Source organism: Asparagus officinalis, chromosome 3 (genome assembly GCF_001876935.1).
Source record: "Asparagus officinalis chromosome 3, Aspof.V1, whole genome shotgun sequence".
Taxonomy (NCBI): domain Eukaryota; kingdom Viridiplantae; phylum Streptophyta; class Magnoliopsida; order Asparagales; family Asparagaceae; genus Asparagus; species Asparagus officinalis.
In genome coordinates, this window is record NC_033796.1 from 100,191,294 (window position 1) to 100,254,796 (window position 63,503).

At 37.5% G+C, this 63,503-nt stretch overlaps 3 protein-coding genes and 2 long non-coding RNA genes across 7 annotated transcripts in view; all 5 read left to right on the forward strand.

Annotated features, from left to right (window-relative positions):
- On the forward strand, nt 17,962–20,634 carry LOC109835068. The gene is made up of 3 exons (XR_002245610.1): nt 17,962–18,285; nt 18,419–18,528; nt 19,682–20,634. It is a non-coding gene; the product is annotated as an uncharacterized LOC109835068 (long non-coding RNA).
- LOC109835069 lies at nt 20,649–22,190 on the forward strand. 2 transcript variants are annotated; one of them, XR_002245612.1, is made up of 2 exons: nt 20,649–21,452; nt 21,657–22,190. It is a non-coding gene; the product is annotated as an uncharacterized LOC109835069 (long non-coding RNA). The 2 variants fall into 2 exon arrangements; XR_002245611.1 differs by having other exon boundaries at nt 20,649–21,447.
- On the forward strand, nt 45,670–52,677 carry LOC109835081 (deoxyhypusine synthase-like). Of its 2 annotated transcripts, none has more exons than XM_020403077.1 (7): nt 45,670–45,953; nt 46,350–46,517; nt 47,209–47,427; nt 48,973–49,059; nt 50,876–50,981; nt 51,060–51,295; nt 52,209–52,677. In XM_020403077.1, exons 1-7 carry the CDS (start codon nt 45,744–45,746, stop codon nt 52,275–52,277), a joined length of 1,095 nt encoding a protein of 364 aa, XP_020258666.1. In that variant the 5' UTR covers nt 45,670–45,743; the 3' UTR covers nt 52,278–52,677. The 2 variants fall into 2 exon arrangements, with proteins under 2 accessions (XP_020258666.1, XP_020258667.1); XM_020403078.1 differs by having other exon boundaries at nt 45,850–45,953; nt 46,354–46,517.
- Nucleotides 55,164–60,452, forward strand: LOC109835082 (deoxyhypusine synthase-like). The gene is made up of 5 exons (XM_020403079.1): nt 55,164–55,202; nt 56,748–56,834; nt 58,651–58,756; nt 58,835–59,070; nt 59,984–60,452. Exons 1-5 carry the CDS (start codon nt 55,179–55,181, stop codon nt 60,050–60,052), a joined length of 522 nt encoding a protein of 173 aa, XP_020258668.1. The 5' UTR covers nt 55,164–55,178; the 3' UTR covers nt 60,053–60,452.
- Nucleotides 61,756–63,503, forward strand: part of LOC109835086 (myosin-binding protein 1-like) — a 6,124-nt gene continuing 4,376 nt past the window's right edge. The window contains exons 1-2 of the mRNA XM_020403082.1: nt 61,756–62,044; nt 62,554–63,238. Of these exons, the coding sequence (XP_020258671.1) occupies nt 62,608–63,238 (631 nt within the window). The 5' untranslated portion in view covers nt 61,756–62,044; nt 62,554–62,607. The remainder of the gene's footprint in view (nt 62,045–62,553; nt 63,239–63,503) is intronic.

Genomic DNA, 63,503 nt, shown 5'->3' on the forward strand with positions numbered 1-63,503 from the left:
AGACTTCGTCTTTCTCACGGGAATAGACTACCCGGCGACGCGTGTTAGGCGTTGACTTTAGGATTTTTGGCTAACCCCCAGCCTTCAACGGGCTAGCATGTGAATTATTAAAACCCGTTTCGCATGTAACGTTGTGCTAAGAGAATTGCTTCTCTTAGACTCAATGCTATGATTTTGAATACATAGACTTCGTCTTTCTCACGGGAATAGACTACCCGGCAACGCGTGTTAGGCGTTGACTTATCGTGTCTTTTCTGAAAGCAAAGACAGACTGAGAAACGGGAGAGGAAGAATTTTATATTCTATCTCCCGGCGCTGAAGAGGAAGAATTTTATATTCTATCTTCGGCTGGAAAGGAAACTCGAGGTGGGATCTCCACCCCCAGAGTCCGGAAGGATGAAACTAAAAGTGGGATCTCCACTCCGAGAATCGAAAAGGTTCGAATGACACTACCTTTTATAGGATGGGCCATTTGAACTCAAAGAACCCCTCATTCATTGAGGAGAAAACCCAATTTCAACCTTAACTTTTATAGTTTTGGTGGAAAAGGGGACAAAGGTAGATTTTCGTTTATCGAAAAGGAGTGACTCGACCTTAGTCTTGACTATCGGTAAACTTGACTAAGCGAGTTCGGGACCAATCCTAACTTTGACTGTTCCAAGTGGACCTCTCGTTCATTGGAGGAATCGAGAGGGGATTTTGGCTGTGGTCCTAACTTTCATAGGTTTGACCAGTAAGCAAAGAAAGTGGAATACGGGTAGCAAAGAAAGTGCCAACTCGCATTATCACTCACAGGGAGACTTTAATGCTAGGCGTTTAGGACTTAGCACGTTAAGTCTAAGAAATGCCAATGACTGGCAGATGGAAATGTTGGTGGATCCACTGTCGTTTGATTTAATCAGCGGATGGTTTGGTGAGGGAAGATTTAACCTATCAGAAGATTAGATCTCATTTCACAAAAATAACTCATAAGAGTTAGAGAATTTTGTCGAGAATAAGAAGAAACATTCTGACCTTCAGAGTTCGAATGTAGATTCCTTATTCGTCGATTCCACAACGACCGGGTTATCCCTAAGAATACCCATGTGGTATTCTTCCGGGAACTTCCCGATGCATTGGTTATCCGAAAAGACACTAAGGTCTTGGAACTGGGTTTGACTTTGTTATCTGACCGGGTTATCCTTAAGAATATTAGCGTAATATCCTCCAGGAACTTCCCTGTTAATGGTAGGAAATAGTTTAGACTCATATACCTATTGGAGTATCAGGGAGCAGTTTAACCTCTTATACCGGTCGGAGGATCAAGAAGCAGTTTATACTCTTATACTTGTCGGAGTGTCAAGGAGCAGTTTATACTCTTATACTTGTCGGAGTGTTAAGAAGTAGTTTATACTCTTATACTTGTCGGAGTGTTGAGAAACAGTTTATACTCGTATACTCTTTGGAGTATTGCCGTTCTCAATTGGCTTACCCTAGCGTTATAACGCCGGCTTCAACCAAGGTTTGGATGCTATTCTTTAAAGTAGAGCAAGCCTTGGTGGGATGAAGAATCCTCCTGTGGTACGCGCAGTACGTTGGATCCGCAGAATCGTCAGCTTCCTCCTGATTTATGATGGGCGGGAGCTTGATTTTGTTGTTTTCGAGAAGAGACTCGAAGATGGCGGGAATGTCTTCGTCTTTGAACGAGTACTCGTTTTGGAGCGTCTCGTCCGAATTCTCTTGCTGTTCCCAGGACTGTTGTTGCGACGTTTGATTATCGTCAATAACCGTTGCAGGTGCGTCCCCTTCATCATGAGGTACGAAACTCGAATTCAGGGTGCTAACCATCGGTTGACTCCTCTCGGCTTTCTTCCTTTTGAGGAATCGTTCGGCCTGTTCTCCTCGCACCTTCAGCTCTTTCCAGGTATTGAGCGGCTCCACTCCCATAATGTCCAAGATATTGATGGACAAGTTGTTCTGACAAGTCTGCAAGATGAATTCCTCCGTGACGGGATCCTTGCAGTTCATTGCCTGATTGCGGAAGCGTTTGATGAAGGTATCCACCGACTCTCCGTCTTTTTGTTTCTGATCGAAGAGTGTCCTGAGCGACACTTCGGTGTCATCATCGAAGAAATGAGCGAGGAACATGATTTCCAGGTCCTCCCAGCTGTTGATGCTTCCGGGCTTGAGACGGCGGTACCAATCGAAAGCAGGCCCGCGAAGGGTGCCAACGAATGACCGAACCATCAAAGGCTCATTGCCGGAGATCACCCCCAAGTGGGACTTGAAATAAATTAGATGCTGAGTGGGCGACCCCTTCCCGTCGAACGGCGTGAAGTTGATCAGGTTGAACTTTGCCGGATACGGGATCGAATCCTACTCTTTCGGGTATGGACACGGAATACCGGTCTTCTTCACCTTTCGAGCAATCATCAGGGCGTCGATTTTTCTTTCGAGCTCCTTCATCTTTTCGGCCTCATCCTTATCCTGTCTTGGACGATTTTTGAGAGGAATAATACGACCACCCCCAGTGTTGTCATCACTGGTGGGTCCACCCCCAGCATTGTTATTTTTAGTGGGGCCACCCCCAGTATTCTTGGGTGGTGCGTCGGCCATGAAGACTTCGTTCACTTCCGGATCGCTATCAACTGCGGCGTCCTGGGTACGACGGCTGGATTCCACTAGCTGATTTGACAAAGCTCGGATTCGCTGATCGTGCATTTGTCTCATCTCTTGCATAGCCACTTCCATTTCAAACTTGAAGATTTCCTTCTGCTTAGCCAGGGCCTCTTCAATGATTTTGGCTATCTGCTCGGTGTTGGCCATGAACACCTCTCGAGCTTGCCCTATGCTAGACGTTGTGTCATCAGAAGCGAGAGCGGAATAGGAATCCGAGAGTTCATCATCGGAATGTACTCCCTCATGGACCCCATGGTCGTTGTTATATCCGACGGCTTCTAGCTAAAGCTGAGCTATTCCCGAATTGACCCTGCTTCCTGGAGAGAAATTAGGGTCGGAACCATTTGAAATGATTGGGGATTTTCCCTTGTTGACCATGTTAATGGTAACTTCTAGGAGTTCATCATCTCGAGCAATCGATCCTCTTTGGTGGGAACGCCTTGATTTGGGCTTTGTCGGTCCATCGGAGATTCCCTCGAATATCGAGACCCTCTGTGGAGCGGTCTTGGGGCAGCTACAGGCTGATAATACTGCCCTGATAAGTTTGGTACACGGACAGTGAGAATCCGCTTCCCGGGTGTTTCTCCTTCGAGATTCACCCGCACCCCCAGCCTGATAGTACAACTCATCGACGTTGCCGTCGGAGTAACCTGCAGCGCGGCAGGACATGGTGCCGCGGCTAAGGCGCGGCAGACCAAGGTGCCGCGGCTAAGGCGCGGCAGCCTATGGTGTCGCGGCTTAACCGCTGCAACCTATGGTGCCGCGGCAGTTAAAGCAGGATGCTACAGCAGTTATAATACAGTTATCTGATGATTATTTAAAGTCCACGTGGCGGCGTATCAGAAATAGAACGTGTGCTGACGTGGAAAAGCAGTTAAACCACGAAAAAGGTGGTTAAAGGTCGTGGGAGAACTGTTTCAAACACGTATGAACGTGGGTGTAACTGCCCCTTTAGCCGCGGCAGTGTCGACTGCCGCGCTCTTTGGCCGCGACAGTGTCAACTGTCGCGCCCTTTAGCCGCGACATCATCAGCTGCCGCGCCTAAAGAGACAGTTATTGACCAGCTATTTCTTCAGTTATCGTCTAAGGAGGCTATAAATACCCCCCTATAGCCATCATTGACAGGGGCTGAGCATTTTCCAGAGAGATTAGAGCAGAGAGCCTTGAGTTTTGGTGAATTAGAGCAAGAGAGAGAGTCTTCCTTCTTCACAAACATCCTCAAGAAGCTTCTAGCGAGTCCTAGAGATCTAAGCTCAGACTTGATCTTTGGAAGAGTGAACATCTTACATCGATAAGATATTCGCTTCAAATTCTTACTTCGATAAACGAAGGAAGAATCATTAAACCCCTCACGGTTCAATCAGAATCTGTGATTTGGTGGTCCACGAGTCAAAGCGCTCCCGGCACAGGCAAAGATCCCACGCAAGCAGCGATCCAAACAACGGTCCTGCGTTTGTTTCTCAAGAGTTGTAATTTTCCTTTTGTTGTGTAAAAGAAGTCTTATAAAAAGACTATTTCTTTTGAATTTATTGTAATCGACCGAAGATATAATGAATTCCACAACGAAACCAACTTTTGACGCAAACAAGCTGGCGACCACAGTGGGAGCCAACGGTCTCGCTGCCGAGACCGTCGTGTCGCAGCCTCACAATATGCATAGACTTGAAAGACTATCTTCTTCAGGGGGAGCAAATTCTTAAAGAACAATCCTGAAGATTGGGCCCTGAAGGTCTATTATCATAATTTGCCCCTTTTCGCTAAGTTTTGTCCCACTAGGTTTTTCTTAGCATAGACTCAGAAGATTGTCATCATCAGGGGGAGCGAATTTTCAACGCAATCCCGAAGATTGTGCCTTGAAGGACTATAGTTGTACTCTTTTTTCCTTTTGCTAAGTTTTGTCCCATAGGGTTTTCTTAGCTAAAGGTTTTTAACGAGGCAACTAATGCAACACAAGTTTGGATCCCGAAGATCTATAGTTGTACCTTTTTTTCCTTTACTAAGTTTTGTCCCACAGGGTTTTCTTAGTTAAAGGTTTTTAATGAGGCAACTAATGCAACAAGAATCTACTAATGTCGTGTACTCTTTTTCTCGACTAGTTTTTATCCCACTGAGTTTTTCTAGCGAGGTTTTTAACGAGGCATTGACATCTCGAAGTAATGTCCAAGGGGGAATGTTGAAATCTAAGAGACATTTTGTGGAAATCTAAAATACAAAATGTATATGGACATTACTTTGTATGTGGACTATTAATTTCATGTCCTTTTGTATTCCATCATGTATCTATAAATAGTACGATGTATGGAAATGGAAGTGTGAATAAAAGATTACAATTTCTCTTCTTCTCTTGTCTCTTGTCTCTTGTTTCATTTCTTTAGTATATTACAACAAATATGATTAATTATTTATTCTTTTTATTTGGATAAATTGCATGTCTTACTTGAATAACATTTCATATATGATTATTGCATGTATGTTTAATATTATGATATTATTGCATGTGGTGACTAGTATTGCCCAAATTAGGATAGATAAATACGATCTGCGCATCGTTATGTTTCTCTTGTACACGATCTGCGTATCGTTATGTATTTTTGTAATTTAAATTTATGCAAGAGAGTTTATTCAAATTTATGTAACACAAGATGAAGAAGATCCTATGATGACTAAAGGATGGTGATCCAGAAAGTCAAGACTATCGAAGATTAGATCTCTTTAGGGGCCATACTAGGATCCAAATTTTTATTATTGCATTATGTGAATGTTTTATTATCTCTTGCCTTGCATGAATGCTTGTTTATTTATATTATTTAGTTTGCTTATATATAGACAACCATTGCATGCTAAAAGTCCCTTAAAAGAATATTGAGATTATGCCTTTCCATGTCATAACCATGAGGCCCCTGGAATTCGTTGGATAGTTTTCGCCCTAGCGAGGTGTCCTTCCTTGACCTTGGAATAGTGTGGGTATGTCTAATAGGGGCATGCTGCCTCGATATGGTTATACTCAACAAGAGGCTAAAAGACTTAGTTTTGGATCTTGAGGCATAAGGATGTGTTAACATATGATGTGGCCATCAACCAAGAATTATAAAGTGTTATAATTAGTAAAGCGTTTACTTATCTTGATTACATGAGATTTGGGGAAGTGCCTTAGTACGCTCAAGTTTCATCTAAGATAGGATCTTGGAATTATTTTACTCACAAGGGACAATTTTATATTGAGCAGAATATGCAATAACTTGTTATTTAGAACATGTCTAAAATAAAGTTTTTGCATTTCAAGCATAATTTATCTGCATATTTCAATTTCTGTTTTGTAGTTACTATGTCTACTGAACACCTCAAATTCACGCTCCGCTCAATTGTTGAGAAAAACAAGTTGAACGACACCAATTTTCTTGATTGGGAACAAAATCTGAGAATTATTTTCAGGTCTGAGGACCAAGAGGATGTCCTAGAAACACCCATCCCAGAGCTGATTGTCACATCATTTGATGAGGATAAGGCACGTCACAAAACAATATGCGAGAGGTCAATGAATGTTACTTGCCTCATGCTGGCTGCCATGGAACCGGGTCTTCAACAGAGGTTTGAGGATCAGGATGCCTATACAATTATGAGAAATCTTAGAGATCTCTTTAAGGAGCAGGCCAGGATTGAGAGGTATGAGACCCTTAAGTCCATATTGCAAAGCAAGCTCGAAAAGGGGAAATCAGTGGGGCCACATGTTTTCCACATGATAGGCCTGTTTGACAGGATGGCTCGACTTGGGAACCCTTACAATGTTGAGATGGCTACGGATATGATCCTGTATTCCTTACATGATGGATTTGCCAATTTCAGGCAGATGTATCACATGGGAGCCATGGGTAAGACCCTCAATGAGCTGCATGCTATGCTCAAAACTGCTGAGGAAAATGTCTTGGTTGAACCTAGGAAGGATGTTCTTATGGTCAACAAAGGGAAGGGGTTTAAGAAAGGGCCACAGAAGAAGCAATAGTCCCAAGGGAAGGGCAAGACAGTTGTTCCACCTAAAGGAAACACACCTAAAATAAAGGTGGTTGCTGAGCATGACTGCTTCTACTGCAAGGCTAAGGGGCACTGGAAGAGAAACTGCCCCAAATATCTGGAAGATAAGAAGAGGGGTGCCTCTGCTTCAGGTATTTACGTCATTGAAATCTTATCAACTAACTCCAATTCTTGGGTATTACCGGTTGTGGTTCTCACATTATTTCGAATGTGTAGGGACTACGAAATAGGAGACGGTTGCAGAAGGGTGAGACAGATCTTCGCGTTGGAAATGGAGCAAGAGTTGTTGCACTTGCCATTGGAGATTATAGTCTACCGCTACCTTCTGGCTTGGTTTTAGAACTTTATAATTGTTATTTTGTTCCTTCTATTACTAAGAATTTGATTTTAATTTCAGTTTTGAACCTTGAGGGTTATAATTTTGTCATTAAGGATTGTTTTTCTATTTTTAAGAATGACATCTTTTATGCTCAAGCCCATATGAATAATAGTGGATTATACATATTGGATCTCAAATCTGAAGTTTATAACGTTGATACAAAACGGCAAAAGTCGAATGACATAAGTGAAGCCAATCTATGGCATTGTCGCCTAGGCCACATTAGCATTAAACGCATGAAGGAACTCCAAACAGTTGGTAGCCTAAAGTCATTTGATTTAGAATCATTTGAAACATGTGAATCATGTCTAATGGGTAAGATGACAAGGTCACCTTTCAAAGGTACAAGTGAAAGGACTACTGAGCTCTTAGCTCTCATACATACCGATGTGTGTGGACCTATGAGCATAGAAGCTAGGAGAGGCTATCGATACTTCATTACATTTACTGATGATTTTAGTAGATACGGGTATATCTACCTAATGAAACATAAATCTGAGTCTTTTGAAAAGTTCAAAGAATTTCAGCATGAAGTTGAGACACAAACATGCAAGAAGATAAAGGCACTTCGATCAGATCGAGGGGGTGAATATCTGAGCCAAGAATTCGACCATCATTTGAGGAGTTGTGGTATTCTAACACAACTGACTCCACCAGGTACACCACAACTGAATGGTGTATCTGAGAGGAGAAACAGGATATTGTTAGACATGGTCCACTCAATGATGAGTTTTGCTGATCTTCCTACATCCTTTTGGGGTTATGCCCTCACTACCGCTGTGTTCACACTAAACAGGACTCCGTCCCGATCAGTTGACAAGACACCACATGAGATATGGTTTGGGAAGCCTCCCAGCTTGTCATTTCTGAAGGTCTGAGGATGCGAGGCTTATGTAAAGCGTTTACTATCTGATAAGCTCGCACCCAAATCAGACAAATGCTTCTTTATAGGTTACCCCAAGGAAACAAGGGGTTATAATTTCTACAATCCCGTTGAGAACAAGGTGTTTGTTGCTCGGGATAGTGTCTTTTTGGAAAAGGATTTCTTTTCCAAGAAGTCAAGTGGGAGAAATGTTCAGCTTGATGAGATTCAACCTGAGCAACAAACCCTACAGCATGAGGACATAGAAGATGTCACAGAGGAACTTGATTTTGGAGGCGTACCTTCTCAAAGGGAAACCACCCATATTCAAGATGCAATTCCTCAGGTAGATGAAGCACCCGAGGTCCCACATACTGATGTGGTCAATCCTCCTGCTAAAGTCTCTCCAGCTGTTGGACCACTTTGGAGATCAAACAGGCCAAGGCGGCAACCTAGACGATATGAGGATTTCGTCTTGAATGCTAGCATTGACGTTCTACTTTTAGAGAATGATGAGCCTGCTACCTATAAACAAGCAATGGCGAACCCCGACTCCGAAAAATGGCTTGAAGCCATGAAATCCGAAATGGACTCCATGTCTGAGAATCAAGTATGGGACTTGATAGATTTGCCTGATGGGGTAAAACCCATTGGATGCAAATGGGTCTTCAAGATCAAGACAGACAAGGATGGAAATGTTTCTGTCTACAAGGCAAGATTAGTTGCCAAAGGATTTAGACAAGTTCATGGTATTGACTATGATGAAACGTTCTCACCGGTTGTTATGATCAGGTCCATTAGGATAATCCTAGCAATTGCCGCTTATTATGATTATGAGATATGGCAAATGGATGTCAAGACCGCTTTTCTAAATGGATATTTAGAAGAAAATGTATACATGATGCAACCAGAAGGTTTTGAGGATCCAGAGAATCCTAGGAAAGTATGCAAGCTTAAGAAGTCTATCTATGGACTTAAGCAAGCATCCAGGAGTTGGAATCTTCGTTTTGATGAAGTGGTCAAAAAGTTTGATTTCATCAGATGCGAAGAAGAGCCATGTGTTTACAAGAAGTTTAGTGGGAGCAAAGTGGCCTTCCTGGTTCTATATGTGGATGACATATTACTCATTGGAAATGATATTCCTATGCTGGAGACAGTCAAGGAATGGCTTAAGAAGTATTTCTCAATGAAGGATCTAGGAGAGGCAGAGTACATATTAGGCATTAAGATCTATAGAGATAGGTCTAAGAGGCTTATTGGTCTAAGTCAAGGAACTTATATAGATAAGGTCCTTGCTAGATTTAATATGGTGAATTCTAAGAAAGGATTCCTTCCTATGCAACATGGCTTACGTCTCAGTAAAAGCCAGTGTCCTAAAACACCAGGTGAAATTGAGAAAATGAGTAGGATTCCCTATGCCTCAGCCATAGGATCCATCATGTATGCTATGACTTGTACTCGTCCAGATGTTGCGCATGATTTGAGTGTGTGCAGCAGATACCAATCAAACCTTGGAGAGGCACATTGGTGTGCAGCCAAGAACATTCTAAAGTACTTGAGAAGAACTAAGGATGATGCCTTGGTGTATGGAGGTGATGACGAGCTGATCGTCAAGGGCTACACTGATGCGAGTTTCCAAACAGATAAAGATGATTTTGAATCTCAGTCTGGATATGTCTTCATTCTGAATGGAGGAGTCGTCAGTTGGAAGAGCTCAAAACAAGGGACAATAGCAGATTCTACAATGGAAGCAGAGTACATTGCTGCTAGTGAAGTAGCTAAGGAGGCGGTCTGTATTAGACAGTTCATAGCTGAGCTCGGTGTTGTTCCTAGCACTTCCAGAGCAATTGACGTCTATTGTGACAACAATGGCGCCATTGCTCAAGCCAAGGAACCTAGCTCTAGCTCCAGATCCAGACACGTCCAACGGAAGTACCACTTGATCAGACACTATGTTGATAGAGGAGACGTGAGGATGTGCAAAGTGCACACTGATGACAACATTGCAGATTCTTTGACCAAGCCCGTGCCTAGGCCCAAGCATGATAGTCACACTCGGGCCAAAGGGCTCAGACACATTGGAGAATTATTTTGAAATATTTTCGTTTTATGATAAAACTTGTTTATTGTTATTACAGACATTTATGCTTGATTTATATATATGAGTATCATATTATTATTTAATCACTGCTTGGGATTAGATAAAGTATCCGAATAATTTAATAATTATCAAATGGGCTCATCAAAACTGTTTTGGTAAATGAAACCCCATTAAGTGAACTGATATTATAAAATTATTAGTTGTTCATGGTCTGAGTCATTAACTAGGATACAAATGACTTAATTCAAGACCATATTGTGAGATTGATTGATAACACCGGGTTTCATGTGTTATAGGGACATGGAGATGTCTAATCGATTACATAGGTATGTATGGTGATACATATCGGACAGACCTATCATAGAACTCTTCGGGTTCTTTCTGCAGAGTTCTAGGATTATTCATGATTAGTGAGTTCCTTAGACATGAGTATGATATAGTCATCATTTGACTGCTGGTATGTCTTTGACACTGCCAAACGCTGAACGTAACAGGCAGTTATAGAAGTAGTGATTGGGATTGCCAAAAGTTGAGTGAGAGATATAGTCTTACAAGATTGAATATGTCCTCCTATTCCATGTATACCATGATACATTTGGAAAGGAACGGTGTCTCGGCCACTTGAAGAGTGAGAACTGTGAAAAACGCATGGCCATGCTCAGATGGATTATTAGTAATCATTTGTACTGACAGTTCGATCTCAAGATTTCAAGAAACATATTTGGCGATAAAGATGAGTTTCATCATATAGTCAAATAAGACATTAAGTGACAAAGGAATTTTAACATTGCACACTTGTTTCAAGGACAAGTGGGAGATTGAAGGAATTGTGTCCTTTAATTGAATGTGCAATTACTAATTATAAAATGATTGAATGTGCAATTACTAATTATAAAATGGGACATTTAATGGAGATTTACAATCCGGTTATTTTAGGTCATCATAGTGCTTTGCTAGAAGCCAACTATGATTTATGGATTTTATGTTATAAAGTTCATTGCTATTATAATTGGGTCCTACGAGGTCGCACCCTAAGAGTTTATGGACTGGATATATTAGGAGAGTTATAATATAAAGTTATATAAGATATAGCTTCGAAATAGAGTTTATTAATAATAAGAAGTTATTGTTAAATAAAGGATAAATTTATTTGTAAATTTTATAAAAGATAATATTTAATTATAGAATTAAATATAACTTTAATTAGTGGATTATAAATAGGAGTGGTTTTTCTATTAGAAACTCTAATCCTATTCCACTTTCTCTATATATACGTGAAAGTGTTACTACTTTCTCTCCTATCATCTTCAACCTAGCAGTTGATTTCTAAGGATCTAGATCTTTGCTCGGGTGGATCAACTAGAGGAGTTTTCAAGTGAGACTCTCAATCTCTCCATTAGAGAAGGCTTTGAACACGCATCAAGAGGTAATTGTTTTTCATAATTCTTAACCCAATTGATTTATGCAGTAGATCCTTCGTTTAGATGTTAAGAAAACGTTTCCTGCATTTCCGCTTAGAGCATCTAAAATCCTATATATATACATTGCAACAATTTTAGGATGTGTTTGGTGAACGCCCAAAAACTCGCCTTGGACTTATTCTTGCTCGATTTGAAAACTAAACTGTTTTTATTTTGGTGCACCGAAACAATACTAGTTTTAAGTGTCAATTTTAACTTCGGAAAAAAAGGCCCAATATTGTCCTAGTTCTCTCCATACATGATTTTTCTTAATGGTTTGTGGACCAAATGTGACCCTCATTTTTAAGGAGTTGCCAAACAAGTTGTAAATATGGTTCTCTCTATATTTTTAGTAGAATAAAATGGTGATTTTTTTTTAAAAATACCCTTTTTGAAACTTTAATAGCAAAATAGATCTATTTTTTATATAATTAGCAAAATCAACGTCAAATGAAGCTTTAAAATACACGGGAGTACTAGTCCCGTGTATTTAGTGGTTTCTAATTACACCCTAATAAAGTTAAATTAATCTCTTGTATTTTTTAAAGTTTAATTAACACGTGATTAGTCAATACTAATTACACGAGACTACTAATCTCGTGTATTTTAGAAACTATATTTTGCAAAACCAATAAAAGATGTTGATTTTGCTAATTAAATCCACAAAATGTCGATTTTTTGCTAATAAAGTTTTAAAAACGGTCTTTCTTTAAAAAAAATTCCAAATAGTACACTTTCCTTTAAAACAATAGATATGTTTCATTTCTTCACATATTTCTATTTTCAGTTTTCGGACCCATCAAGATAAAATCAAGACCCTGCACGTTAGTTTTATGACTAGGACAAGGATCAAAGTTGACGCGCCAAAAGAATAATATTCGAGCGGGTATTCCTAGGGACGCATCCAATTCTGTCCTCAATTATCATTCCGAGGGACCCGCTGATCCCAATTGGTGCTCTGCGCTGCGCCCTCTGAAATGATCGGATGTTATCTTTGCAACCGAGTTGTAGCTCATGCCTGATTTGTAGGGGTGCTAAACCGCATCCGAGAAAATAACGGTTACGATACAGATATGATTACTCAAATCTATAACCGATAATATATAGTTACAGATATGGTTTTGTAGTGAAATATTTTTATCCGTATCTGAAATATCCAAATACATATTAATCATACTCTTACGATAGTTTCGATTCTTAGATTATAGATTTGTGGTTAATTTTGATGATCAAGATGCCTAATCTTAACTTTTCAGTTATAATGAATATATTAACGAACTCTTTTGTATCACATAAGCTATTTTTTTCTCAATACTATTTAGTTTTCTCTGAAAAGAAGATTGATCAAATCAAGAAATGCTTATGGAGATTTGGGAGGAAGCATGTAGACTCAAATATGTAGTTTTCGTTTTTTAATGCAATGTTTACAATCCAGGGGAACTCTTTTTCCTTCTTTTAATGCAATGAAAAGAATATTGTCTTTTGTAAAATCTTATAATTTTAATAAAGTTAATTAATTGATAATTTATTTATTATCATATCATATCATACTCCCTTTAAAAGAGGGAGTTGTGAAAAAACTTTGTATGGACTATATTGCCCCTATTCTTTTTTGTTATTATATTCTAATCATAAATTAACTAAATTAATTATCATTATTAATTAATCATATTACATGCCACTTCAATTTTGTCTAACTTGGCTCTAAAACTTCCAATGTTATTGTAAAACTCTCATATTAATTATTAATAATGCATAATACTATATTGATAGACAATTGCAAGTTAATAAATTATTTTGGAATGAGTACAAAATATAGAATTGTCCTAAAATTATATCGTGACACTCACATAGGAAAATTATAAAGAGTATTCTTACGTACATAAGTACAAACATCCAATTTTAGAAAATATTAGAAGATCTAAGTGCACTAAGATATAAGTGGAGGTATATGCGTGTAACTTTCGTAAGTTGTAAGCTATTTATGTTTAATTAAGACTATAAAGATTCGAAGCCTTTGTTAAACACAAACAATAGTATGTGATTCTTTTGATAAATAATATACATCGTATAATATGAGGCTAGAGGTTTAGCTTATATTTATATAGTACAGAAGATGTGGAAAAATTTAAGCATCATATTTTGAATAAGTTTCAAGATTTTGAATTATAAATGAAATTATATACTTCACTTAGAATCATACTCCCTTTAAAAGAGGAAGTTGTAGAAAAAACTTTCTATGGACTATATTACCCCTATTTTTTAAATATTATATTTTAATCCTAACTAAACTAAATTAATCATTATTGTTAATTAATCATATTATATGTCACTTCAAGTTTGTCTAACTTGGTCCCTTAAACTTCTAATGTGATTGTGAAACTCTCATATTAATTATTAGTAATACCTAATAATATATTAATAGACAATTGTATGTTAATAAATTATTAATGGAAAGAGTAGAAAATATAGAATTATCCTAAACTTATATCATTATATTCATATAGGAAAATTACAAATAGTATTCTTGCATATAAAGGTACAAACATGCAATTTTAAAAACATTAGGATATTTAAGTGCAACAAGATACAAATGGAGGTATGTAATTGAAACATTTATAAACTGTAAGGTATGTAATTTAATTAAGCCAATAAAGATTTAAAACCTTTGTTAACCACAAGCAATAGTATGTGATCCCTTTGATAAATAATATTCATCATATAATATGAGGCCAAAGGGTTAGCTTATATTTATATACTAGAGGAAATATGGGAAAATTAAAGCATCATATTTTGAATAATCTTAAGATTATGAATTATTTCTGAATTTATATACTTTGCTTAGAAAACTTTAGAAGAGGCTTTCGGAGGACTACTATAAAATGTTGGGCATCATATAAATGCTGGACAAATAAAATCCATGATATTAGGTTGCAATAATCGGGGTTATGTAAAAAATATCAGGGTGTCATATGAGATAATGCTCATACATAATACAATATTTTAATCTATAATATCAGATATTGATGAATATCCAACATAAGAATTTGCGTTAATATATGTGCTTGAGATTTGGGAGAGCTGAAAGTAGAGAGATTAGGATATGAATTGCGACTTTTGTGACTTGTGCTTTAGTTTTGGTTTCCAAACACAACATAATACCAAGCTTACAATCAAATTAAAAATGACTCGATTTTGTTATATCATCCAATATTTTCGATAATGATCAATATATGAGAAAAATCCTCAAAAAATAATAATATAAAACCATAAATATTATTAAGATAAAGTATTTACCCTTTTAAATCAGTCGATAGAGCGATATATCGGCCAATGTTTCATATATTGCCTATAAGAGCAATATTTAAAGGTAATTTAGATATCATTTCATTGATTTTAAATCTCTAACAATTCTACATTATTCCCTTAAAATTTTGAAATTGCTTATAATTTAGGTAATAATATAGAATTATAAAATATTTGAGCTAAATTTAAAAGAATAGTTAATTCTTTGAAAACTCTCTCAAGTATGGGGAATGTCTCAAAAAACCACTTAACTAATTTAATTTGACATGACAGAGCCTCCTAACTATAGAGGTGTTTGTAGATAAACATTCTCAACTTTGATGCGATTTTAGAAAACACCCTTCGACTTAGCGTGTCTTATAAAAACTCTCCTGGTCTTTTACACATCTCTTAAGAAATCCCCTTAATGTAAAAGACTTTAATAAGTGATTTTGTCAAAATGCCCTATTAAAGAAATCCATTTTAGTTAAAAGAAACTCTCAACCGATAATAAAAGGATTACAACTAATTTATAATTCTTTTTACCTCTAAATCTTCACTTTTTCTTTCATCTAGAAAAAAAACCAAGCTAATTCTTTTATGGTTGACGGATATTTTGGTCTTTTCAACTCAAGTACTTATCACATAATGAATTCCGCTCAATGTTATTAGTTTTGAGGGGTTAATTGAGAAAAGTTTATAAGGTTAAATCAAAATTTTGAAGTTGAGATAGATCAACTATAACACCCCAAATTTGATAAACAAACATTTACTCATTTCAAGTAGTTGAGGGGGGGGGGGGGGGGGATTTAACATTTCCCCATAGTTGAGGGGAAGTTTTCTAAAAACAACCCTTAAACAAAGCATAATTTAAGACACATGTGACATCAATCTTATAAGAGTGGATTTTATAGCAAGTCTATCAGTATATCTAAAAATTTTTTGCTACAAAATTCACAGAGAGATATTTAATCTTTATTTGGGATGACTATGTGATCCTTATGGTTCTCCTTATCTTTTATGATTTGTAATAAATTATTTAACAAAATAAATTAAGTTATTTATTTTATATGTCTCACATTTATGAAGCATACAGTTTGGATATGAGTGTTATTAGATTCTTTTAACTCTTTAGCATAAAATTTTGGATATTATTTAATATTGGATAGATCTATATTATTTTGTTAAAATACAATCCATGTGTACAAAATATGTTTAAATCATTCTCAAATTATATTTTATAGTTTTCTAAAATTAGAGAGTAATCTTTTTGACAAATTAATTAATTAGTTGAGAAGATGTAGGAAGGTTATAATATCATATTTTAGAATTGATCACATAATTTATATTTTCTTTCTTGATTGAATTTGCACATTCTAACTTTGAAAATTCTATAAAAAAGTTTTTGAATATCTATAATACTCGGTCACCAGATAATAGAAAGTGGAAGTAGACAATAGACGCAAGTGATTTCTTTATAATTAAACAAAATCCTCTATGACCAGATAAACTTATCATTTTACGTTGATGAATTTAAGATATATATATATTTTAATAATAATAGTTTTTTAGATATTGGTGCTTACATCATTAATATTTTAAAATTAAAATTCGAAATCATTAAATTGCTCTTAGATCATTCATATTTTAAGACTTCAAACCTCACTAATTATGTGAAAGGTAAAATGTTGAAACCAACAAGATCTTATATATTGAAATATCTGAAACTTTTTAATATATTATGATAATAATAAACTTTTTGTAACTATGTTATAGTAAATACATAAACTAAAAATCAACAATTATAATATTTGACCACGTGCATTGCACGTGCATAAAAACTAGTATAGTACCCTTTAAAAGAGGGAGTTCATGAAAAACTTTACCCTCCCCAAAATGGCCTTCCACCAAATTTAATTACCAACATATCCTGAATTCATAAACTACTTTACCCTTTCATCGGTTACGCCTATATTCCTCATCCTTTCAATTCATCGATCGATTACGAACCCTCCTCTGATCTTCCGTTACCTACACCAAGTTTTAAAGATGAAATCAATTCACCAGTTCATCAGTTACCCTCCTTCTCCGCCCATCTTCTCAGTTCTTCCGTTACGTCGTCCCACGATCTTAAGCCATCAATCTCCAAAGATGATTGTTATTGCTCTAATCATCAACGTTGTGCCTCCGCATCTCCTCAGTTGTCAGAATTTTGGCATCGGTTAGAATGATTTTACTTTTTTCCTCTTCATTTAATTTTGTTCTAATTAGCCATCATCTCATTTTGTTCTAATTCCACAATAGGTCAAAGATTGTCCGAATTAGGGCTTGCTTCAAGTCTTCATCTTGCTCCTTTGTCAGTTTCATCAGGAAAAAATTCAATTGTTATATTTTTTTTAACAACTATGACTTCGGGTATAGTATGTGATATTGAGACTTGTAATGTCATTTCCCTCATCTGTGATGCTGTTGTTTTTTCCCTATATCTGTCTGATAAATATTCCTTGCAGGGTTTGTCTTCTGAATTTTTTTCTCCTATAATCTTTTTCTCAGCTTTATTCCTAGATTAGGTGGGTACGATGAGGAAATGAAATTATTCATATATGAGTTTCGTTGAACTATGAGCAGCAGTACAAGTCCTTTTCATTCTGAGTGCCCATTGTTTTCATATTTTATTTTTTAACAACTATGAATACGGGAACAACTATATGCTGTTGAGACTTATATGTCATGTCCCTCATGCATGATCTTTTTTTTCCCTTCTTTTTTTTTCAATTCCGTCCATTAATTAATTGTTGTATATGCATTGAACTTCAGAAGTTTGGTTTCATCTTTTGAAATTTTTGTTTTCATAAATTTTCTCAAATTTACCTTTGCTTTGATTTTATTTGTGTTTGAAATGTTCGTTCAGTGCTTATAACTTTGAGAATAAAAATCACACTTCAAAGACTTATGATCTGATGACCCTCAAGCATGTCTTGTTTCCAATATGTGTTGCATTTGCATTGAGCCTCAAGACTTATGATCTGATGACCCTCAAGCATGTCTTGTTTCCAATATGTGTTGCATTTGCATTGAGCCTCAGAAGCAAGGGTGTTTGTGTTCTGCACTTTTTTCTTTTCCATTTTCCTAAAATGATTTTCTCATCTTTGTTATTGCTTTTATATTTCCTTTTTCTTCCTTTTTCTTGTGATTTTCTCTCGTGTAGAGCTAGATGCTTTTTTTGCTTTTAACATGATTTATAAACATATGCTCATATAGTTGTTTGATAACTATTGCATGCTTTGATTGTTATTGCATTTATTAGCTTAAATTTAACATTCAATTGTGTGAATCTAAATACATATTCAGAGAATAGTTCACTTTATTACTTTAAATTTGCATGTCAACTATTTTTTACTTATCTATACTGCACACAAACTATTGTTGATGAGTCCTTTGCAAGAAATCTGATGACCAAGCACAGCTTCCTGAACCTGTTGAGAGGAAACAATAGCTTTCTACAGAGAAGGTAGCTAATTTTGCAAAATTGTTATTCTAATTTATTTCTTTTAGTAGTCCAAATTTATTTGTTTCTGTTTTATGACATGGCCAAGTTCTCAGTGTTCTTAAAAGAATAATCAATGAAGATTGCCTACTACTAGGTTTCAAACCGAAAGATGATCGTCCGGATTGGATAATATTATGACTTCTTCCTATTCAACCACCTACTGTAAGACTATCTGTTATGATTGACAGCTCTGCTAGAAGTGAGGTAAGTTTGTTCTGTTTCACAAAATGATGGATAACCTATATAGCGTTACAAAACCATTGCATCACATTTCTTTTTCATTTTTGCTACAAACTATTCATGCTTGAAGAAATATATCTTGATCACGAAATTGTTGTCCAAACTATTCATGTACATGAAAATCCATTCGCCAACCCTTTTTCTTGGACATATTTCTATAGTATAAATTCGACTCATACGAATCATATGTCAATTAATACCTTTTTCTCTCGCTTAATCAAACTTGCTGAGAATAGCAAGCAACTCGGATTATATATGATTACCTTGTTTATTTAAAAATTAGCAAGAAGAAACCTTGAGCTGTCCATTAATAATATATTTGGTTGAAATTTTTGGTTTTCATTTGATCATGTAATTGTTGTCCAAGCCACATTCCATTCTATTCAATGTGTCGGCTAACCCTTTTCTTGGCCACACTTCATTAGTGTAAATTCGACTACATGTGAATAAAAAATGACAATTCAATACTTTTTTCCCCACAAAGCTCTGTTGTAATTTTCTGTTACTAACTCAAATTTCAATACAATACAGTAATCTGAGTATCAACTTGGATTATGATTACCTTTGTTTCTTTAAAAATAATGAGAAGAACAATACGGACATAATTTCGTGAGTTTTTGGCCATCATTCGAAATAGCAGTTTTGTTCTATTCACTAAACATTATTCAAGCTCAAATATGAGTATCCATTTGCTTATCCTTGTTCTTGTACATATTTCAATAGTGTAAGTTCGACTACATATGAACCAAACATGAAAATTTAATGCCTTTTTTATATATGAAATGTGACTATAATTTTCTTTTGATTGCCACAAGTCAACTGGTCAAACAAATCGCAAAATTTTCTGCCTCTGAATTTGAGAAACTTGCATTTTGACATTTATTAGGCTTCATCAAGTTCTAAATCATGCTCCTAATCATCACAACCCCATATGCACTCAAAAACCATTGTGACCCACATAATTTTACAGATCATGAAACTTCATGTAAAACTACAAAATTCACTGAATTTTCCAGAGGTTCATGTAATTTCTAGAAAGTTTCACTGCGAATACTCGATCTGTCTGAGTCTAATGCTTCGATGTTTCACTGACAGACTCTCTCTCTCTCGCTTGCAGTTCCTCGGAGTCATGACTACGATCATCATTCCGGCTACCTGACGTATAACCTGTCCTCTCTTTAGCGGCAAACGCTTCCCTTCATTCTTAGGCATGTGGGTATCAGCTCTCACTACTGTTGATTTTTCTGTAATGCACATTGATGATGTTTTGTTATGTGTAGCCCTACAGAGTCACAGGAGTTTTTTGGAGAGGGCTTGTGTTTGAAGCAGATGGAAATGAAATGAATGGTTTTATAGGCAATCAACACCGGAATAAAACATACAACTAAGTATGAATTGAAGTATAAGACGGTAATTTGAATATCAACTTGGATTATGATTGCCCTCATTAAAAAATAGTTGCTAATCTGTGTCTAAGCCAATCAACATGGAAATATTTTATAAACTGGGTTCTTTGTTAGTCCATTTGTTCCCTAAAAGTCTGCTTAGTGCTTCTACTGAGAACGCTCTTGCTTTTTTAGTGTGCGATGAGAAGTTCTTTTCTGAATTGGCAAGGGAGGCTTCGTAACATAACCTCGTGTATATATAGTGGTACAATTTTATAGGAAACATATTGTTTTATACGATTAGTACATGATTTTATACGAGAACACTCCAGTTCTTTTCTAATAATTTTTAACTTTGATTTTCAAACTCTCCTGTTTGTTTGCATTAATAAATAAATTAAATATCCTCCAACTTCTCCTTCACGATTTACTTTCTCTCGTTCTCCCTCTCCCTCAACTCCTGGCAGTATCATGCCTTCAGATGTTAAGGGGCAAATGGAATAATGCTTCAGTATTAGAGTTCTATTTTATTTTCTGAATTACATGGTTCCTATCTTATTTAATACTTCACTTGAGATTGACTGCTTCTTGCTATATTTCATTTGTAGTTATTAGTTGTTGACATTTATTTGTTCTTTTAACCAGTGTCAACATGACGAGCTCGAGGCAAAATTTTTTGAGGTAAGAGCAGCACATGACGAGCTCGAGGCAAAATTTTTTGAGGTAAGAGCAGCACTTGAAGCGAAATACCAGAAGCTTTATGAACCATTATGCACAAAGGTACTACATTTCCTCATGGTTGCATGGTGATAGAATAATTTACATGACCATTATATTTCTTTATTTGGAAGCATTATTGAATGCTTTATGAAGTTCCAAGTATTAGCTTCTTGCATTATTTGTCTGAATGCTTGGCTGCTAAAGTATTGGACAACCAAGATATTTTATAATCACAAAATATCAATGTCCGTGGCCTTCTCTTAATTTAGTCTTTCCCTGGAATCGGTGCAAATTTAGTTTAACCCTTCATTTGTATGTGTATAGATACTCCATTTGGTTTTTTTTGTTACCTCTCCTTTTGTTGATGTTTGTTTGCTGGCAGGGGTTTTTCTACGATGAGAGGTGCCTAATCTAAAGCCTGCATCGATTCGGTGCATATCTTGAAACCTTTTCCATTTCTTCACTACAGGTACAAATTTAGTTTAACCCTTCATTTGTATGTGTATAGATACTCCATTTGGTTTTTTTGTTAACTCTCCTTTTGTTTATGTTTGTTTGCTGGCAGGGGTTTTTCTACGGGGAGAGGTGCCCAATCTAAAGCATGCATCGATTCGACTATACCCTCACATTGCCAGGGATTGGTTTTACGGTGAAGATAAGGAACATGACATTAAAGTGGTTGTTCCAGGATTGTCTGACTGTGGCCAGCTCCGGTCTAAGGGGGCAAGGAGCTGCCTATAGAGTTGTAGGAGAGCTGAGGAGAAGGATGAGGCAAGATGTGAGGTTTTTCCTAATAAACTCACTATTTTTTTGAAAGACAACTTTCCTTTTGGTTTTCTTGCTGAAAGATACGATTAGGAAAGTCTCTAAATCAGTTCATGTTTTATCACTTTGTATTTTAAGCATATGTTGTGAATAATATGGGATACCCAAATAATATGAGAGATTGGTTCTTTAAGTTCTTGCAATTGCTTTTTTTGTTTCCAGCTCACTTACTCAGACATCCCTACAAGATTAAGAGCATGTGCTCGATATCTCAGTTTCTGCCCTTGCGTGTTCATGTTAAAAGACATGGTGAGTATTCTGAATAAAACTTTCTGGTGAGTCTTCTGATAGCTACTCTAAGAAGAATCCCAGGATGGAATCACACTGGAAAGGGGTCTCTGCGATCAGTAGCAGCTGTCAGGCAAAACTTGGGTGTTAGTGCCTTTGCTGTTTCTTTGTAGATAGCTGTATCGTCTGTATATGAAAAGATTGACAAGTGCTGACTCAGGATGGTAGCTGACTTAAGAAGCAAGAGGGTTGTTAGAGGTGGTGTATTTTGGCTGGCTGGATTATCAGGTTCCATGCTGTCTAAACATGCATTGTGGTCCTTGTTTTTCTCACGACAGAGCACATTTTGCAAGGGGGATAGGTCACTCCCCTTAGTGGCAACAATTTATACATCATACAAATAGTAGAAGCAATGTAAAAGAAGCTCAAATTGGGCAACATTTTTATCAAATGAGGATTAGTTACAGATATAATGTGCTTCCCTTTTCCTCTCTCTTTTACATGCACGCACGGCACACAAACACGTACGTAGTTTTATGTGGATACTTCTTGAATCACGACTATGTTGGTTTTAGGAAAATTGAGGAAGTGACTGCTTAATCTTAATAGTTTTGAAAGAAAAACTGATTTTAATTTTCATACTTGTCTCTATGTTGGGATAAAAATCTAGGTGCAGGCTAAAAAGAACTCTTGCACCTCCTAGCTTGTTATGAGGGGGTTTAATAACGAAACTTTACAATGTAGGTGGAACCATTATGTTCCCTATATTGTTCTTTGTAAATAGTGTGGTTCTTGTTTATCCATGCATTGATTTCCAACTTCTTCATGAAAAATGTCATCAATGATCGATTAATGTTTTTAATGGATCTGGGTTCTCCAAATTATTCTTGAGACTGGACTGTACTGAAAAGATTAAGCGATTAATTCTTTTATTCAAGAATTCTATATGAATGATTCTCATCCCATTTGTTAAATACTTTCAACTTGGGGGTCGCAATTTATTTCTTTATGATGTTAGTTACCATATCTCGCTTCTTTTGTCCTTCAAGATAGGTTACCATCTGTTAGAATATTAATGTAGTATTTTCTATTTCTTTAACATGTATAGATTGTTGAAAACTTGCACTTGTTTTTAATATGGATTCTCATGTCAGTTAAATTGTAGTTGTCCACATGTACTGTGTATAAGTTCAATGCATAATTATGAAAACATTCATCTTGTGTATTGTGTATAAGTTCAATGCATAATTATGAAAACATTATTAATTTTGACTCTTGTAGTTTCTTAATATGTATCACATGCAATGTATGTATCCATATGTTTGATACATGGTTTAAATTAAATAAATCTTAATGAAATGAATCAATAACAAAAGAATAAATTAAAAAAATTTACCACGTGCATTGCACGTGCAATCCAACTAGTTAAAATAAAAGGGACAGAATTCCTATTTTCTCAACAAAATAAAAACTTTACAAATAATCTTCGAGATATGAGACTCAAGAAATAAATGCAAAACATTCATAGAACATCAGTTGCTGCTAACCCCAGCTTCCCATGCACACACACTCTCTCTCAAGTCTCCAGCACCTCACATTCCTCAACAATTAATGGCAGACAAACTAACCGCAGAGACCAATATCAACACTTTATGGTAATTTAGGGGCCTGATATTAAGCATACACACTTCTTATATCAATGGGTATTTGCTCTTTGAATCTCAATATTTACAAAATTACCACTCAAATGACACTAGTAGAAAATGAGTTTTTAGCTACGGAATAATAGCGACAGAATTTTCCGTCGCTATATGTTATTTATAGGGACGGAAAATTCTGTCGCTATTATTCCGTAGCTAAAATAGATATAGCGACGGAATAGTAGGGTTTAGCGAGACGGAAAATTCTGTCGCTATTATTCCGTAGCTAAAATAGATATAGCGACGGAATAGTAGGGTTTAGCGACGGAATATTTCCGTCGCTAAAAACATCGTCGGGAAATTTTTGCCGCCCGGGCGCCAAATTTTTTGGCAGCCCTCGCCCGAAATTAATACCCAATTAATCTTCCCACCCGTCGAATCGCCTTTTTCCTCTTGTTCCGCCCGCTGGCGAACCCCCCGGCCTCTCCCTCTGGCCCTGTTCTGGCCTCCCTGCCGGCTGCGGCCCTAGTCCGCTCGCCTCGCCTTCCTCTTTCTCGATCATTCCCTTTTCCGGCGATTCCCTTCCGTTGCGCGTCACACCACTCTGTCGAAACCCCCCCGCCTATCGTCAAAACCTCCCCCTCGATCGAATTCCCGCCCCTCCCCCTTTCGGAACCCTCGCTGTCCTAACCCCTCTGTCTGATATCCGCCCCCCCTGCGAAACCCCCCCCGCTGCTCGAAACCCCCCTCGCGGAAATCCCGCACCCCCCTGTCACTCCCCGCCCGTCGAAATCCGCCGCCCCCTCCTCCTTGGTGTGCGAATCCCGCCGGCCCCTCCCATTCGCCGCCTCGCCGCGCTGCCCCACCGCCCCTTCTCTCCTCCTCTCTCTCAATCAACGTCAATCTCTATTCCCCCCTCAATTCCTATCTCTCTTTCTCATCCCCCCCTCTCATCTCTCCTCTCTTCTCTATCTCTCTCTCTCTTCGCTGTCGCCCACGCGCACGCGAGCCTGCGTCAACGCCGCGGCCACCGCCGTCGGCCGACGAGTACATGAGGAGCGGAGAGAGAAGAGATTGAAGGGGGGGGGGGGATGGATTTGTTATTTTTGCAATTTTAATTTAATTTTTATAATTATTGTTTAATTTTGGTAAAACAAATAAATTATGCAAAAAACCCAAACCCTAATAAAAAATGTTCATATTGATGAAATTATAATATAAAAAAATAATTTTAATTAGGGTTAGGGTTATGGTTAGGGTTAGGCGAGGGTTAGGGTTAGGGTTAGGGTTCGGTTAGGGTTAGGGTTATGGTTCAGTTAGGGTTACGGTTAGGGTTAGGCGAGCGTTAGGGTTAGGGTTAGGATTAGGGTTAGAGGAGGGTTAGGTGGTGGTGGGGGTGAGGGTTGGGGTTAGGCTAGGGTTAGGGTTTGGGATAGGATTAGGGTTTAGAGGAGTGTTATGTGAGGGTGGGGGTGATGGTAAGGGTTAGGGTTAGGGTTAGGGTTAGGTGAGGGTGAGGGTGGGGGTGAGGGTTAGGGTTAGGTGAGGGTGGGGTGAGGGTGAGGGGTGAGTGTGAGTTTGAGGGAGGGTTAATGATAGGGCTAGGGTTAGGGGAGGGTGAGGGTGAGGGTTAGGGTTAGGTGAGGGTGAGGGTGGGGGTGATGGTGAGGTTGAGGTTAAGGGTTAGGGTTTAGGGTTAGGTGAGGGTGAGGGTGGGGGTGAGGGTGAGGATCGATAATGGGTCAGCGTGTTGGCGGATACGAAACCATCTTGTTTGGTCCGATAACTTTTTTGTACGCGTATGTGAGAGGGGGCTTATATATAAATATTTATTGGATCTGTCCAGTTTGGACGGGTTAGGTATGTAAACATGGCGTGTATATGTATTTACTTGTGTTCTTGTGTACTTTCTTTTCGTCAGAGTTTCGGCGGCGCTTACTCGTTGTTCTCCGTGTACAAATTGCGGAGGGATATGCATGAGTATATCCTTCCCACTATAGTGTACTCGGAGAACAGCGGGTAGGTGCTGCCAAAATTTTGGCGAATTGAAAGTACACTTGAACATACGTAAATACATATACACGTCACGTTTACATACCTAATGGGATAGAAGCCTTCCTCTGATAGCCGGTCACACATAAATTTTGACGAAATGATAGTACACTTGAACACACGTAAATACATATACACGTCACGTTTACATACCTAATGGGATAGAAGCCTTCCTCTGACAGCCGGTCATACATACGGTCCTCTGAACACATGTTTACATCCCTAAATTAAAATGATATATGTCGGGATATGCTCACTTCCATTAATTTTTAAATTATAGATGCGGACAGTTCCTGACAAATACTTGAACACACGTAAATACATATACACGCTACGTTTACATACCTAATGGGATAGAAGCCTTCCTCTGACAGCCGATCACACACACTTGTCCTATAACTTAAAATGATATATGTAGGGATATGCTCACTTCCATTAATTTTTAAATTCTAGATGCGGACAATTCCTGACAAATCGTTCATGGGCATACCACGTGATCGAAGGCATCTAGACACTCGATACAAGGATGGGATAGAAGCTTTCTTAGCCTACTCTGACACCAACCCTCTACGGTCACTCAGCGGGTTGATTTTTTGTCCTTGTAAGAATTGTAGGAATGATAAAATGCTCACTAGGAGTGACGTAAGTTTCCATCTGTCAATCAATGGATTTGATAGCTCTTATGTATTTTGGAGTCATCACGGTGAAGGCGTCCCGGTGATGCAATTAGAGGAAGAGTTTACTGATGTCGACAATCCGACAATTGACACAACTGATATGTTGGAAGATATTCTTACCGTGCCGTCTTCGAGTGATGTTAACACTACTGATATGTTTCAAGATGTAGCCCGATTGATGAGACTTGTTGAAGAAAACGAGTCACCGTTATACGAGGGTTGCACCGAGTTCACAAGGCTTTCTTTTATGCTGAGGCTTCTTCATATCCAAACACTCAGTGGGATGGCTGTTACACATTTCGAGATGTTATTAGACTTGCTCAGGAAAGTCATTCCAGGCGGCGAGAAGAGCATCCCCGCAACTTATTATGAAGCTCACAAGATTGTTGATACCCTGGGTCTTGATTACAAAAAGATAGACGCCTGTCCTAATGACTGCATCTTGTACAATAAGGGTAATGAAGCTCTGGAGGAATGTCCGACGTGTCATGTATCACGTTGGAAAAAACATACGGGTACATCCGAAGGCAGTGCATCCAATAAGCAGAACAGAATCCCTGCGAAGGTTCTCCGATATTTTCCAATTATTCCTAGGCTGCAGCGGTTTTATATGTCTGCCGAGCTGGCTGAGAATATGCGATGGCACTCGACCGACCGTAAAGAGGACGGGAAACTAAGACATCCTGCGGACGGTGAGGCATGGAAGCACATTGACCGTATATACCCCGACTTCGGTAAAGAGTCTCGGAATATTAGGCTGGGGCTTGCTAGCGACGGATTTAATCCGTTTGGATTAATGAGCTCTGCTTGGTCTACCTGGCCAGTGTTGCTGACACCGTACAACATGCCGCCGTCGATGTGCATGAAGCAACCGTACATGATACTGTCACTTTTGATCCCTGGAAGATATTCTCCTGGAAATGACATCGATGTTTTCCTCCAACCATTAATTGACGACCTGAAGCTTCTCTGGGAAAAAGGTGTCAGCACTTATGATGCTTATGGTAAGGAGTCTTTCTGTATGCGGGCAATGGTCATGTGGACAATTAATGACTTCCCGGCATACGCTAACCTGTCTGGATGGTCGACGAAGGGTCAGATTGCTTGTCCGATTTGCATGTCAGACTATGAGGGAAAGTTCCTGAAGTACAGCCGTAAGTTTTGTTATTGGCAACACAGAAGATGGTTGCCTACAGGGCACAAGTTCAGAAAGTTAGTAGGAAAGTTCGACGGCAATCCAGAAAGTAGACCGGCACCACCAAGGCTGACCGGAGAAGAAATATTTGAGCTTCTACATCCTTTACCTAGAAAAATATTTGGAAAAAAAAGATTCAACAAAGAAAATCCATTTGGTGTTAGGAGAAAAATATTGAAGCAAAAATGGAAGGGAAAGGGAAAATCAAAAGGAAATAGGCCTCGCAATGTCCAGTCGCATGAGCGTGTCTCAAAAGGCACCGAACTTCCGCATGGATGGTCAAATTTCAGCATATTTTATCAGCTGCCATATTGAAGAAGTTTAAAAATACGTCACAACTTGGATGTCATGCACATTGAGAAGAACATATGCGAGAATCTCTTGACACTTTGTTACAGGACGGGAAAAAATCGAAAGATGACTTAAGGGCATGTCGAGACCTAGCATAATTAAACATTCGTACGGAACTGCAAGCTATAGATAAGGGGGACGGAAAGTTTGAACTCCTAGCCTCCCATGTCACACTGTCGAAGGATGAGGTCCACAATATGTGTTTATTTCTAAAGTCCGTGAAGACACCGGATGGTTATGCTTCAAACATTTCAGCAAATGTGCATATTGAGGACAGAAAGATTTTGGGACTCAAGACACATGATCATCATATTCTATTACATCAACTTCTCCCGGTTGCGTTGCGACATGCTGACAAGGAACTCGCGATGGTGGTAATAGAATTCTGCGGTTTCTTCAAGCAACTGTGCTCTAAGGTGATTGATGTCAGGGAGTTTGAAGAATTAGAGGGACGTGTTTCTAATACACTGTGTAAAATGGAAATACTATTTCCACCCTCATTCTTCATGGTCATGGTGCATCTCACAATACATTTAGCATACGAAGCCCGCATCGCAGGACCAGTTCAATATCGCTGGATGTACCCCGTGGAGAGGTATTTATTATTACAAAATATTCATTTAATATTTGTCAAATTACGTTTCTCAGTTCAATTTTGTCACAAATCATGAAACTATATGCTTGTAGGTATTTGGGTTTCATGAAACATTTGATGCATAATCGTGCACGTCCTGAAGGATCGATAGCAGAGAACTATATAAGTAATGAGAGTTTGAATTTCATCTCTCGTTACTTGCGGGGTGTGGAGACAAGGCTAAACCATACCCAACGAATAATTGATTGAACATTCTATAATGATCGTGTGGAGGATACTAGATTCCCCAGAATGGAGCTAGTTCAAGCCCACACATATATCCTGATCAATGATACTATATTTAACATATACGTAGCATAAGTATTTAACCGTTTGAATCAGATCATATCACCTCACAATAATTATCTCTATTTAACCGTTATAAATGCTTCTTGTCTAGGCTTCACATCCGACATGTCCAGACTAATCTTAAATGCAGAACAAAAAATAAGAGAGTTATGGACACACACTCTAGACAATTCCCTGCATTGCTGAAGGGTGAAGTAAGATCTTTTTACATTTCTGATCCGTATATCAAATATATGTGCCTGTCAACAGATATGTAAACTATTTGCTTCTTTTTCTTAAAGGTTGACAACGGATTACGAATGAGATTAACCTGTCTGAGAAAGTTTGTTTATATGCCAGAGGTCCTTCTAATGTGGTTAAGCATTATGGAGGCTACTGTGTCAACGGCTTTAGGTTTAACATCGTCGGTCTCGAAGAGAGACGACAAACGCAAAACAGCGGTGTGTTCTGCTCCTTCTCGCAACTGTCATACGCTAGTTCAAAAGATCTAAATCCGATACAAGGTGAAATCTATTGCTACGGTCAGGTAGAAGACATCGTGGAGATTTTCTATGGGATTAATAAGGAAGTCAGTCATGTGATGTTTAAGGTTCGTTGGTGTGAACAGAAAAAGGCGAAGGATGACTACGGTTACACAATCGTTAATCTTAACAAGGAAATATATCAGTCTGAAAAATACATGTTAGCTACTCACGCCAAACAGTGCTTTTATGTTAAAGATATAATGAAAAATAACGAATGGGTTATCCTTAAGAATCCGCCTAGAGCCTACATTCATGAAGTCGTGTCTGACGAAGATCACGATGAGGAGGTTATCTTGGCCGACGAAATAGCCGAGGAGTTTTCATTGACACAAAATAATAATCTGGACGATGAAATTACACTAGCACACCCTGATGTACCTGCGATTATATGTGAGCCAAGGCGTAAAGGTAAAAAACATGTCCGCAGCGGAGTCGATAAAACTATAAGGACAGTCCTTTTGTCGGCACGCACACGATCGCAGGCTAACCGCACACGGTCGCAGAGTAGAGCCTCAACATCATCATAATAATGTATTACTAGGTTATGAATTAAAAAGAACATTCATTGTATTATAATATTGCCTTTATATTATCTGTTTGACTGGTTATCATGTATCACGATTGTCATGTATTATATTATTTGTGTCATGTATTACATTATTGCCTTTGTATTATCTGTTTAACTGGACATCATGTACATGCGATTCTGTAGCTATGTGCATGTATCACAGTGTGTCATGTATTATATTGTTAATGATATTATAGGCTGTCTAAAAATCACAATAGATAGCTGATCCCCATCAAACACCGATGATGGAAGTTACAATCTGACGACTTCCAGAAGGTTACAATTTGAAGACTTTCACGTAGATCGCTGAAGGTTACAATCTGACGACCTTCACGATAACCGATGAGAGCTCTAATCAAACAGCCTTCATAATCAACATCGGGAGTTACAATCTGACGACTCTCATATATCAGAGAGCTAAAGCAAAGATTACAAAATGACGATCTTTGCAAGACTACAAATCGACGGTCTCTTCAAACCAAGACGTGGAAGTCCTCCCCGCGTACCAGCATCAAGACACATCGCGTTCATAGCCATGAATGCAGCTCAAATGCAGCTTCCAAATCGCTGCAAACGCAACCCAGACGCAGCTCTAATCGCTGCCAGACGCAGCTCAAATCGCCGCCAAACGCAGCTCTAATCGCTGCCAGACGCAGCTCAAATCACCGCCAGACGCAGCTTCCAAATCGCTGCAAACGCAGCTCAGACGCAGCTTCCAACGCTGCTTCCAAATCGCTGCAAACGCAGCTCAGACGCAGCTTCCAACGCTGCTTCCAAATCGCTGCAAACGCAGCTCAGACGTAGATTCCAACGCTGCAAACGCAGCGTCTAATTGCTGCGTCTGAGCTTCCAGACGATGCGTTCAAGCTTCCAGACACTGCGTTTGAATGCAGAATTCACGTCAGAACGCGGGCCTGCGTTTGACTCGTTCAAACACGAGCTGAACGGTTCCAAAACCGTTTCCCACGATCTGAGGGGATCACAACTCCACTCAGGAGTGATTTAAGGGGCGGTTACATCCCATTAGCCCCACTTAGGAGCGAATTAAGGAGGTGGTTACACCCCTTAATCCCCTATAAATAACTAAAAATCAATTCAGTTCAGGTTTGGTCTGTTGGAACTTCTTGGCAGCGAAAAGAGGATCCTTCATCCTTCGGTTGGAGCTTTGGAGATCGGCAACAAGATCTTCTTCATCCTTGGCTTATAACCGACTTTCGGTTAAATCAACTCTTTCATAGAGTTTTAAACTCGTTCAGAGTTCTCCACAACGTCAAATCGTGAGGAGAAGACCACGTTCCAGTGAATCAAGATATTCAGATCGTCAACGGAGAGCAAACTCGACGCGAGCATTCGAGGGAGGCACTCCATCGCCACCGAACAAAGGAGAGAATCCAGATCATTCTCTTCTCTTTTGTAATCAGGAAATCCAATTGTAACTGAGATTAAAGGAATACAAATCAATTTTCCTTCGTTTCTTTTACTGCAAATTTTTCCACAAACAAAAGATGGCGACTCCGCTGGGGAAGAGCTTCTCTGACGAAGAAGTGGTGGCGCAATCCGATGTTCATCTCACTGGAACAACCGTCGAAACTCTCGTGGTAGAGTTTGATCAAGCTAAGTTTGAGGAGGCCCTCTCCTCCGGATCCCTTAGCCCCAAGGCTATGCGCAAGATCCACAAAGTCTCCAAAGAGACTAAAGCTCTAACTACTCCAATTGCAGCCGAACCGCCCAAGGAAGACTGCTCGGACAGCCCCTCCCCCGATAGAGTGGGCTCAGCTTCAGCCAAACCCGTGCCAAGACGACGGGTATCCGGTCGAAAGATGCTCATTGAGGAGCGCAACCCTCAGGGGCGCGTTCCACAAAATGAACGCAACCCTCATGGGCGCGTTCCACAAAATAAACGCAACTCTCAAATATGCGTTTCATCAGCAAAACCTGAAGCTCAGGCAAGCGTTCAGTTGACGAAATCCAATACAGAACCCCCTCAGAAATCTCAAATATCGCGCCGCCCCCTGGACCCCCGGCTCGCTGACCGGGCAGCGAGACTCCCGAATACTCTGCGTAGCGCGACTAGATTGAGAGGCGGATATAAGAAGTTCATGGATCCAAGGCATCTACCGCCCCCTGGCCCCCCGGCTCGCTGACCGGGCAGCGAGACTCCCGAATACTCTGCGTAGCGCGACTAGATTGATGGGCGGATGTCAAAAGTCCATGGATTTAAGGCATCTTAACCAGATCCATGTTCACCAAGAGCCAGTCCTATCCAATCATAGACTGGGGGTTCCAACTCAAACCTCACAATCAGAAGAAGTCTCCAGAGACCGAGTATCCTGGAGTCACTATCAACGTGATTGGCAGAGGGAAAGCCTCAGGTCCTAGTTCCAATAACTCAGAGACAAGTCGTTCACCGACCGTCAGAGAAATCGCTAACGAGTTTGAAGGAGTTTACCGACGCACTCGGACGCGAACAGGAGCCATTCCCCCTGTCAACTATCAGAGGTTAGCCAAGGGAACCAATTCCAATGATGAACATTCAGCCATTGCAGAGTCCCAATCATCAAGCTCTTTTGTTGAACATGAGAGCCCCGCTTATATGACGGGAAACCATGAAGATCTCACGAAGAGACTTGATGAGCAGGAGGCCATGATCAAATCTCAGCAAGAGGCCATCAATGAACTCATGGCCCTGTTGACTCAAATCGTCGCAAACAAGGCCAAATCTCAGAAGACATATTCGCCACCCAGGCAAGAATCTTCCCAGAGAGGAAAAACGTCTTCATCCCGACCTCACACAAGCAAAGGAAAGGGAAAGGTGGTTGATGACACGGCTTCTGACCAAGAAGCCCACAACCTAGAATCTTCCTCTGATGAAGGAAGAGAGACTGAGAACGAGTATAATCTCCAGTCTGCCAAAATGGAAGAATTGGAAGCCCGCCTCAATGCCATTTCTAACAGAAGCGAGCTCCAAGAAGAGGGAGTTGTCAGACCCTATCCTGCCGAATGGGATGCATCCCCTTATCCTCCAAAGTTTGAGGTCCCGACACTATAAACTTTTGACAACACAGGATCACCGAACCAACATATATATCATTTCAAGTTACAGATTGAGAATGTGATATCAAATAACGCTATACTGGCTCGATTATTCATTGGCACCCTCAAGGGAGTTGCCTTTGAATGGTTCAGGAAACTTCCTGTAGGATGTATCCAAAAGTGGACAGATCTAGAGAGACTCTTCCTGTCAAGATTCTTTGAAGAGGATACAGAAGTCTCTATCCATACCCTTCTTGCCACTAAGCAGAAGAAGAGGGAGTCCGTCAAAGCCTTCGTCAAGAGGTTCCGAACCATGGCTCTCCGGTGTTCGTCAGGTATGACACAGTCTACCCTAGTGGAGACCTGTCGGCACAATTTGCAAACCGACCTCCTAGCCCGAATCGGAGTTGCAGAATGTCATTCTTGGAGACAACTAATCTCTCAAGGCGAATAGGCTCAAAAGATTATTGCCAGGATCAAAGCTGAAGAACAAAGTAGGCAGGATTCTCCTGAGCAATCGGACCAAGCCCAACCTTCTCCTGAGCAATCGGACCAAGCCCAATCTTTTCAGTCAGAAGAAGAAGATACTACGGCCGCTGAAGCCAATCCTCTCCAGTAGGATGGCGGGTCCAACAACTATCACGTTAACAATTACCTCTGATAGTCAAACTCGTTAGACAGTGGCTCACTAGGCAATGTGTCACGTCTACCCTTCCCCCCTGCACTTGTTCAAGACTGGGGGTTGGTTTATTTGTAGTTCATTGGATTATGAATAATAAATTTTCTGAGTTGTCATGTTCAACAGAATACCTCTGTCAACCACGAAGTCCATCAAAACTATCACGTTAATGATCACCTCTGATAGTCCATTCCCTCCAAATTTCCCCACCAATCCTCTTCAATAGGATGGCAGGTCCATCAAAACTATCACGCTAACAATTACCTCTGATAGTTCATTTCTTCCAAATTCCCCCACCAATCCTCTTCAATAGGATGGCGGGTCCACCAAAACTATCACGTTAACCGTTACCTCTGATAGTCCATTTCCTCCAAATTTCCCCACCAATCATCTTCAATAGGATGGCGGGTCCATCAAAACTATCACGTTAACAGTTACCTCTGATAGTCAAACTCATCAAATAATGGCCTACCAGGTGACGCGCCTCTATTCCGACTTCATGGATAGTGCCCCACTAGGTGATGTGCCTTGTCTACCTCTTTTTATTCCCCTGCTAAGTCTTAATCAAGACTGGGGGTTGGTTACTTGGAATCCACAGGATTAAGAGTAACGAATCTTTCACATCGTCGAGTTAACATTACACTTCTGACGATCATCACCCCACAGAGTATGAATGCAGATCACTCCTCTTCAATAGGATGATAGGTCCTCAAAATTGCTCAAATCGCAATCTTCCCCAGCAAGACACTAAGTCTTCAAAATCTTAGTATCAAAATTCATCGCTTTAGGAAATGGGATATTTTTTTATAGTGTTAGTCAAGTAGAACTTTTGTAGAAGAACTGTATTATTTTTTTGGTGCGTTAGTCAAGTAGAATTATACTAGAATTAGAATTGGGATAATTGGTCATAATTATCCCACAAATTATACTACCTATATATATAATCATAAGTTCTCCTCTCTCAAATTATCCCACAGATTGGAAAGAATACAATTGGGAAAAAAAGTAAAACGTCGCCTCCCTCCCTCTTGGTTAGTTTCTCCGCCTAGAAAATTTCTCTGCTATTAAGTCAATCATCCGTTCATTTTTTTTTGTCTTTACTTTGTTTTTGTGATGATTAGATCTTTTATTATTATTTTCAAGATGTATTACTTTATTTATAGCTTTGACGTTAAATTACTTTATTATTATTTGTTTGAACTAAGTTTTCTCTCCACAACAGTGGTTTAGGTTAAGAATATAGTGTTGGTGGGTTAGTGCTAAAGATATGCGGGCTATTTATGTTTTTTTATAAGTTAGAAAGCAACTTTGCGATCACATTGATGATTTGATGTTGAATGGTTAATGGTGATATCTATTATTATTAAATCAAGCAACTTTGCGATCACATTGATGATTTGATGTTGAATGGTTAATGGTGATATCTATTATTATTAAATGGGCTCAGTAAATTGATTGGGATATTTATAGTTCATCTGTCGACCATGATGAGATTGTTCCAAATGGTTTCAGCGATCATGATGAGATTGTTCCAAATGGTTAATGGCTGAAAAATGCTTATTTTTCTTTCTTTATGATGTTATGAGATTTGAACTTCGACATTTATGATCCTCCGCTATAAGCTCCACGAAATGTTGCTGATGCAGATGATGACTCCGATAAAGAAGACGAGTTATAGACTCAACGAGCAGCTGTAGGAGCTTGGAGAAATTCTATGGCAGATGCCATATGGGATGATAAAAGCCATATGGGATGATGAAAGTCGAGTCACTCTAGGGATTTAGATTTTTATTTATTTGTAAATTATTTTATTATTTGAGATGAATAGTGATGCTTTATTGCATTATATTTTATAGTTATTACTAGAATTTGCTTATCAATATTATATTATTTTTAATATACAATTATTAACAATAGTAATTTATACCCACCATTACCCCCACCAAATTATCCTACCAAATTATGCAACTTCATAATATTATCCATTATTATCTCACCAAATTATCCTACCAAATTATCCCACTTTAAGAATTACCCATCATTATTCCACTAAATTATCCCAGTGTCAAAATATTATCCCACTTTACCAATTATCCCAGTTCTACTTAAAAAGTTCTAGGTGACTAACCCCCCCTAATATTATCGGGGTTGCCAAACCCGACTAATTTAGGACCATGTCTAATTGGTCGGGGTTGGCAACCTCGACCATACGATAGAGAGGTAGCTGAGGTAAATTTTCCTACCAAACAATGGTCGGGTTTGGGAACCGCGATCGTTTCGTGTACGTGCGCAAAATGGTCGGGGTTGGGAACCCCGACCATTTGGCAGACTCTACTACTACACAATTTTAGCTAGAAATTCAAACTCCTACTATTACATGTCAATCCACAATACAATCACAATCACAATAACACACATACCAATCAATAATCTCAAATAAAAATCCATAATCAATCGAATACATACTATGCAATTCACATACTAATAATCAATACTCAATTGAATACATAATATTTAGTTTCAAATGCAAACATCCTATCAATACTCAATCAGGTACATAATATTCAGTTTCAATTGGATACAACTCCCTTTCCTCTCCCTCCCCCCTCCCTCTCCCTCTCCCCTTCCCCTCCCCTCCCTCTCCCTCCCCTCCCCCTCCCCCTCCCTCTCTCGTTCCTCGTCCGGTTGTGTGTGAAGTTGGGAGTGCATGACATCCTCATCGACTCGAACCGACTGTGACATCCGGCTTGGGCCTGCTGAGAGCCGCCAGCTTCATCATGTGCACCGCTTGAGCCTGCCCCGTGTGTCCTCGGAACCGGCGATGACCGTACTCAAATGGTCTCTCCTCACATCCATCACGTCTTGCATTATGCGTCCTCTGAAGAGCGAACCAAATCTTTTTGATCATGCGAATGAACGTGTTCCTCACGGTACTCGTTCGGATTGCATCATGTGCCATAGTAGAAAGTTCTTCGAGCTCTTGTACTTAAGATAAAAGCCCCAAGAAAGCTATTATGATTTGGATGATAATAAAATAAAACTCATAAGATAACTGTATATTTTGCTTATACACTTACCAACTCTCTCTCAACTGGGCCTCTTGGTATGTACTCCTTAGGGGCTTTGTTCTCCTGAAATGTCCACCGACAAGTAATCCCTCAATACCACCGCAAATACACGCCTAGGTCAGGTGCGTCACCCCTCTCCATCACCAATTGTTCTTCCCTGTTATCCCACCTCCCGATGTAAGCACGGTGAATATGTTCCCAATCTTGACGATGTGCAACTTTTCTGGGATTTCTCTCTATTATCTCCACAGGGACCAGGATATGTTGTTGTAGCCCAAATTGTCGGAGCACACGGTCGGGCAGTGCATCTCGACAATCTCAAAACATATGATCGGGACGCGAGCATGCCACACATCCGGCTCTTCTCTCCATATATCTGGTAGTGACTCTAAAACTTGTTCATATGGCATCCACTTGACCTATAAAAAGATAAAGTAAAACAGATTTCAGTAATAAATGATGTAATGATTGAAATTTTTTAGATATTATGATTTAATACCTGTTCATCCTCCATTTGATCGAGGTCGTTCCTATAGAAGTTTTCATGGCCATTTGATGAGGTATGCCAAGATCTGGATACATTCCATCTAATTTATTTACAATGAGTTAGTAAGTATAAATTGAAATAAATATATAAAATTATATGTAATAATATATTTTTCAAAATAACTTAGTAATACTTGCAGCCTAACGGAATATGGTCATCGAGAGCACGTGCCTCTCTCAAATCTGGGCAACCTAAATGCAATCTCTCCCAAGACCATATCTGTAGCAGAGTGAGACAATCCAATGCGCATATCATGTACTGTGGAAGAACGAACCCACTCATCATCCTCAAACTTGTCGGGGGTGGTTCTTCGTACTCAACATATTCATTATTAACATAAGCCTTATCAGGTCAATCTGGATTCTCTTCAACATCTTCAAATTGCATGTTGTCAAGTGGTGCACTATCTTCATCTTCACCATCAGAGGCGTCGCTTCTTTCATCCTCTTCATATGAAGGTGCACCACTGTGATATTGAAATTGAGTCCGCTGTATTTCACTCGAAGAAGAAAGAAAGCCTTCAGACTCAACTCCTAAATCTAATATGCGTGAGAATTCTTCTGGAGGGGTTGAATATTTGGCCCGTACTATGTGACACCGTTTCAATAAACAATTCTACAGTTGGTTATGACCTGCTCAAATTAAACAAAATACTCATCGAATGATTGTTTGAGATCTCAACTACGGATGTTCTATCATAAGTTATTGGCCAATTGCATATTATTTTTAGTCGACACTCTCGTGGGTCAATTGTCTTAACTCGATGCAATTCATTAACCAAGTCAAGGTAACTATATGATTCCGATATCATTAACGGGATTGTCACCCCTCCGACATACATTGACATATTATTTATTCCATAATTAATCGTTCCACCATAAGAGCAAGCAATAAGAATCTTATTGTTCAACCTATGCAAAACAAAATTATATCATTTAAATGCAAAAAATTTAAAAAATATTATCAATTACAACCCTAAGCCCTAATTACAACCCTAAACCCCAATTACAACCCTAAGACCCAATTACAACAGTAAACCCCCAAATCCTAAACCATAAAATTAACCCCCAAATCCTAAACCTTAAAATTGAGTATTTTATGCCCCAAATGTCAAATTTCAACAACAAAAAGAATAAATTTTCTAAATAAACCACTACAAATAGAGTTCAAACACTATAAATTCGTTTTGGAGAGAAAACCCTAGATTTCTACGTTTCAAATGAGAAGAGAAGGAAGAGAAAGTACTTGTTAGATCTTTCACGCTGAAATTCCGCATAAAACTTAACGTTGAAATCAGAGATCCGTGGCTCAATGAGAGTTTGGGAGGAGGAGAGCGACGAAAATGAGAGAGAGACGCAGCTGGAACCGAACGGGAGTGGGGAGAAAGAAGTCGTGGCCTTTATATAGGGGCTAGGGGTGTGCAACGGTCGATTCGGTTCGGTTTTTACCAAAATTTGAACAACCGAACCGAACCACCTATAATTCAAAACCGAACCGAACTAGTTCAAGCTTCATCCGCATGTGTACCAAGTTGAGCTACAATGAAGATCAAGATAAAGCTTGGGTAATCTAATTTAGATTTTATATTATGTGTGTTAAGTACCTTAAGCTCAATATCATATACACACACGTATTTGGTTTCTATGTATATATATAGTTATATATATACATGCATGGTTTTGGGTTTTTATGTTTTGAACACTTTTGCAAAATAATGAGATTTCATAATTGGGAAATGCAAATTGGAAAATTCTTTTTGTAACATGTTCAAAATATCATTTGCAAACATTTCTCAAAGTTTCATCAAGTTTGGAATTGATTTGTTATGTTTAAAGGAATTTACAAATTCACGTTTTCGTTCGTGCACATGTTCGTGCATGTTTTACAAAACTGATGAGTTTTTACAAATGAGAAGTGATATTTGAAAAATTCTTTCTCTGACATGTTTATATACATGTTTAGAAACTTTCCTCCAGTTTTTACTATTTTTGGAGTTGATTTACTGTGCCTAATTGATTTTACAAAATCGTGTATCACAGCAGATTTTCAGAAACTGTATTTTTGTGTTCAAACATTTATTTCTCTCAACTGGGAAAAGATTTTTCAGAAATTCTTTCTCTGACATGTTATTCTACATGTATAAAACATTCCCACAATATTTCATAATTTTTGGAGGTCATTTACTATTTTAAATTGATTTTACAAAATAGCTGCATACTGCTACAGTAATCCGGTCGACCGGACCGGTCGACCAGAAATGTCTCTGGACGTTGGTTACTGTAGCTAACGGCTATAATTCCCAGATTTTGATATATCCATTTTTTTGTCTTTTTGCTTGGTTTTCTTGGGTTTTTGGGCTTGTTTCATGAGCCTATATATACCCCATGCCCTCATACTTCTAAGGTGACTCAAGAAATGTTTTAAACAAGTTTAAAGAGTTTTAAACAAGGGTTTAAGTGTGTTAGTGTTTGTTTTGGTTTATGAAGAAGTTTTCACAAGTGGAGGAGATCATCTTCTTGTTTGGGCTCCAATCTCCATCTCTCCATCTTGTCATCTATTGGAGAAGTTTTCTAAACTCAATCTCTAGCTTTACATTTATATACTTGTTTGATTATCATTGTTCTTAAGCTAGATTTTATATTTGAGTTTAGTTGATTTGATTTTATTTATCTCTTTGTACACACACAACCATTGAGCTTATTGTATTTGCATACATTGTATAATTTGGGTTGTAGGGAGTTGTAACAAATTGAGAGTGAGCTACATTGTGTTCTCATCTATTGTAGAGAACAAATTTATATTTATTACATTTAGGTTGTGGGATTGTGTGACTTAGAGAGTGAGCTTACATTGAGTTCTCATCTATTGTAGAGAACAATCTTGTTGTATTTTGAGCCTAATTGTGAGGAGTCACTTGTAATACACTTGTACACCGAGAGAAATGTGTGGTGAGAGACGGGGTCGAATCCAAGAGGAGTGGCGTCGGTTGACGTGCCTAGGGAGAAGTTGTAACCGAGCACTTGAGGAGGAGGACATGGGCTAGGACCAACACTTAGTGTGTGAGGTGTGATTGCATAGTGATTGTATTGTGAGGTGTAAACGTTGTTCGGGTGAACGTAGAAAACCCGGTTGTGATAGTGGAGATCTCCTCGAGGTGAGGAGCGGGGACGTAGGTCGTGGGGACCGAACCTCGTAAACATATCCTTTGTTTGTGATTGCATTGGCGCACTTGTTTTCATGTTCATATCTTACATCGTCATTGTGTATTGCTTATTGATCATTTTGCCCTATCACATTTGTAGTTAAATTGTTTACCCCTTGTGTTAGTTTCATATCCTTGCATATATCATAGGATATATCTCTTTGTTGTTCATATTGCTTATCCTAGCTTATATATAGTTGTTATATTTCATACTTGCTAGGATAACTTATTAATTAATTTTAATTGGCATATAATCGGATTAGATTAGCATAAGACCCTAATCACCCCCCCCTCTAGGGTCTAACACTCCCAGCTCTTACGAACTTGAAGCTCTCGCTGTACATCAGTGAACGTCTTCCTGAACCATTTACTCCTTTCCAACAGCTGCACAAAAGGAACGGAAACATCCGCAGTGCTAGGCGCTGACATCAAATCGGGACGATGAAGAATGAACCACGCCATCAGGTATGTATACGGAAGTTCGACCTTTACAGAAATAAGCTCGACCGACGGTTCAGAACCTTCCTGCGTAAAACCATCGACCAAATACCTAAGCCCACAATGGATACCGACAACCATCGTCGGAAGCAGAGAAAGCTCCCTCCCGTAAGCTAGTTGAACGGCAGGGAAGAGCACCTCGAGAGGTAAGGCGTCAGAAAACTGATATGGAACGACACACTTCTTCAACCAAATAGCAAGATAACCTGCTAACAGAGTCCTGGGCTGAATAGACTTCTGTGCATGACAAAGAAATGTCCGAAACTTGGTCCCTGCAGGAAAAGATCCCTAACACTGTCAGTAGTGTAGGAGCAAGCTTCGGCCTTTTCCATCAACTCATTAATGGAAAAAGGTGTCAAAATGTCTGTCTAACTCACAAACAGTTTCGCTGGGATCACCCTCCAAATGCTGGAATAGATAAACAGCGAACTGCTTCAAGCTGATCTGTCTCTTCCTCTTCGCTTGAGTGGTAACCTTGATTAGAGATGTATAATAATGGCATGTATAAACTTGAGACTTGATAAGTGGAAAACAGAGATTGATTAGAGCAAACGTGAATATTAGCTCCAGTGTCAATCCACTAATCATTTGCTTGAAAGGTCATGTTTACTTCATGGGTGAAGAGAACAGACCTGAAAGCAGTTTTAGCTGAACTGGAAGTCACCATGTTTACTTGTGACTTATTAGGTAGAGGTCCTCCCATCCTAGGCTTGGGTGGTTCTGTCTTCTTGTAATAACAGTCCTTAGCAAGGTGGTTGGTTCGTCCACAAACAAAACATGCTCGATGTTCAGCTCCTTCCTTATTTTGAAAGTGGACAGGGTTCTAACTTTGATGAAAGGATTTCTCCTTAAATGTTTTACTTTGATTTTGGTGTAAGGGATGTTTCTTGTGTTTGGAAAAAGGTTTGGATTCAACATTGTTTACTTTGGGTTATTTGGGTTCGGATTTTGTTTCATTTTTCTCCCTGAGTCTATGTTGCTCTTCGATTCTAATGGCATTCAACACTTGTTCAAGGGTAAGATCTCCTTGGGTATGATTAAGATTTTTGGCAAAATCTAATCAGGATTCGGGAAGTTTGTCTATAAGACAGGCTAACTGAAATGTTTCATCTAAGATAGATCCATTCATTTTTAATTGGTGAACTATATGTTCGAATTCATAAATTTGCTCATTCATTGGTTTAGAATCTACCATTTTAAATTTGTTAAAATCAGAAGCTTTAAATCTTTTAATTCCCATATCATCTAAACCATATTTTTTCTCTAGTGTTTCCCACAAAACTTTAGCATTAGTGATAGTATAATATATATCATATAACCTATCAGATAAAGCTCCTAAGATTCTGTGTAGACAATGATACTCTATTTCTTGAGGTGTTCTTGGGATAGGAATGGAATCTGTGGAGGAAGATGAGGAAGATTGCCTAGTAACTAGTCCAGATGAAGATGGGTTATCTGGTTCTATGGCTGTTATTAGATGTAGAGTTGTTAACCAAAATCTCATTTGGTTTTGCCAACGACGAAAATTATTCCCATCAAACTTCTCTGGTTTAGCAGACATAACTTCACTTGTAGCCATAATCTGATGATGAATGAATATTAACATATTTATATGTGTTCTCATTGTCCTTTTGTATGTGAGTGGTGTTTAGCATATTTTTCATCTATGCTTGCTCACATATGTTTGCCATGATCTTCATTTCATACATTCATGAGGCATTTTGATAGGGGGAGCAATCCCTATATATATATTCTTTTTATACTCACCTATGCTTATTGATAGGGGGAGCTTTCGCTCTCTTATTCTTTTTGTCCCCTTTTTGATGTTGTCAAAGGGGGAGAAATATTGTGAGTATATAATTTTCCTTGTTTATATGCATGTGTATTATCTTGTATATGTTCATTTTCTTCATGCATATATTCCTTTTTGTAAATTGTTTGTCATCATCAAAAAGGGGGAGATTGTTGGCCTTCTTGTTTTGATGATGTTTAACAAACAATTTACCACTAATGTTGTTTGTCTAGTATTTGTATTTTCCTATGTATTGTAGACAAACAACGTAGTTGGAGGATGGATGGATTGCGCCATAACGACGATATCAAATGGAGGTTGGCGGAATTATGGAGTGAAGCATCGTACAATTCAAGTTCAAGATCCAAGTTTAGCTTCATCCGCAACGTATACCAAGTTGAGCTACAATGAAGATCAAGATCATTGCTTGGGTATATTTAGTATAGGTTTATATCATGTGTGTTAATTCTATAAGCTCAAACATACACACACATATATATTTGTGATTTTCGTAACTATAAGTGTTTTTATGCAAAATAAGTTTTGGACTATATTTACATCATAAACAACTTTTATTATGTCCATATAAATATTCCATAAGTTTTCAAAACTTGTTTTGAGTCAAAAATAACAATCACATGTTTTTCATATATACGTCTTTTAGTGCTTTTGCAGAATACAGTGTTTTTCACAAATTATAAATGCAAATTGAGAAATTATTTTTCTAACATGTTTGTTTTCATGTTTACAAACATTTCTCAAAGTTTCGTCAAGTTTGGAATTGATTTGTTATGTTTAATGGAATTTACAAAATCATAATTTTCATTCGTGCATGTTCGTGCATGTTTTACAAAATAGATGAGTTTTAATAAATGGAAAATGATATTCAAGAAATTCTTTCTTTGACATGTTTATCTACATGTTTAGAAACTTCCCTCAAAATTTTACTATTTTTGAAGTTGATTTACTGTGCCTAATTGATTTTACAAAATCGTGTATCACAGCAGATTTTCAGAAACTGTATTTTTGTGTTCAAACATTTATTTCTCTCAACTGGGAAAAGATTTTTCAGAAATTCTTCCTCTGACATGTTATTCTACATGTATAGAACATTCCCACAATGTTTCATAATTTTTGGAGGTCATTTACTATTTTAAATTGATTTTACAAAATAGCTGCATATTGCTACAGTAATCCGGTCGACCGGACCGGTCGATGGACGTTGGTTACTGTAGCTAACGGCTATAATTCCCAGATTTTGATATATCCGTTTTTTTATCTTTTTGCTTGGTTTTCTTGGGTTTTTGGGCTTGTTTCATGAGCCTATATATACCCCATGCCCTCATACTTCTAAGGGCACTCAAGAAATGTTTTAAACAAGTTTAAAGAGTTTTAAACAAGGGTTTAAGTGTGTTTTAGTGTTTGTTTGGTTTGAAGATTGTTTTCACAAGTGGAGGAGATCATCTTCTTGTTTGGGCTCCAATCTCCATCTCTCCATCTTGTCATCTATTGGAGAAGTTTTCTAAACTCTATCTAGCTTTACATTTGCTTAGTTATTTGATTATCATTCTTTAAAGCTAGTTTTTATATTGAGTTTAGATTTGATTATATTATCTCATTGTTACACACACCCACTTGAGCTTATTGTATTTGCATACATAGTATATTAGGGTTGTGAGAGATTGTAACATTGAGTTTGTGCTTAATTGAGTTCTCATCTATTGTAGAGAACAAATTTATATTTGTTACATTGTGAGTGGTGTAAGGTTTTCGGTGAGCTAGAAAACCGAGTGTGTTGTGAAGTTTTCGGTGAACTAGAAAACCGAGTGTGAGGAGTGACGTTGTTCGGTGAGCGTTGAAAACCGACACTGTGAGGTGTAAACGTTATTCGAGTGAGCGTAGAAAACCCGGTTGTGATAGTGGATTTCTCCCCGGGAGTGGGGAGCGGAGACGTAGGACGGAAGGTCCGAACTCCGTGATCATATAGTGTGTTTGAGTGTGCTTTGGCGTTCATTTATATTTATGTTCATATCTTATATCGCCATTGTCCATAGCTCATTATTTATATGATCCACTATCTTGTTTGTGTATTGCTCATCATATTACCCTATCACTTGTGTAGATTGTTTATTTTACCCTTGTGTTGTTTATATATCCTTGCATATATACATATTCATCACATAGGATATATCTCTTTGTTGTTCATATTATTTATCCTAGCTCATATACATTGTTGTATTTCATACTTGCTAGGATAACTTGTTAATAAATTTTAATTGGCATTTAATCGGATTAGATTAGCATAAGACCCTAATCACCCCCCTCTAGGGTCTAACAGGTTCGGTACGGTTCAGTTCTAACTTCATCAAACTTCTTATCAAACAACAAATTGTGTTAAAGAAAAAAATATCAACAAAGTAGGAGATTATGAAGCATTAAACACTAATATAATGATATTGTTTTCAACCCATAATGATCCAGAAAATGAGTTTAGAGTTTGAGTCTTTGACTCTTTGAGGACGGGTCGGGTAGGGTTTGAAATCAGAATGGGTAGTATTACACTATATTCGGTCGGTTCGAGTTGAAAATATTTCAAACCGACCCGAACCGTCCTACTCATAAAACTGATTTTTTCGGGTCGGTTCGGGTCGGTTCGGTCGGTTTGGACCAAACCATGCTCAGCCCTAATAGGGGTGGACCCAGTCAACAAATAGTCGGGGTTGTGAACCCCGACTATTGTCCTTAGCCGTTTTCACCACTCGGCAACTGGGCCAGAGGTCTCTGCCACATGGTCGGATTTAGGAACCTCGACCATTTTGAAATGGGCTTACGAATTAGTCGGGTTTGCTAACCCCGACCAATTAGACAGGGTCCTAAAATAGTCGGGGTTGGAAACCCCGACTATTTTAGTTATTCCAACCCGACTATTTTAGTTAGCACACAGCTAAATAGTCGTGGTTGGCAACCCCGACATAGCTAAATAGCCGGGGTTGATAACCCCGACTATTTAGAGGCGTCATTAAAAAAAATCGATCCATTTTGTGGCCACGCTGCTGACGTGACCACGAAATGGATCGATTTTGATAAATAAAATGAGAATGAGTCGAATTTTTTAATAAAAAAATAAAATGGGTTTATTTTGAAAATTTGTTCATAACGCAAACCTCCCATGGACACCCCCTCCTCACTCTATAAACCCAGCCTCCCACTTTCTCTCCCTCGAAAAGTCCCCAAAAGCTCAGATTCTCAACAATGGCAGACAAAGTGGACGCCGAAACCCTAGACGCAGTCCGCTCCGTCGTCTTCAAAGAATCCGAAACCCTAGAAGACAAAAACTTCACCAGAATCAGCGGCTACGATTTCAACAAAGGGGTGGATCTCGTGGGCCTCATCTCCTCCATGGCCTCCACTGGATTCCAAGCCTCCAATCTCGGCGACGCCATCCAAGTCGTCAACCAAATGGTAGGAATATTGAGTTTATTGAATAAAGATGGAAACTTTCTTGGTTTTTTTTCCAAGATATTTTCCCTCCCAAAACTAAAAATTTATAAAATTAGTCTCATAAAATCCGTTACTTTCGCCAATTTGGGGCAAACTAAAGTAACTGTAGCTAGTTTTTTCCGACATTTTCCAAACACATGAAAATTTACACATCGGACATAAAAGGTGCACTCAAGAACATGTCATATATGTGGGTTTTAGTGGATTTAGACGGCGTTGTTGCCTTTAGATAGTTAGAAGTTAGGGGTTGAACTTGAAAGCAAGTCTACATCCAGAAAATATAAAAACTAATTGCTTTTACTTTTTTTTCGGTGATTGCGATTAAAGTTCCATTCTTTTTGCTCAAACGTTTTGAAGTTAGATTGGAGACTGTCCCATGAGGAAGTGGCGGAAGATTGCAGTGAAGAGGAAAGAGATCCTAGCTTCAGAGAGTCTGTGAAGTGCAAAATCTTTTTGGGGTTTACTTCGAATCTGATATCATCTGGGGTTAGGGATATTATTCGGTTTCTTTTGGAGCATCGGATGGTGAGTGGTCCAACTTCATATTATTTATTTAGAAAGTTTTTTGTTTGATCACTTACTATGGTACTTGATTTGAATGCTTTACTGACAAGAGTGATTGAAACTAATCTTGACTTCTTCGGGTCTTCACTAGCGTGTGATTTATAGGTATGGTGGTTTGAAGTTTTTTGGTGGGTTAGAAGTGATGATGCCTAAACTTAGCAACCCACTAATAGAAGCAAAAGTATCTTGTTACTGTCTTGAAGAATCTCAAAGCATCAAGAACCAAAGCCCTCAACACCTAGAAATATATAGAAGCAAAAAAGATTCCTTGAAAATAATAAAACTTGTGATCAGTAGACAATTAAACAATTATCTCAGAAAAATTTCTCTGGTGAGCACGTCTGCTGTTACCATGTTGGGATGGTGTTCTAGGACACTCCATACAAGAAAACAAAGTTTAATGGAGGGGATGGGCTTTTAGCTCTACTTCACTTCTATTAGCACCTCCCTTTTACTTTTATACAAAAAAAATGAAATTCAGTAGCACCTCCCTTTTACTTTTATTAAAAAATTATATATATTTAGTTTCATACTCATTATACCTCTAGGTGTTTATGCTTTTGTTCTAGCTTCAGCATTAAACTTCTCAGTTTTTCGATGTTTGTTAGATGTCATATCAAGAATGGTGATAATAAAGTTGTTTCATCTGTAGGTTGATGTTCTGGTTACAACAGCTGGTGGTATTGAGGAGGACCTTATCAAATGTCTTGCACCAACATATAAAGGTGATTTTTCTCTATCTGGCACCTTTCTGCGATCAAAGGGATTAAATCGGATTGGAAACCTATTGGTGCCTAATGACAATTACTGCAAATTTGAGGATTGGATTAATCCAATTCTTAACAAGATGTTAGAAGAACAATCTTCAAAGGTAATATTTGGATGCCATATTAACATATTTTAAGATGTTAGAAATGATCACAATGTTTACCTAACTCTAGCTGAATAATTTTGTCCGCTGCATATTGATCATAGTCAATTATGTTATTCTGAGCTCCAAGTTTATCCTGAATCTACATTTTTCTTCCATAAAATCGACAAGATTAGGGAAGTGAGGGAGCATACGGAACCTAACTTGTTTAATAAGTTTTTCTAATATCCATATCCACTCTGCTAATGAACATCCGCCATAATTCTGACATCCTCCTCACTCTAGTGTTTTTCCATTAACTTGGGTCAGGCGTAGAGTCAGCCTGGAAAAAGACAAAGTTAAGAAGCTTAAAAAATGATATAAACAAAATGTGGTGGCCATGTCAACTCTATATTAGTTGTGTCAAGGTTGCTGACTTGAATAACTATAAGCAATGGAGAACCTTGTCATTGAAAAGGTAAAATTGGTGGCCAAATAGAGATGTGAGCTGTAGTGTTGTTGCTATAGGAAATCATCATATGTTTCAGTGCCAAGCCCGAAGCTGAAGATCCTAAGGAATCACATAAGCAGATCCTAGATGGCCTTTGCCGGTTATGTTAGCTGTTGCATCTTCTGTCTAAACACATTGACATCTTCTAAAAGATGCAAATTTCAGTTTTCCGAGCACATTCATGTACTTCGAAGACATGCATTTGAGTGAAATAAAAGCTGTCACATCCTTTTCCATGGATTTACATGTAAATGAGCCTCTTAAACCATCTCATGGCAAAGCTCAAAGGTTGCTTTGGAAAGCTTGCAATCTTCCTTGTTAAGGGTGTAAGATTGTGGCTGGAAGGAGATGTTTTTGGTGTGATCCACTGGCTTCTCATAAGCAAGACAGGTGGCTTTGCTAAGCAACTTCATTGGATATATATAGATGTAGTCTCTACGGCTTGAGGAATACAATGTATCACATATACCCGGAAGGGAATCTCCTGTAGATCACACAGTTAAAGAAAGATCTTTGGAACAAACTTGGAGTACTATAAGAATGATGTACTATCTGAACTAGCTACGTTCCCAAAAAGAAAACTACGAGAACTTCAGCATGTTAAGGCAGATTCATTGGGGATCCTTTCGGCTCAGTGAGAGAAAAATAGAATTTTTTTTTAAAGAACCTCTTATAGTGGCCTCCTATGCATGTGTCTATCTCCCTTCCTCCATTCCTGACCTGACTACCAACTAAGCTACTGATCTGTCAGTATTACCAAGCTACCTATCTATTTAAATACTTGATAATTAAGAAGGATTTTCACCATAGGCAAGTACTTTGCGTGTTTCATTCTATTTCAAGCACGAAATTGTTTCACATTTTCACAAAGATGCGTAGGTTTTACTTGTCATTAACATATTCTTTACAAAACCACAATGTAAAGAGGACAAGCTAAATCTCTTTGTATTAATGATTCCTGTTCTATTTCAAATTCATGATATAGGTATAAATTTTTACTTTGATATCCTTTTAATATCTTTATTATTGACTCTTGGTATCGCTTAATCTCTCAGAATACAGTTTGGACACCATCAAAGGTGATTGCTCGCCTTGGCAAGGAAATAAATGATAAAAGCTCATACTTGTACTGGGCTTATAAGGTAATTCTCTAGTGTATTAGTATTTATGTAGGAGCCTTAATAAGACTATGAAATTGTTTTACATTGTTTCTTGTCACGCTGATGCTTTCTATTTTCTAAAATAAACTTTGTGCAGAACATGAGGAACATTTTGCAAACCTTAGAAACAGCACATTAACTTTCAATTGAACAGATAAATTATTAGACCATAGATAAACATGCCTATCAGACAAATTGGTTTCTCGCAATATTTGAGATTTTTCTTGAATTCTTTTTGCTCATGTAATACGGTAATAGCTAGCATTAACGTTTCAACTTATCGGGACACACATAATGGAAGCATGCTTCTTGACAATCATCAAAATTCGAACATATGGAAGTTTTTCAACAAGCATACATCTTTAATTTGTAAACTAATAAATGTCTCCTCGGTCAGGAATTTGATGACAGGTTAGAGTGCTGACTTCAGTTGTGCTTAGCTGGCATTAAGTCGATTTTGATCGGAAAAAGATATGGATTTGATGATGAAACTTGCTTTCAGTCTGATAGAATTTTTGTTCACTCAGGACTCCATGTTTCGACTTTCGTGTCTATTAAGTAAGGATTTGTACTGGAAGTCCATATTTAATTAAAGAACGATACTGATATATGGTATTAGTTTTGTGCGATTGAGAGTTGTGCTCCCTACTGACTCTGGTTTATCCGTTGTTTCCCTTCTTCTGCAATATACTCTTCAAAAGCATTTTGCTTTACTAGTGTATGATACTTATTAGAAAGTAATGTAATATTTTTTGGTCCGTATAGTCACTCAAGGTACATATATCTCTCGATTTAATTAGTGACAAAATATTCCATAAAAATTGAAAAGTCAAAGGTATGTTCCATATATATAAAAAACACAGTAAATTTTGTAAAACACCTGTTAACTTTGACCCATTTTGAGACAACCTCCCTCAACTTTATAAATGTCTCTTAACCCTCCCAAATGGTTTCAGTTTTTGCAACTAATCCCCTGACAGCGTTACACGCAATTCAAAGGTTTTTTTGTTAGGGGTATTTTAGTCATTTGATCGCATGTGATTTTCACGTACGAAGTCAGACCTAACTTAGATTGGGGGCTATACAGAAAAACTTAGAATGGCCCAAAACTTAATATGGGCTTGTGAAATTTATCCTAAAAATATGATGTGTTAATTTTAGTATATAGGTTAGCATTATGCAACTGTATTGTTAAAAAGACGCATCTGCTTGTGAGATGTCTATACTTATATGATTATATCTATTTGCGAACACCATTCTTTACTTTAACTATTATCTATTATATTATAATATAATCAAACATGTCTTTGCTTGTGCTTTTGTAAGGTTTGTGTCCTGTATATGTCTCATACTCCTAGATGGCTACAAATGCCTAGCTGATATATGGATTGATGTACCGTATCTTCATGAAATTTGGCCTCATGTTTTCCCTTTTTAGTTTCTTTTTAATTTTTATGTGATGATAAGCTTTCTTTCTTTTCCCTCCTCAGAGGCTACATAACTCTTGCAGTTGCCATCTTTTGAAAATACCTCTTGTTTTCTTCTTTTTTGTCTACTTTGGTGCATATTTAGCAACTATAACTTTCTACAAGTGTCGAGCAGTAGAACAACTCCATACGTTTCCTGGCCTTTCTTGCTTAAAACAAACAATAGAGATACATGTTTGATGGCCGTATATCCATGTTTTTTAGTATTAGTACCAAGTCTAAATCATATGATTGACAATTATATGCTATTTTTGGTGCTAGTCATACTCTTTAACTATATATCTGAGTCATCTGACACATTGCTTTGGCAGAATGGCATTCCAGTCTATTGCCCTGCACTAACTGATGGCTCTCTAGGGGATATGCTGTACTGCCATTCAATACGCAGTCCTGGTTTGCTTATTGATATTGTGCAAGGTACAACATAACTACGTCAATTGGATTATATTTTCGTTGAAATTGTTATTTCTTGAGGAAGATCATTTCATCGTTCAGATATACGAGCCATTAATGAGGAAGCTGTTCGTGCTGGCCTTAGAAAAACTGGAATGATTATTCTGGGTGGTGGGCTACCAAAGCACCACATATATAACGCCAACATGATGCGTAATGGTGCAGATTTTGCTGTTATTATCAACACAGCTCAGGAGTTTGATGGGAGTGATTCTGGAGCACAACCTGATGAAGCAGTTTCATGGGGGAAAATAAGAGGATCTGCGAAAAGTATAAAAGTATATTTCTTGACCGAAAATCTCAGTTACACCCTCTTTTCACAATTTTTTTAATCAAGGGTTGTAGGAGCTGATTTTTGTAGAGATTAATGTGACAACTAAATCAATTAAACGGTCCTTCATAATCTTCCAATTTGTCTAGACTCTAGCCTTGAGACAAAGTTTAAAGAGGCATGCAATCACAATTGTCTTCATTTAAGCAAACTTAACAATAATCAATATGGTCTCTTATGAAATCTGAAACAACTTGCAGATATGACAACATGTAGTATCTCTGCAGCGTACTACCAGTATTACGAGGAAAACTGTGGAATATATGAGTCACAGTTAAGTCATTGTAAGCTTGACTTAAAGTATTAGTTGTTAGAAAAACAGCTAGACGAGTTCCTCGTTTAGTTTCCTCCAAAGGGTTGATTAAGTTCCTTATTTTACCTGGATATGGATTTCTTAGTTTTGATAATTAATAATGAGAAATATGATCTATTCTCTTGTACGAGCTCCTTTTATATGTTGTATTATCCAGCATCTGCTTTGGATATAGTAGCACTTTCAACAGTTTTCAGTTAACATTACTTTATGAAGTTTGTGAAATGTTTGCATACGATTTTTATTTTCGGTTGGGGCGTCATTCTTTGCATGTCTTTGTTGCTTCTTCATAAAATTTAAGTTTCTCGCATCGTGTGATCATTTTTTCATTCTCAATGAAAAGCTGACTTTTCCGGTTAGAAATTAGCGAGCTGCCTTAGATTTTGCAATGCTTCCCGGAGTTCATTTTGGACATGCACCCCAGCAATGAACTCTACTTCTAGAAACAATACCTGGAGTCTGGAAATCTCTACAACATGTAATGATCCCCTTTTGTTGTTGAATAATATATAACCCTTACTGATGACTCCTTATTCCATGAATCCAGGTACATTGTGATGCTACAATTGCTTTTCCTCTGCTGGTGGCTGCAACATTTGCACAGAGGACAAAATGACTACAAAGGGACAGTAGGTATATGAGTACATCCACAGTGACATCGAAGAGGAGTAAAATAACTGCTGAGCGTTCGTTGGTATTATATCAGCCGAATTTATTGCTGCGGTTTTGAGAGATGGAATATCAAACAGTTGGTATAACTCCACTGGAAGCATTGACAGTCTCAGATAGAAATATTATGATGTATTTATACGGCGTGATGAGGAGTTTGTGGATCGATGAAGTGTTAATTGATGATAAGCATTGCATTTTTTTTTAATTTTTGGGGGTATTATGGAGGTATTATTGTTTCCTTGGAGATCCCGAGTTATGTACAATTATTTATATATAATTCTAGAAAGAATTATGCATGTTGATAAGGTACGTACATTTTGAATGTACATGTTTACTTTTGAACTTGTTATGTAGTACATCGTCTCGTGAAACAAAACAAACTTAGGGGCTGAGTTATAAGGAAGCGCAAGTATATATTTTATATGGTACATGTTTGCTTAGTGAGGTTGATCTGGTCTAAGGCCAATTTGGCAATACATACTCCATGGAACTATCAAGTAGCAACAACATTTCTTTGCATTAATAGACATTTATCATAACTAGTAGAAACTTCAGTGCGTCATCATACAAATTGTGTATCGTCATGCAAATTGTGTGCATCTTAATGTGGGGATATATAACAGAAAATATTGAAGTGTAAATTTTGAAAACTTCAGGTCATACGCAGCTATTGTAAAAATAAGTGAAGATATATAAGTGCAAGTTGAGGAAAGCTCTGAAGCACTTACGTGCTGATTAGCCTTTGTAATTAAGACAAAATGTTAATTTACATTTTTTAAATGATGACATACATGCTTTTCAATAATATTGCATTACATCTATCTATACCATCCCATCCGATCCATATAGGTTTTTTTTAATGAAGCTTGTTTAATAGCTAAATATCAGAAAACTCTCCTTAACTTTGGACAAATATTAGATAATGCTCCGTAACGTAATAAATATCAGAACCCCACCACCAAAAAAAAAAAAAAAAAAAAAAAAAAAAAAAACTTTCGTGGCCACGCTGCTGACGTGGTCACGAAATGGGTTGATTTTGATAAATAAAATGAGAATGAGTCGAATTTTTTAATAAAAAAATAAAATGGGTTTATTTTGAAAATTTGTTCAAATATCAAAACATGAAGATTTGGAGGACTAGTAAAAATACTGATGAACGAAAAAAAAAACATTGATTTACGAACTATAATGACAATTAAAATGAAAAAAATAACTCTTGCTAGTTTAATTGGTTTGTCCAACCATTGAAGCCCTCAAAAGGTAAACCATCGGATTATAGAAGCCCTCAGCTTTGTGGCTTAGGGGCTGTTTGGATAGGTTTTTTTGGGTGGTAAAAGAGGAGAAAGCTGTCAAAAATGTCAGCTTTTTGGCAGCTTTCCCCCAAAATCACCTTTTTAAGGGGTGATTTTGGGGGAAAGCTGCCAAAAAGCTGACATTTTTGGCAGCTTTCCCTATTTTTACCACCCAAAAAAAAGGAACCAAACAGCCCCTTATAGCGTTGAAAAGGAAAATTAAAATAGCTAAAAGAGGCCGTGGCGGGTTGGGTGGCCCCAGTCTTGGGGTCAGACCCGACCCGCGTTATGCCTCAATTTCCACCCGCAGGTGATCCGATTCGATTCTGATCACTACTCCCTCGTTCTTACTCACCGTCAATTTGCTTCGCTCTTGCGAGGTAAGCGCGCTCATCTTTCCCCAGTTTTCTTTTGTTTTTCATTGGAATCGTCCTCTAGAATTACTTTATTCAACCGTTGCGTTAACTCTCGTAATCCAATTACTCCAAACCCTAGCGTTCACAATTTGATGACGTAGAGTGATCGTAATATTTATGGATTCATCTCTACCACTCTAATTTATTTCGTCAAATAAATTAAATATATGCGTTTGATTAATCATGAAATATACGCAGAGTTTTCTTTCTTTTCTTTTTTTTGGGTTTAAATTTGGATTTAAAGGTGAGTATTTCTTTCTAACTGGAGATTCTTTTCCAGATTGTGCAAAAGATTGTACATTGACTTTTACCAACTTTCATAATGGCTTCTTCCAAAAGAGGAGGGCAAAAATTAGCCTTGACATGTGGAAAGGATGTCCTTCAATTTGTTGAACTTTGATTTTGGATAGAGCGATATGCGGTTAAATATGAGTGATAGGTTGATAAGAGCCCATAGGATCTAATCTCAGCTGGGTTGGGAGCCATATACGTATTCTCAATAGCTTACTAATCAAGTATAAGACAGACAAATAGTTCAGAAGAGGGGGTTCACGTGTGATTAGATTCATGAGAACTGAGAAGGCCCGATAAGTATTCTGGCAGTGGTATAAAACTATAAAACTGAATTTTGATGCGCTTCTATGAATTTCCACAATGTGTAAGCGCTATTAAAAGAATCAAGCTTGTTAGATATAGATGAATCAAATGCATTTAATAAAAATTCTAATACAAACTTGTTCATTGTATACATTTCCTTATCATTTTTACTCCACTTGAATTTCTTCAAAGTGAGCACAACATAAGCATGATCAATGACTCCCCACAAATCGATATTTTTAGATCTAACAAATAGCTTAAATCTAAAACACCATTGAACATAGGAAAAACATTGAGTTTAGGAGTAACACTAGGATCATAGCCTAAAAAAGATGAAACTCCACTTGAATTTCTTCAAAGTGAGCACAACATAAGCATGATCAATGACTCCCCACAAATCGATATTTTTAGATCTAACAAATAGCTTAAATCTAAAACACCATTGAACATAGGAAAAACATTGAGTTTAGGAGTAACACTAGGATCATAGCCTAAAAAAGATGCACCATTCATATCCATGATAAACCAATTCTTAACAAGATGTTAGAAGAACAATCTTCAAAGGTAATATTTGGATGCCATATTAACATATTTTAAGATGTTAGAAATGATCACAATGTTTACCTAACTCTAGCTGAATAATTTTGTCCGCTGCATATTGATCATAGTCAATTATGTTATTCTGAGCTCCAAGTTTATCCTGAATCTACATTTTTCTTCCATAAAATCGACAAGATTAGGGAAGTGAGGGAGCATACGGAACCTAACTTGTTTAATAAGTTTTTCTAATATCCATATCCACTCTGCTAATGAACATCCGCCATAATTCTGACATCCTCCTCACTCTAGTGTTTTTCCATTAACTTGGGTCAGGCGTAGAGTCAGCCTGGAAAAAGACAAAGTTAAGAAGCTTAAAAAATGATATAAACAAAATGTGGTGGCCATGTCAACTCTATATTAGTTGTGTCAAGGTTGCTGACTTGAATAACTATAAGCAATGGAGAACCTTGTCATTGAAAAGGTAAAATTGGTGGCCAAATAGAGATGTGAGCTGTAGTGTTGTTGCTATAGGAAATCATCATATGTTTCAGTGCCAAGCCCGAAGCTGAAGATCCTAAGGAATCACATAAGCAGATCCTAGATGGCCTTTGCCGGTTATGTTAGCTGTTGCATCTTCTGTCTAAACACATTGACATCTTCTAAAAGATGCAAATTTCAGTTTTCCGAGCACATTCATGTACTTCGAAGACATGCATTTGAGTGAAATAAAAGCTGTCACATCCTTTTCCATGGATTTACATGTAAATGAGCCTCTTAAACCATCTCATGGCAAAGCTCAAAGGTTGCTTTGGAAAGCTTGCAATCTTCCTTGTTAAGGGTGTAAGATTGTGGCTGGAAGGAGATGTTTTTGGTGTGATCCACTGGCTTCTCATAAGCAAGACAGGTGGCTTTGCTAAGCAACTTCATTGGATATATATAGATGTAGTCTCTACGGCTTGAGGAATACAATGTATCACATATACCCGGAAGGGAATCTCCTGTAGATCACACAGTTAAAGAAAGATCTTTGGAACAAACTTGGAGTACTATAAGAATGATGTACTATCTGAACTAGCTACGTTCCCAAAAAGAAAACTACGAGAACTTCAGCATGTTAAGGCAGATTCATTGGGGATCCTTTCGGCTCAGTGAGAGAAAAATAGAATTTTTTTTTAAAGAACCTCTTATAGTGGCCTCCTATGCATGTGTCTATCTCCCTTCCTCCATTCCTGACCTGACTACCAACTAAGCTACTGATCTGTCAGTATTACCAAGCTACCTATCTATTTAAATACTTGATAATTAAGAAGGATTTTCACCATAGGCAAGTACTTTGCGTGTTTCATTCTATTTCAAGCACGAAATTGTTTCACATTTTCACAAAGATGCGTAGGTTTTACTTGTCATTAACATATTCTTTACAAAACCACAATGTAAAGAGGACAAGCTAAATCTCTTTGTATTAATGATTCCTGTTCTATTTCAAATTCATGATATAGGTATAAATTTTTACTTTGATATCCTTTTAATATCTTTATTATTGACTCTTGGTATCGCTTAATCTCTCAGAATACAGTTTGGACACCATCAAAGGTGATTGCTCGCCTTGGCAAGGAAATAAATGATAAAAGCTCATACTTGTACTGGGCTTATAAGGTAATTCTCTAGTGTATTAGTATTTATGTAGGAGCCTTAATAAGACTATGAAATTGTTTTACATTGTTTCTTGTCACGCTGATGCTTTCTATTTTCTAAAATAAACTTTGTGCAGAACATGAGGAACATTTTGCAAACCTTAGAAACAGCACATTAACTTTCAATTGAACAGATAAATTATTAGACCATAGATAAACATGCCTATCAGACAAATTGGTTTCTCGCAATATTTGAGATTTTTCTTGAATTCTTTTTGCTCATGTAATACGGTAATAGCTAGCATTAACGTTTCAACTTATCGGGACACACATAATGGAAGCATGCTTCTTGACAATCATCAAAATTCGAACATATGGAAGTTTTTCAACAAGCATACATCTTTAATTTGTAAACTAATAAATGTCTCCTCGGTCAGGAATTTGATGACAGGTTAGAGTGCTGACTTCAGTTGTGCTTAGCTGGCATTAAGTCGATTTTGATCGGAAAAAGATATGGATTTGATGATGAAACTTGCTTTCAGTCTGATAGAATTTTTGTTCACTCAGGACTCCATGTTTCGACTTTCGTGTCTATTAAGTAAGGATTTGTACTGGAAGTCCATATTTAATTAAAGAACGATACTGATATATGGTATTAGTTTTGTGCGATTGAGAGTTGTGCTCCCTACTGACTCTGGTTTATCCGTTGTTTCCCTTCTTCTGCAATATACTCTTCAAAAGCATTTTGCTTTACTAGTGTATGATACTTATTAGAAAGTAATGTAATATTTTTTGGTCCGTATAGTCACTCAAGGTACATATATCTCTCGATTTAATTAGTGACAAAATATTCCATAAAAATTGAAAAGTCAAAGGTATGTTCCATATATATAAAAAACACAGTAAATTTTGTAAAACACCTGTTAACTTTGACCCATTTTGAGACAACCTCCCTCAACTTTATAAATGTCTCTTAACCCTCCCAAATGGTTTCAGTTTTTGCAACTAATCCCCTGACAGCGTTACACGCAATTCAAAGGTTTTTTTGTTAGGGGTATTTTAGTCATTTGATCGCATGTGATTTTCACGTACGAAGTCAGACCTAACTTAGATTGGGGGCTATACAGAAAAACTTAGAATGGCCCAAAACTTAATATGGGCTTGTGAAATTTATCCTAAAAATATGATGTGTTAATTTTAGTATATAGGTTAGCATTATGCAACTGTATTGTTAAAAAGACGCATCTGCTTGTGAGATGTCTATACTTATATGATTATATCTATTTGCGAACACCATTCTTTACTTTAACTATTATCTATTATATTATAATATAATCAAACATGTCTTTGCTTGTGCTTTTGTAAGGTTTGTGTCCTGTATATGTCTCATACTCCTAGATGGCTACAAATGCCTAGCTGATATATGGATTGATGTACCGTATCTTCATGAAATTTGGCCTCATGTTTTCCCTTTTTAGTTTCTTTTTAATTTTTATGTGATGATAAGCTTTCTTTCTTTTCCCTCCTCAGAGGCTACATAACTCTTGCAGTTGCCATCTTTTGAAAATACCTCTTGTTTTCTTCTTTTTTGTCTACTTTGGTGCATATTTAGCAACTATAACTTTCTACAAGTGTCGAGCAGTAGAACAACTCCATACGTTTCCTGGCCTTTCTTGCTTAAAACAAACAATAGAGATACATGTTTGATGGCCGTATATCCATGTTTTTTAGTATTAGTACCAAGTCTAAATCATATGATTGACAATTATATGCTATTTTTGGTGCTAGTCATACTCTTTAACTATATATCTGAGTCATCTGACACATTGCTTTGGCAGAATGGCATTCCAGTCTATTGCCCTGCACTAACTGATGGCTCTCTAGGGGATATGCTGTACTGCCATTCAATACGCAGTCCTGGTTTGCTTATTGATATTGTGCAAGGTACAACATAACTACGTCAATTGGATTATATTTTCGTTGAAATTGTTATTTCTTGAGGAAGATCATTTCATCGTTCAGATATACGAGCCATTAATGAGGAAGCTGTTCGTGCTGGCCTTAGAAAAACTGGAATGATTATTCTGGGTGGTGGGCTACCAAAGCACCACATATATAACGCCAACATGATGCGTAATGGTGCAGATTTTGCTGTTATTATCAACACAGCTCAGGAGTTTGATGGGAGTGATTCTGGAGCACAACCTGATGAAGCAGTTTCATGGGGGAAAATAAGAGGATCTGCGAAAAGTATAAAAGTATATTTCTTGACCGAAAATCTCAGTTACACCCTCTTTTCACAATTTTTTTAATCAAGGGTTGTAGGAGCTGATTTTTGTAGAGATTAATGTGACAACTAAATCAATTAAACGGTCCTTCATAATCTTCCAATTTGTCTAGACTCTAGCCTTGAGACAAAGTTTAAAGAGGCATGCAATCACAATTGTCTTCATTTAAGCAAACTTAACAATAATCAATATGGTCTCTTATGAAATCTGAAACAACTTGCAGATATGACAACATGTAGTATCTCTGCAGCGTACTACCAGTATTACGAGGAAAACTGTGGAATATATGAGTCACAGTTAAGTCATTGTAAGCTTGACTTAAAGTATTAGTTGTTAGAAAAACAGCTAGACGAGTTCCTCGTTTAGTTTCCTCCAAAGGGTTGATTAAGTTCCTTATTTTACCTGGATATGGATTTCTTAGTTTTGATAATTAATAATGAGAAATATGATCTATTCTCTTGTACGAGCTCCTTTTATATGTTGTATTATCCAGCATCTGCTTTGGATATAGTAGCACTTTCAACAGTTTTCAGTTAACATTACTTTATGAAGTTTGTGAAATGTTTGCATACGATTTTTATTTTCGGTTGGGGCGTCATTCTTTGCATGTCTTTGTTGCTTCTTCATAAAATTTAAGTTTCTCGCATCGTGTGATCATTTTTTCATTCTCAATGAAAAGCTGACTTTTCCGGTTAGAAATTAGCGAGCTGCCTTAGATTTTGCAATGCTTCCCGGAGTTCATTTTGGACATGCACCCCAGCAATGAACTCTACTTCTAGAAACAATACCTGGAGTCTGGAAATCTCTACAACATGTAATGATCCCCTTTTGTTGTTGAATAATATATAACCCTTACTGATGACTCCTTATTCCATGAATCCAGGTACATTGTGATGCTACAATTGCTTTTCCTCTGCTGGTGGCTGCAACATTTGCACAGAGGACAAAATGACTACAAAGGGACAGTAGGTATATGAGTACATCCACAGTGACATCGAAGAGGAGTAAAATAACTGCTGAGCGTTCGTTGGTATTATATCAGCCGAATTTATTGCTGCGGTTTTGAGAGATGGAATATCAAACAGTTGGTATAACTCCACTGGAAGCATTGACAGTCTCAGATAGAAATATTATGATGTATTTATACGGCGTGATGAGGAGTTTGTGGATCGATGAAGTGTTAATTGATGATAAGCATTGCATTTTTTTTTAATTTTTGGGGGTATTATGGAGGTATTATTGTTTCCTTGGAGATCCCGAGTTATGTACAATTATTTATATATAATTCTAGAAAGAATTATGCATGTTGATAAGGTACGTACATTTTGAATGTACATGTTTACTTTTGAACTTGTTATGTAGTACATCGTCTCGTGAAACAAAACAAACTTAGGGGCTGAGTTATAAGGAAGCGCAAGTATATATTTTATATGGTACATGTTTGCTTAGTGAGGTTGATCTGGTCTAAGGCCAATTTGGCAATACATACTCCATGGAACTATCAAGTAGCAACAACATTTCTTTGCATTAATAGACATTTATCATAACTAGTAGAAACTTCAGTGCGTCATCATACAAATTGTGTATCGTCATGCAAATTGTGTGCATCTTAATGTGGGGATATATAACAGAAAATATTGAAGTGTAAATTTTGAAAACTTCAGGTCATACGCAGCTATTGTAAAAATAAGTGAAGATATATAAGTGCAAGTTGAGGAAAGCTCTGAAGCACTTACGTGCTGATTAGCCTTTGTAATTAAGACAAAATGTTAATTTACATTTTTTAAATGATGACATACATGCTTTTCAATAATATTGCATTACATCTATCTATACCATCCCATCCGATCCATATAGGTTTTTTTTAATGAAGCTTGTTTAATAGCTAAATATCAGAAAACTCTCCTTAACTTTGGACAAATATTAGATAATGCTCCGTAACGTAATAAATATCAGAACCCCACCACCAAAAAAAAAAAAAAAAAAAAAAACCAAAAAAAAAACCCCTTTTTAAAGTTTAGAGGTAATCAAATATGTCATTTAGCTTTGAGATTTTATCAGAAAACTTTTATGAGGGTTCTCTAATAAAATCTCAAAGCTAGGAAGGGTTTTTTTTTTTTGGTGGGGTGGGGGTTGCGTTTCTCATTAAATCCTAAAGCTAAAGGAGTTTTGTAATAACCCCTATACTTAAGGGGGGTTTTGTCACATTTTTAAAGTTATAGGTGGTTATATCATAATCATCGCAAGTTAAGGGGGGTTTTCTGATATTTAATTAATAATCTCTAATTTAATGCGGATGACACCATAATTGTATACTTACACAATTTTGGCAATTAGAGCATCTAAAAGAGATCACAATAATTTTGTCACATTTTTAAAGTTATAGGTGGTTATATCATAATCATCGCAAGTTAATTTTTTTTATATTTAATTAATAATCTCTAATTTACTGTGGTCGACACTATAATTGTATAATTACACAATTTTGACAATTTTAGAGCATCTCAAAGACATCACAATAAATTATTATCTATTATTGACTTATTGTCCTTTGCTCGTTTCATTCTCTTTCATTTCCAAAAAAGAGAACAAATTTTCTAGGCCTTCTATCCCTTTGTTCAATAAATTAAACAAAAGAGAAGCTGCCCTTCAATTACTCTCTTTTTCTTTTTTACTAAAAAAAGGGAAAAAAATTAATGGGTCCATTTTCTTCCACTACTCTTCCTATGTTTTAGCCATGGTGCAAAAAAAGTACCATTAAAACTCCATTTTTTTGCTTCTATTTCCTGTTTTCCCACCAAAAATTTCGTTAAAAGCTTCGACTTTTACGAAATTTTTGACGGGAAAATTCAATCTTTTATGTAACAATCTCTTATTTATGTCAAATTAGTTCGGCAGAAAGAGAGACTTGAGATCCAGAGAAGGGAAAAAATCATAAATTTCAGTAAGATTTTCTTTTCTATTGTTGCTGTTCATGTGATATTAGTTTCATTTAGATCATTTAGATCCTATCTAAATTTTGCTGATGTTCTGGTAATTTTGCTGCATTATTTGAAGTTGGAGTTATTTGCCTGTAATTTATGTAAATTAATTAAAAATTTCTTGATATTTTCAGTCCATATTTTAGCCCTCATTAGATTTCTTAGACTAAGCACAAGATGATGTTCTCTATTGCATAGTTGCCGTATGATCTTTAGAAACCATTTTTAACCCTCCCTTTGGCATGCATTATAAATTTTTGCACACCCCAGAGGCCTTTATACTAAATTATCTCTATTTTCGTTGTAAATTTACTTCAATGTCTGAAATTGTGGTGATTGCTTGCAATGTACATAAATTAATTATGATTTTCTTGTTATTTTCATTGTATTACATCTTAAATCTGCATGCTTTAGGTCCCCATCAGATTCTTTAGAATTTAATAATTTGACAGAATTATGATCTCCATTGCAGTATTAAAGTTTCAGAGATTTTCTCTTCTGCTGAGATCAAATTATCATCAATCTCATGGGAATGGCTAGACCTCGAAGAATTCGAAACAGGGAGCCAAAAAAACATTCAAATTTCCTATCTCCTCTGTCTTCTGCCTTATCTGAACTTCTATTGATAATCCTATTATACCTTCATGCCCTCTTATCCTATTTAGTCCATAAATTTGCGCGCTGCCGAAAACTCCGAACCCCTTGCATGTTATGCTCAAGGCTTGATCGAAAAACCCCAGATTTCTACAAAGAACTCTTCTGCAATGCTCATAAGCTCGAACTCTCTTCATTGGCAAATAGACCCCCTCTACCAAAGAGATTCCAAAGAAAAAATATCACTGAGAAGTTTGGATATAATGAGTTGAAGTCTGAAGCAGAGTCAGAAGGAATTTGTTCTGTCAATCTTGTGAAGGAGGAATTACTGTCGAGATGTTTGCAATCTGCACCGAAGAATTTTGTTTCAGAGGAGATTATTGTTGAAGAGAAGAGGATAAATCCATCACCGATGTTGGCGGATATCTGTGTTTCTGTTCCTGAGAGAAGGGTTGAAGTTGATGCTCATGGCTTGGAGGAGATTAACTGGAATCAGGTTGAAGTGAAGCCAGCGTCTGAGGTTTTGATTGAACAAGTTCCTGCAGAAAATTTGAGCACAAAATGTAAGGTTATTTCTTTCTTCAAAGTATTGTCCAGATTTCAGTTAATTGCACATAATCCCCCTGTAGGGTAGTTGTTTTGAACTTAACACCCCTCTAGTTTCATAATTGCAGATACACATCCTAGGTTTTTTTTTTTTTGACTCTTTACCCTCAAACAGACTCACTTATTAGCAATATCCGTCAAAATTTCACCTAGGATAAAAAGGTTAATCCAGGGTTTTATCTACAACAAGGAAACTACAGGGGTAGTCAGTTAAAAACAGAT

Bases quoted from the DNA above. Each gene is read 5' to 3' on its own strand.
- LOC109835081 (XM_020403077.1), top strand. From the start codon at position 45,744: ATGGCAGACAAAGTGGACGCCGAAACCCTAGACGCAGTCCGCTCCGTC. The intron at 49,060-50,875 runs GTAATTCTCTAG...TTGCTTTGGCAG, and splicing joins ACTTGTACTGGGCTTATAAG to AATGGCATTCCAGTCTATTG. The intron at 50,982-51,059 runs GTACAACATAAC...TTCATCGTTCAG, and splicing joins GCTTATTGATATTGTGCAAG to ATATACGAGCCATTAATGAG.
- LOC109835082 (XM_020403079.1), top strand. From the start codon at position 55,179: ATGTTAGAAGAACAATCTTCAAAG. The intron at 58,757-58,834 runs GTACAACATAAC...TTCATCGTTCAG, and splicing joins GCTTATTGATATTGTGCAAG to ATATACGAGCCATTAATGAG. The intron at 59,071-59,983 runs GTATATTTCTTG...CCATGAATCCAG, and splicing joins GATCTGCGAAAAGTATAAAA to GTACATTGTGATGCTACAAT.